The sequence below is a fragment of the Pipistrellus kuhlii genome, unplaced genomic scaffold, assembly GCF_014108245.1.
Source record: "Pipistrellus kuhlii isolate mPipKuh1 unplaced genomic scaffold, mPipKuh1.p scaffold_m20_p_24, whole genome shotgun sequence".
Taxonomy (NCBI): Eukaryota; Metazoa; Chordata; class Mammalia; order Chiroptera; family Vespertilionidae; genus Pipistrellus; species Pipistrellus kuhlii.
The window spans coordinates 9,278,698-9,348,939 of NW_023425523.1; the positions used below are offsets into that span (position 1 = coordinate 9,278,698).

The 70,242-nt window shown below is 49.6% G+C and overlaps 3 protein-coding genes across 6 annotated transcripts in view; 2 read left to right on the forward strand and 1 right to left on the reverse strand.

The window, feature by feature from the left end:
• Positions 1 to 40,118: 40,118 nt before the first annotated feature.
• HAO2 (hydroxyacid oxidase 2) lies at positions 40,119 to 49,419 on the forward strand. 3 transcript variants are annotated; one of them, XM_036452569.2, is made up of 7 exons: positions 40,119 to 40,251; positions 40,746 to 40,897; positions 41,720 to 42,003; positions 43,110 to 43,319; positions 45,231 to 45,389; positions 45,769 to 45,838; positions 49,072 to 49,419. In XM_036452569.2, the coding sequence occupies exons 1-7, from the start codon at positions 40,121 to 40,123 to the stop codon at positions 49,125 to 49,127; spliced, it is 1,062 nt and encodes a 353-aa protein (XP_036308462.1). In that variant the 5' UTR covers positions 40,119 to 40,120; the 3' UTR covers positions 49,128 to 49,419. The 3 variants fall into 3 exon arrangements, with proteins under 3 accessions (XP_036308462.1, XP_045442925.1, XP_045442926.1); XM_045586969.1 differs by having other exon boundaries at positions 48,985 to 49,109; XM_045586970.1 differs by lacking the exon at positions 45,769 to 45,838.
• Positions 45,324 to 57,956, forward strand: LOC118727130 (3 beta-hydroxysteroid dehydrogenase/Delta 5-->4-isomerase-like). Of its 2 annotated transcripts, XM_036452564.2 has the most exons (5): positions 45,324 to 45,389; positions 45,769 to 45,838; positions 53,175 to 53,326; positions 54,272 to 54,436; positions 57,115 to 57,956. In XM_036452564.2, the coding sequence occupies exons 3-5, from the start codon at positions 53,182 to 53,184 to the stop codon at positions 57,924 to 57,926; spliced, it is 1,122 nt and encodes a 373-aa protein (XP_036308457.1). In that variant the 5' UTR covers positions 45,324 to 45,389; positions 45,769 to 45,838; positions 53,175 to 53,181; the 3' UTR covers positions 57,927 to 57,956. The 2 variants fall into 2 exon arrangements, with proteins under 2 accessions (XP_036308457.1, XP_045442924.1); XM_045586968.1 differs by lacking the exons at positions 45,324 to 45,389; positions 45,769 to 45,838 and adding an exon at positions 52,942 to 52,992.
• A 9,209-nt stretch (positions 57,957 to 67,165) lies between these two features.
• ZNF697 (zinc finger protein 697) overlaps positions 67,166 to 70,242 on the reverse strand; it is a 22,392-nt gene continuing 19,315 nt past the window's right edge. The window contains exon 3 of the mRNA XM_036452574.2: positions 67,166 to 68,738. Coding sequence (XP_036308467.1) covers positions 67,258 to 68,738 — 1,481 coding nt within the window. The 3' untranslated portion in view covers positions 67,166 to 67,257. The remainder of the gene's footprint in view (positions 68,739 to 70,242) is intronic.

Sequence of the window (70,242 nt, forward strand, 5' to 3'; positions counted from 1 at the left end):
CCAGCAAATACACATTCAAGCACAGGACAGGGGCAGATTACTGTCAATCCAGTGAGGTTTAAGCTTCAGTCTTTCCATTATACAGACCCGTTCCAAGTCCTTGGGAGAGCCTAGCAATGTGTTCTTCATGTGTTTTTGGAAATTTGCAAAGATAAACTATTTTTTTTTCTTAATTAGAGCCTCCACCCACCAAATTGTATAAGCTTCATGCTACACAAAAGCTGGATCTGCCCCTGAGCAGGCTGACATGTTTGGTGACAATGTTGATGATCACTCTGCTATATCAGAACCTCTCTTGCTAGCTCATGCATTGCTGCAGGAACACTACATATGTTCAATAAAATTAGGCTCAAATCCTGCCAGGGCACACCACTGGGTGAGGCTGTGGGCAAACAGTGGGCCCTGTGTGTGCAGAAAGAGCTACTGCATCATGTGGCTCTAAGACTGGTCTCCAGGAGAGTCATGAAATGTAGGAAATTTGTTCTAATTCCACCAGCCTTTCTGATACTGAGCCTCTTATGTAGTGTCCCTCTCTTCCTTTCACCAAAATCTTGTCTTTGGTGGAGGAGCCTCTGGACTCTGTTTAGACTGAGGTAGACATGGCTGATAATTGACGAAAGGCACCTTAGGATGGAAGTGGATGTCTTCCTGTTACCTGGCTTCAAAGCCTTAAAGAATTATATTCTATTAGTAGAAGTAACTTCACGGATGGCTAGTGTAGACCTATAAGATTTCTGAGAAGCACCTCAAAACCATGATAAGTCTGAGAAACCATCTCCCACCCTCCCAGTAAAAAAAAAAGCTTAGAATGACTTTTTGAAATTTCATAACTAGTTTTGATTATATGCCACACAGCAAAAGGTTTTCAACTATGGAGGAAAATTGGCCCTAGAGGAGGACACAGGTAATTATCCTGACGTCCCCTGTCCCGCCTGGCCATCTGTCCCATGCTCCCAAAGGGGAGGCGTATACCTCCAGTTGGAGAAGCACACTTTCACTCATTTAGCACGGAGCTTGCAGGAGCAGCTTTGGCTCAAAAGAATGCCTTCTCTCAGCATGGGACAAGAAATAATCTCCAGGATCTGGCAGGGTTTCATGCTTTTTATTTCAAATTGCAGTCCTTCAGGACCGGGCTTCTCAGCCAGTCCCCTACCAGACATTTGGCAGAACCAGCACCCCAGCCCGGACAGGCTGGCTTTGCTCAAGGCGCCATGGAAACATGGGGAATGGTGTTTGTTGGCAGTGGAGATGCGCCTGGCTTGGCTGAGCTTGGACTTGCTCTTTCTGAGTCCTATAAATGGTGCCTTAGCCAGCTAAACACTTCTCATTGCCAAACTCTGGAATTTGTCCCTTTAGCAGTGATCACAAAATGGGTCTCCCATCTGGCTGTGTGTAGCTTTCTTCTCTGTGCGTCTTTATCTGAAGTTTAATGATACCACACTTACCAAGCAAGTGACTTTCAATTAATGAAGGCAGACACTGGACTCTTGACACCAAGCCAAAAGGTGATATGAATGGGACTGGCCTTTGAACCTCTCTTGCCTACTCTCACGTCCCCTCTACTTTTTAATGTCATTTGTCCATGAAGGGAGTTCCCACTCTTGCAAGCCACAGGGCTCTGGGAATTCAAACTTACAGCCAACCCCTCTAACCATGGTGAGCGTACAATGGGGAACCTGGGACTTGGTAGCTCATTCCTCTGAGCAACGTCCCAGAAGATTTTCAAAAAGATGCAAGCTTAACACTAATACATTAGTCTTTCAAAATTCCTCTGCCGCAGCTACAGAGATTTTGCTTTTTGTGGGCCTTCCTAGCACCCCTCAAAGCATCGGTCTCCCTACGGAAAAGGCAAGTTCTACCAGGACCCCCTTCACTGGGCTTCAGGCTGCCTGAGAGCACAGTCTGCTGGCAATGCTCAGGTATCCCAAGCTCTTGGTGTTGCTCAGTTGAGCCAGGATTGATGTTTTGGGAAATAGCGATACATGCTTCCCAACCCCAAAGGAGATCCTTTGGGCCAAGCTATACTCCTTTGGGATGCAGTAATTGCTGCCATATTGTCTCTACATGGAGCATGTGAAGATAACCATGAATTTCCACAAGCTGCCTGCCTAATCCTCTCCACCTAAGTGTAACCAAAACCAAGATTCAGCTGCCTGCCACCACAAAAGCCAAACTCTGAGACAGGTGCTGGTGAAAAAGGAAGGAGATTTATTCAAGTGCTGGTCACCTAAGAAGATGGGGAACTCTTGTCCAAAGCCTATCTCTTCACCTCAGTGCAGGCAGAGGTTTTTTATAAAGAGAAAGAGGAAAAGCAGAAGAAAGACATCAAGGGGAGGGATTTGAAAAGTTCTGTACATACAGGGCAGCACAGTCCATTTTGATAAGGACCTTGGTCAAGTGATGATCTGGTGTGTGTCATCCTGGTCTTTGTCATCCTGGTTCTGCAGTTGAAGGTCAGCAAATCTCCCGGAACTGGAATGACTGAAGGTCAGAGTCTGTATCTTCTGAAGTTAGTTCCTAGGATCGTAACACAATCATGCTGTTTATCTACAAGCTACATGTTAGTCAAGGTCAGCCATTTACAGAAACAAGGTCAAAAGAATGGTGGTGTGGGTCCCACTGTTATGTAAGTGCTGGATGAGGAGATCCCCCGCCAGACAGGCCTCTGGGTCATTGATCATCAGTGCAGTTGGTCTCCTAGGAAACCAGCTCCAGCCAATGAGGTACATGGAGTCCTACAAAAAAGGGGCCTGGCCTCCTTTGAGACATTAGTTGGTCAGACATCTCTTATGTCTGTTCCTTGACTTATTACTGGCCATCCATCTTTTTTTTTAATATATTTTATTGATTTTTTACAGAGAGGGAGAGAGGGATAGAGAGTTAGAAACATCAATGAGAGAGAATCATTGATCAGCTGCCTCTTGCACACCCCCTCCTGGGGATGTGCCCACAACCAAGATACATGCCCTTGACCGGAATCGAACCTGGGACCTTTCAGTCCACAAGCCGATGCTCTATCCATTGAGCCAAACCAGTTTCTGCTGACCATCCATCTTTTGAGGCCACATTGTTGTCTGGCTTCTTCCCACTTTTTTTCTAATTCTGCTCTTGTTCCCTTCTATACATACATACATACTTTCATCATCCTGTCCTTCCTCCTACCTCAGTCATGTCTCAGACTTCCTGCTTTGTTTACCAGATGCTTCTTTTAGGCACAGCTCAACCAGGGAATACTAGCCCCGCTTTAATGTGGCATCCTATGCAGACCTGTCCAGGATCCCCCCTAATAGGTCAGTAGTGGAAAGCCGGCCTCAAATGGGGGGCCTATATGTCCATGGGCCCCAGAGAGGATTGAGAGGAAATTTTTCAATAATTCCAAATGAATCCAAATTATGGTGAAAGTGCCATCAGTGGTTCAAGATCAAGTAAATACCAATGCCAAGGGGAAATCAGCAGCAGGGTGACACAGCATATTCACCTACGATATTTTTGTCCTTTTTAAACTGTAGTTAAATGCCTATGATTTGTGGCCCCATTAGTGGCATTGGCGAATGTGAGAGGCCAACAAGAAAACAGTTAATTTCCAAGTAAGCTTGGCTCTAAATGCAGAGAGCCTCTCCGCATCAGGGCCAGCCGTGCTATGGGGTCACTGCTCCCTGTAACAGCCTCTGGCAGGAAACACAAAAAGCCTTCATACTGGCCATTTTGCCTTGCCCTGGACTCCATCCTGTTTGCAAGGGTCTGACTTGCTTGGCATCTGTGTGAAGGCATGTCTGTTTCCCCCATTTTAGTTTGGGCTGAAAGTGATTTATTCCAAAATCTGTTATGTATTTAGGATATGTCATGCCCTGAATACTGGGTTTCACTGCTATTTGAGTAACTTGTACAATTAATTATCCTTTATATTCTGGCTATTAGGGGTTGAGCTGGCATGAAGCATATATATTGGGCAAGAATAACACACAGATGGCATGTCACAGCTATACCAATAGCTAACATTTAAGTAGTTTGCAAAGCACTTTTACGTGGATTATTGCCATTGGTCCTCACAATACCCTCCTTGAGGTAGGTAGCAAATTTAAAAAAAAATTATTACTGCCATTCTTCAATTGATAAATATGGGACTCAGGGAAGTTAAAAGTGGCACAGTCAGAACTTGAGATTCCAAATTCCACTTCAGAATTCGTAAGCTGAAAAATATGCGACTTTAGCTCCTGGGATTCTTTAGTTACTTGGTTTGAAATTCTCTGTCAGTTGCCTACATTGCCTTTTATTTAACATCTTTATTGAGGTATAATTGACACATGACAAACTGCACAGATTTCGAGTATACAGCGTGATAAGTTTTGGCATGTGCATACACCCACGAAATCAACACCATAATTAAGATAATGAACATATTCATCAAAAGTTTCCTTGGGCTTCTTTGTAACCCCTTCTCCCCACTCCTCTTACCATCGCCAAACATGGATCTGCTTTCTGTCACAATATATTAGCTTCCATGACTTAGAATTTTATAGAAATGGAATCATAAGTATGTATTGGCTTCTTTCATTCAGCATAATGCTCATTCATGTTCTTGCATATATCAACAATCCCTTTTTGTTGGTGTTGAATAGCATTCCATTCTATGGATATATCAGAGTTTGTGGTGTATTCATTCATCTGTTGATGAATATTTGGATTGTTTTTAGTTTTGGGGCTGTTACAAGAAAAACTCCTGTGAACAGCCATGTAAAACTCTTTCTATAGACATCTGCATTTCTCCTGGATCAATATATATCTAGAAGTGGAATGTTTGCAACATACATTAGGTGTGTTGAACATTTTATAAAACTCCCGAAGTGTTTTTTCAAAGAGCTTGGACCATATTACATCCACCAGGTCCTCATTCCCATCCTTGCCAGCACTAGGTACAATCTGCCTTTTAATTTCAGCCAATCTGATAGGGATGTAGTAATCTCTGTTGTAGTTCTAATTTGCATTTCCTTAATGACTAACAATGTTGAGTGTCTTTTCACATGCTTACTTACCATCAGAATATCTCTTTTGGCAAAGTGTTAATATCTTTTGCCCATTTTTTAATCACCTGGTGTGTGGTTTTATGTTGAGTTTTGAGAGTTCTTCATAAAATCTGGATACAATTAATTTATCAGATATATGCTTTGCACATACAGTCTGTAGCTTATATTTTCATTCTCTAAGAGCATTTAAAAAATTTTTAGTAAGTCCAATTTATTAATTTTTTTGTATTCTATATAAGAAATCTTTACCTAACCCAAGTTAACAAAGGTTTTCTCCTAATATTTCTTCTAAAAATGTTATAGTTTTAGGATTTACACTTAGGTCTGTGATCCATTTTGATTTAATTTTTTATATGGCAAGAGATATAAATCAAAGTTCATTTTTTTGCATATGGATATCCAATTGATCTGTGTAAAAGATCATTTTTCACCACTGTCTACCATTACATCTTTGTTGAAATCAGTTATCCATATGTGCACACTTCTATTTCCAAACTATTCTATTCCATCAGTCCTTTTGTTTGTCTTTATGCCAATACCACGCTGTCTTAACTCCTGTGTTGGTCAGTATTATGTGCCAATTTGGCTAGGCTACAGTACCCAGTTATTTAGCCAAACCACAGTCTAGGTGTTGCTGTGCAGTGTTTGGTAGATTTTTGTGTGTGAAGGCATTTTGTAGATGTGGTTAACATCTATGACTTTAAGTAAAGGAGATTGCCCTCAATAATGTGGGTAGGTCTCCTCCAATCATTTGAAAGGCCTGAAAAGCAAAAACTGAGGTTTTCTGGGGAAGAAATTCTGTCTTAAGACTGCAACATTAACTCCTGCCTGCGTTGCCAGCCTGCCCTATGAATTTCATACTTGCCAGCCCCCACCCTCATTGTGAGCCAATGCTCATTCCCCCTCCCTCCCTCTCTTCCTCCCTGCCCTCCCATCCATCCGTTTCCTCCCCCCGCCCCTCCCCCGTGCCCTGTCTCTTCTTCTCCACACACACACACACACACACACACACACACACACACACACACACACCGTGTCAGCTCAGCTTTTGTCTGTGTGGTTTCAATCACAGCCAGGGCTTCTCTGTTCTCTGACAGCTCCAGGCTTAAATTACCTGTATAACGTGCAGCTGTATAACTTGCAGTCCTTATAGAAAGAAAGGTTCTAATTTCACACTAGTTTCAGTAAAATAAAATTTTAAAAATCCCAGAAATGAGTCTCCTTAGACTAAGTCAAGTGACATGTCTACACCAGAACCCAAACCCACACACTAGGATACACTAACTTGCTAGACCTGGCTCATGTGAATATGGGAGTGGAGATATGTAAAGTGGAGGTCAATGGAATGTCCATGTCCTTCTCAACCTCCTCTCTCAGTGACTAGTTTTTGCAACCTCAACATTATTATTTTTTTTAATCTTTAAGACTCTTCTGTTGACTTCTACCTCCTACATGGCTTCTTTCCTTTAAAAAAAAAGAGTCTAAACCTCTTCTTTCTCCTGAAGTGTCAGCATAATCCACTGGTTCCACCATATTGCATGTCCCAGACTGTTAGTCAGCTCTCTGCAAGGTTCAAGTTTATTGCTGTCACCACTGGAGTCTGCAACAGCTTTCAATTTGGCTCCTTTGTGAATCTCATTAATATGCAGTTATCACCTCTCTCCAGATCATTAACAAACATCATTAACCAAAATCAAACCCAATCATGATGTCTGAAGGTTCTGTGGCAATAACTCTTCCAAAGGAAACTAAGGAACTTGACAGAGGAGGAATTTGGGTAGAAAAATAGAGATGGCCTCCTTTTCTAACAGAGTTTTCATCCAAAGGAGACCTTAAGAGGAAAATGAAAAGCCACAGTGTAAGGACAGGAAAATAGAAAAATATGTCCTAGCATCTATGTCTGTAAATTTAGGGTCAACTTCACAGCTGCAAGTTTTGGAAGTCTGGGGTTACAAGCTTCTGTTTATTTATTTTACTTATTTTATTGAAGTATATTCAATAAATATATTTGCTTCAGGTGTGCAATATAGTAATTTGACATTTATATACCTTCTGATAATCATCTGTCACCGTTCAAAGTTGTCACAATATTACTGACAAGCTACCATTTAAATGAAAACTCAATTAGCAAAACTAAATGGAGGAGCAGTTGACAAAGGAATGGCATTGTTTGCTGTTCTCTTCCATGTTCTAAAACTCTCACTTTTTGGGTCTTGGAAGTATGTCAAACTGCTTTTTTCTGTGTTGGTTGTTTCAGTGTTAGGCTGAATATGATACCCTTACCATTTCTGAAAAATATGATCTGCACTGTCAACCCACAGCTATATTTGTTCTGTGAGCTAGAGCTTTTCCTGTGCCATTAACTGTCTTGATCTTGACTATTCTTCATAATCTTCAAATCCATCAATTCAAGCCCTTTATCATCTCTCACCTGGATGACTACACAGCTTCCCATTTCACAGATGTGGAAACTGAGGTTTAGAGATGTTAACTAGTTGACCCAGGTCACATCATAGCAAAGTGGTGGAGCTAGAACTGAACTATTTTCAGAATTCCGTGATGCTTACTACTCTGTTATCCCGACAGCTCAAGCAGGTAGTATAACATAAGAGGTACCAGGGAGGTTGACTTCTTTCAATTAAATATCTACTCCTTCCCCCAGCCTGCACATGTGTCTGAAATTTTATTTTAGAAACTAGTTTTAATTTATTTTTTCATCGTTTTTAAATTCAGGGACTAGTGGGGTTGCAAAGTCAACTCCTTTTCAATTCTTTTCAATTCCACGTTGGGGACCCTTGGCCTTGGCCTACAGGGATCGGGCCAAAACTGGCTCTCTGACATCTCCCAAGGAGTCCCGAATTTCGAGGGGTGACGCACCCCGGAATCAGGCTCCCTTCTCTCTGGTTCTTGGTGCATTACCCAAGAGCCGCTGCTGCCAAGTAACCACAGCTCAGCAGCTCCTGGTGGTCAGTGCAAGTCATAGCTACTGGCCAGTCATCTGATCGCTTAGGCTTTTATAGATATAGATAGATATAGAGATAGAGATAGAGATAGAGATAGATATAAATAGATATAGATATATAGATATAGATATGTTTCTTAGGGTCTAAATGGTTTAGGAAGGGAAAGTTTCTTAAACCCCATTATTCAGCTCTAAAAACCACCAGGGGTGGAAGACGTGGTCTGAATTTACAGAGATTCTCAGCCTGATTGCACTTTGGAATTACAGGAGGGTGGGGGTTAAACACTGCCAATGCGCTTAGTGGTCTGGGGCATTGGAGGGAGTTAATTGCTGCTTTTCCAGACGTCTTGTGAGGAGGTGACAACAGTTAGTTAGCTGGAGAGAAAAGCCAGAGCCTCCATTCCTGAAGCAGCCACTAAGAAAGGTGACGTTCCAGGCATGGCCAGCAGGTGGCTCCACACTCAATCTCTCCCCTCAGTCTTCCTGGCAGTCAGGAATCTCAGGATCCAGGAGACACAGAGTGAGGCCCGCTGCGGGGAGTGGGGCTCATATCTGTGAGTTGGGAGACTAGGTTAAGCAGGATTTATTTTTTTCATAGTTTTTTGAGGGAGAGGAAACAGACACCACTTGCTGGGAAAGTTATGTGGAGGGAGGGTGCCTCCTCCTCATCCCCAGAGAGCTAAATGGAACCAGATTGGGCCCTCCCCGTGCCACTCAGGGGAGATGCTTTTCAAGGGAGTGAAATGTTTTATTGAAGAAACTCCAAGGAGGGAGGAAAGAAGCCCAAGAGAGAGGGGCAGCCTGACAGGTCGGCAGATGGAAGCGGCCCCTTTGCGTGCATGTGGCTAAAAGCTGGGAGCCAGTCCCTCTGAAGGCATCACAGTAATCTGCAGGTCCGTGACACCTTTCATCTGCCTTCTCGCCGCTGGGATTGATGGGAACCAAGACACACACACAGCAACCGCGAGGAGCAGAGATGGGGGCCCATGTTCAGAGTCTACGGAGCTGATAGCAAAGGGAACGGAGCCCCCGGAGCCTGCAACCTGGGGGCCTTCTATTCCATTTTGCCACCTCGATAAAGCGAGGATAAAAGAGAGCTCTCTTACTAAGTGGTTATAAAAGATTAAGGAAAATTATGTCTGAGAATTGCCTGGCATGTAACAGGTACTCAACAAATGTCTCGTGCATGTTCCTCTTTCCCAGAAGTGCCAAGTGCTCAACAGCTGTCTGGTCAAAACATCATCAACTGTTCGTTCTTAGGTCAGTTTTCTCAAGTGGAAAAACAAAGAGGGGAAAATGACACCCTTTTCTCCTGGGGCAAGAGGAAACCACAAATGTGAGTTCCCAGTTCCATCCAAGGAATATTGTTTTAGTCAGCCATACCCACATGTTGGATAAACGTCTCGAGTTCTGATATTGCCAGTCTACAAGTGTACTCATGAATGATGAACTACACAACTCGTTCTGTCTGACCGTTTGCACAGCATCACGTTCATTCCATGATCACAGTTTGTACTTGCACAGGTCTCATCTTTCCCCACTAGAGAGTCATCGACTGAAAGTGTAAGAAGTGTTTTCAGTAATATAATGCGATGGACTCCCCAACTGAATTTCGACCATTACCTTCAGAGTAGGGCTGGGGCCTATGCCTCACCAGCAGAGCCCTTTCCCACACAGCTCCATGCTTTCTACAAGAAAAAGCTGATTATATATTCACTCCACAGAAACACACCTACTAAAATGTTCTCCGGGCCCCTCTGTGTTGCCAAAGGTGGTAGAAACATCTATCTTTATCCTACTGCTCCTCTGGCCGCCTTCGCCACACTGTGCCTCCTTGGCGTGAGCGACGCTGTTGGCTCTGGCTGACCACGCTCTTTTCACTCTGTGGGTTCTACCCTCATGGGCCCCCTCCTTCCTCTCCTGGGTCTACCCACCTCCCCATGTTCTGATGCCTGACACGGCACAGACAGCAACACTCACCACAAATAACATTGGCTCCTTGGCATATCCCAGTCCCTGCAATGAGGTGGCAACTCTAGCGATGAAATGTGAGCAGATATGACATATGTCACTTCCAGCTGAGGGGGTAGAAGGCCCACGTGGGATTCTTTAGTCTCTCTCTTCTCTTGCCAGAGGACTCGTGTTCTAGATGCTGTAGTTACAAGATGATGCCACATTGCCAAGTCAGACTCATAGATGGTGGAGGGAACAGAGCCCCAGAACGAGAACAACAGTCCTTCTTCCTTCTTTCCTTTTCTTTTCTCTCCCTCCTTCTATCCCTTCCTTGTTCCTTCTGGCTCTGGGATCAGAATAGACTGAGTTCAAATCCAAGCTCCACCACTTATTAGCTGTGTGGCCCTGGAAAAAAAAGTCTCAACATCTCTGAGCCTGTTTGTCTCACTTGGGAAATGGGGATCATCAGATTCCCCATAAAGAAAATCCCCTCATCAGATTGTTTTAAGGATTACATCTATGTAATGCAAAATACTTAGAATAACGCCTGATGCAAGGTACGCATTCGAATAAAAATTTGTTAATACCAGTACTGATTTTCCTTGACTTGTTCAATGAATAACTAAATAATAATCAATATTTAATAGAAATTCCTAACCCTGGGATCTGAGTGAAGCCGGACGGTATTTTGGATTTGGGCCCAACCCCCACCCACTTGCCCAAAATCCCTCTGTCCAGGATGCTGCAACCAACATTCCTCACAAGAGAGTCCGTCATTTGACTTAAGACTCGTTCCCCCTGAAAGCACAAATACCACATAAAGTCTTATCAATCATTTATAATGCCCTCATTGAAGTAGTCCCAGACAACCCAGCTGGAAATAATAATAACTCATATTTGTATGGCACTCTAAATTTACAAAGCACTCTCACATACTCTTGTTCTTTTGATCCTGGGAACAATGCTGTGGGGCGGGAGGAGGAGGCACGACCAGGAGTACTACCATTTTAGAGAGGAGCGCACCGAGACCCGCTGTGTTTGGGGGCCGAGGTTCCCACAGCCGGCACGCCGTGGAGCTGGGGTTCGTGTTCAGGTTTTGTATCTCCCACCCAAAGTCTATCAGCAGTCCAGCCCTTAGACACCCTGCTGCATAATACAGAGTCATGGAGGCAGGGAACCTTTGCTTTCGTATTAATGCGTTTAGAGACCTAGAGGGTATTTGGGTGAAAGGGGATTTCAGAGATAATTTGTTCAAGACTCCATGATTGGAATCAGATCAACTGAGTTCACACTCACCTCTGTCCCTTTTTAAAAAATACATATTTTTTTAAAAGAAGAGAGGAAGAGAGAGGGATAGAGAGTTAGAAACATCGATGAGAGAGAATCATTGATCAGCTGCCTCTTGCACACCCCTACTGGGGATGTGCCCGCAACCAAGGTACATGCCCTTGACCGGAATCGAACCTGGAACCTTTCAGTTCTCAGGCCAGTGCTCTATCCACTGAGCCAAACCGGTTTCAGCACCTCTGTCCCTTATTGATTAATCTTGAGAGAGGCATTTCATGCTGTGTGCCCTAATTACTTTTATGAGGGCCAATAGTAGTCATTCGGTAGGGTTTTCAGGGGATGAAATGAGAGCATTCGTTTACCCTCACTAGCATGTTCCAGTCCCAGCTGGTAAGGTTACTTATAAGTTTATTGCCCTTTGAAGATCACCTAGACCCGCCCCCCTATTTTATAGGCAAGAATACTAAGACCCAGTGAGGCATGGTCACTCAGAAAAGGGAGACTGGAACCCAGACCTCTGAATTCCCAACTGGGACCTCTACCCATCTGCTGTGAGCTGCAGGCTCTACTAGTTCTGTGGGAAGATTATTCAGTCATTCAACAAATATTTGTGTCTGGCCCTAAAATAGCCACTGTGGAAGGTTACAAATATTTATACTCTATTTGGATTGGCAAGTATTTAAGTAATAACAGCATTTAAATAAGCATTTAATTGGTAGAACAATTGGTATGAAGCTATCGGTGGAATGCCTGAAGCGTGCGGGAAAGGAAAGAGCTCCGTTAATTAAGTAATTTAATGATCAACTCCTTTTATTGAGCTCCTAATAGTGTCAGGCATTTTACATGGCTTCAGAAATAGATGGTCTCCACTCTTAGGGGCTTCACAGTTCAATGGGAAGATATATGTGTAAGTAAAGCATTTTGGCACTTTAAAAAAAAATCCACAGAAAAGGTATTTATAACATCTATGAAAATATCAGTGACTCTAGGAGCACTAAAGAGATTGCTTCTGTGTCTGCCTTGGGAAGCTAATGTCCAGTAACGTTGAAAGCGGGTTCTGAGGTACTAATAGGAGTTTGCTAACATGTAGTAGAAGAAACCACTTCCGGGAAGAAAAGGTAAAGGCCTGGGCAAAGGGCCTGGCTCTCTGTGTCGGGGACTGGAAGCTTCAGGTTTGAGCTGGACTATTTCAGTCAGGGATAGAAGAGGCAGGTGGGGGGCCAGATCCAGGGGTCTTTGCTCAATCTCGGAGTCTGAATCTTAATGCGTAGAAAAGGAAAACCTGGCACAAACTCTGAGTGCAGAAGTAACCAGGGAAGAGTGGACTTTTCCCCTTGGTTCCTGTGGAATTGTCTAATATTCGTATAGTCAGTGTAGATTACTCTGATCGTCAGAGGAAATCTGTTATCTCCAAAGAAAGAGCATCACCCTGGTTTCACTGTGGGTGGTGGACGCTCAAAATCAGGGATGGAAACAGGAAGCCAAGTCAGGAGGATCAGAAAGCCACAGTCCCTCAGATAAAACTATCGAGAAAATGGACCAATTGCGAATGGAAGGGAAGGCATCTGAGAGAATATGAAAGGGAGGGACTGGAGGGGAGTTCGGTGAATGATCATCGAGGGGCGGGAGAGGAAGGTCTGGCGGGACTTCCAGAGGGTGCTGGTGTGAGAGTCCACGCGAGCTGCCTGTTGTGGTTTCCGTATTCTCAGCTGGGCTGAGAGTTTCCCTTAGGACAAAGACTCCTGCGTTCTGGGTCTCCTCCCATGTCTGTCCAGAGGAGCCCTGCCCCCTCTGGCTGTCAGTGCTGATGGACTTGAAGGTTGGCTAGGGGGCTGCGGGGGCTGGCACTGCAATACCTTAGGTTGTGCTTAGAGTTGTCGGGTAAAATACAGGACACCTGATCCAATCTGAATTTCCTATAAACAATGAACCACTCTTTTATCAATAGTACAAGTATGGTCCTATGCAATGTATTTTTTAATTCATTGTTTATAGGAAATTCAAATATCACTGAGCATTCTGTAGTTGGATTTGGTAAATCTGACAACCCTAGTTCTGGGTGTGTGTGTGTGTGTGTGTGTGTGTGTGTGTGTGTCAGATTGCAGAGAGCTGGAGGGAAGAACTGGGATATATAAAAGATTAAAGTGAACTTAAGGGGTCTCCATTCTCATACGGGAGGAAGGGAAGGCACAGAGACCCAAAATGGAGAGTCTCGGTAAGCGAGACAGTAGGCAGCTTCTCTTAAGGTCACTGGCTCCTCTTGTTCTCATTCTACCACTTAAAGCAGGGGTGTTCTAAACTAACAGACTGAGGCCCAGTGAGGTTATATGACAGGCTCTTGATGCCTTTCACATAGGAGATGGTCAAAAACTGTGGCGTGCACCTGGCCAGTGTTGCTCAGTGGTTAAGCATCAACCTATGAACCACAAGGTCAGTTTGATTCCCAGGAAGGGCACATGCTCAGGTTAAGAGCTCTATCCTCAGTGGGACAGCTGATCAATGATTCTCTCATCATTGATGTTTCTCTCTCTCCCCCTCTCCCTTCCTCTCTGAAATAAATAAATAAATATATATACATATATATGTGTGTGTATGTATGTGTGTATATATATATATATATATATATATATATATATATATATGTTGAAAAATTGTTGAGTGCAATATTGAAAAAGGAAATGGAGCCCGTTGAGGGGACTTGCTGCTTTCACTCCTCTGCAGGCACCAGAATGGGTTGGCATGGCCATGGTCGGGGAGAGGCTGATGGTGGGACCAAGAGAAGTTCCTGTGACTGTGGTACCCCATACCCTCTGGTGCCCCTCCCATGGGTGTGATGGGAGGTGGGAGCCCTCCCCTGCCTCTGAAGGAAGGCACTCGGCAGAAGCACCCAGACTTCCCACACCTGCAGCCCTGCGATCCTCATGGCAAACGCCAGCATGAGAACTGGGGGTCCCGGGTGCCTGACAGGCCACCTGGCTGGGCGGGAGTGGTCAGCGCCAGGACCCGTTGCCTGAGCTGCACCATGGGCTCCATAAAAACGCAACTGTCAGCTTGTCAGAGTCTGACCACCTGTGCTACCGGGCTAAGCAACGTGCCCAGGCTGTCTCACTGAACTGTGAATGAGGGCTTGTGTGCCCGGGTACGCGGGAGGGGATGGGACAGATGGAGCATCAGTGTGTTTGCTGGAGCCCCAGGGATGGAAATGGCAGAGGTGGGGTTTGAATGGAGGTCCATCGGGTCCACAGCAGGACACTGCTTTCTGGAAGAAGCTGAGCTCGGGAGAGGGAATGCCCTAGAGCAGTGTTTCCCAAAGTGTGGTACGCGTACCCCCAGGGGTACGGGAAGAGTTGGGGGGGGGTATGCACTGCACCGCGCTTAGCTGCGCCTAATTCTACGTTCTCATGAGTACGAGGGGTACTCAGCGTTACGAAAATTATAGAACGGGTACACATATGTCAAAAGTTTGGGAAACACTGCCCTTAGAGGACCCTCTGCCCAGAGAGCCTGCACCCAAGGCCCCACCCCTTTTTCCATTTGGCCAGGCAGCCAGGCCGCCAGGCGCACGGATGTCAAGACAGGACAGCGAGCCGTCAAAGCGCCCTCCTCCCCGTGGGTGGGTGGCGGGGAGGTCGCCCCGAACTTCCTCCCCAGCTTTCCTTCCCCCAAAGCAGCCGCAGCGGAGCAGGAGTGAGATGATTAAAACCCCCAGGCTGGAGGCCTCGCCCCCCCACCCCCAGCCCGGAGCCGGACGGGACTTCAAAGCGAGAGGAAGCGCGTGCAGAGGGGAGGGGTGTAAATCTGCGGCCCCTCGGAGCTGCGAACATCGGGGCGCCCCCGCCCGCTCCCGCCAGGTGTCCGCGCCCCGCGGCCCGGCCCCGCCCCGCGCGCTTGCGGGCGGCTTTCATGTGGATCAAGGCGGGAGGATGACAAGCCTCCTGACGGATAGATACACGGAGACCTCGCTGGTGATTTATTGGCTTTCCGCACCTGACGGGAATCGCTAGGCCGAGGCGGGGAGGGAGATATATGGGCCTCCCTGACTCCGAGTGGCAGCCGCGGCCGGGCGCGCATGTGAGCTCAAGCTGGGCAGGGAGCGCGGCGCGGCGCCCCGGCCGGTGTTCTGTGCGCGGGCCCGGGTCATAAACGTGTCAGCACGCGATATATTTCTTGTTGCGGGGGATCCTCTCTGGGCTCCGGCCAGCGCCTTCTCTCCCGTGGCTGGCAGCCAGGCCTGAGGTCACGGTCCCTCTGATCCCTCCACACTGTCCCCCAGCACGGTGCTGGGCGGGAGGGGGTCTGGGGCTGGAGGCAGCGACAGGACACCGGGTCCTTAGCGCCAATCTGGAGTCTCTCGCCATCACATCTGGCCCTGCGGACAGAGCAGGGCTGGACTCAGAGCTCAGGGCTGGACTCAGATCTGCCTGGGGATGCTGGACCTGCCACTCAGTCAGTGCGGTTGTTCTAAGCAAGTCACTGAACTCCGCTCTAGAGCTCCCGCGTCTGTCAGGTGGAAGGGGAACACGCACGGAATATGGAGGGGCAGCGATGGATTTAGGAAGTCAAGTTCCAGCCCTGCTCTGAAGGATGACATTGCTAGGAAGCGGCTGGAAAAGGGACAGGAGGGACAGTGTGGCTGTTGGGTAAACGCCACAGTGTTCTTAGGCTGTGTAACAGGTCTTCTGTGAAAACAGGCAGAAAAAATCACCTCCTCTCACGTCTGGAAGTAGAGACCCCAGGTCCCGTGAGGACTGAGCTTTTCTGGGGAAGAAAAGGGAAGGAATCAGAAGGGTGTCCTCGATTATGTAAGCGCAGAGGCCCACTGTGCTCTGAGCCCGGGAGACAAGCGAACCTGCTTTGACAAGGCTGACCCGTCTGAACAAGACCCCAGGCGCCTTCTGGGGAAGAAAATGCTGAGGCCACCAACTCCCGCTTCCTGAGATAGGTGAACAGGAAAGCCCGAGAGGCTGGCTGGGAGGCTCCCAACCGAGGCCCAGGGACAGTTAGGCCACAGAAATAAAATCAGCGTAAGGAAAAAGCAAGCCTGGCTCCTAACACCATCTTCAAACAACCGCCACAGTGACAGAGGGGTCTGGCTGATGCTGGAAGCTTCTTCGGAACCACCTGCTTGACCCAAAACCTTTATAACCAGGGCGTTCGGCAGCCTAATCCAAGTTAGATTCTAAGCTGGGCAGGACCCACGTTCCAAAGCACCATGGAGGGCAGTACGATGAACATCAGTCGCCAAGCAAACAGGCTCTTAGTCTTAAATCTTTATTTAAACGGTACACCCTCAGCATTCTCAGACAGTTCAGAGCGATGCTGGGACAAAGGGGAGGACATTGCATTTCCTGCTCCTGGGGTAGCTGGGGAGGGGCCTGGAAAAGAAGAGATTAAGCTGCATTTGGCCCCCACGCTGGTGAGAAAGGCTGTGTGATCTTGATGAATTCCAGGGCTTCCTTCACTAATTGTTCTGTCTTCAGTCAAAGCGCAGGCGCCATGTGGGGCCCCCGGGAAAGATTTGTTGGTTTTTCTTCCCTGGAACTCCATTCTGCCACGATGTTCGGAAATAATTCTCAATTTGTCTGCAACCATTTTTTTAGCGTCTAAATTGACAATGTGCCTTCCTCTTGTCAGTCATCTTTCTTTTTCATCTCTTGCCTTGGCCTCAGACGGACATGACGGGGGTGAAGGTTCCACTAAGTGGCTTCACACAGTTGCTCAGGGAAGAAAGGAGTGGCTGATATAGACAAACCACAACAACGAAAGCCTCAGTACGGTGTAGGCTAGGGGTGTCGAACTCAATCAGAGAAGGGGCCAAAATCTAAAATCCAGCCTAAATCGCGGGCCGAATGGTTTACTGAACAGTCATAAACTGTCATTGTGATGGAAACACAGCGGAATGCAGTGATGACAGCGCGGTGCGGGCCACATTGCAAGGCCTGGCGGGACGGATTTGGCCCGCGGGCCTTGTGTTTGACACATGTGGTGTAGGCACTCACAAGGTGAGACCACAGGTGTCCCTACATCACCCACGTTCGGGGATCTGCGGTCCGTCCCCACACCTGACCTCACTAATGTCCACCACAAGCAGGGCCGGCACCGCCCCCAATGCCCCTCTGGTGCACATCAAGAGAAGAGGACCTTTTCCAGAGGACCCCCAAACTCTCTGGGGCACATGGGTTAGGAATCAGAACCCGAGGAGGATCACAGTTCTGAACTCAGGTCAGGTCCCCTGAAGGCTGAGCTGGCGGTCTTAACTGGTTTCTAAATTCCAGCGCTGGGCCAAAGAGTTCAGTTCAAGACTGTGTCACTTTGCTAGGTCACTGTGACCATTTGGCATTTTAGACATTTTCCAGCAGGGGGCAGAAATCCCAAGGATGGATAATATTAGAGATACAACAAAGAACTTTCTAATGAGGAGGCCAGTCTGTGGTTTGGGTCTGAGAGAAGAAAGAAGGACACTTGAGTATACTTCCTATTTGACCATTGAGTTTCTACATGGAAAAGGCAAATCTTTTATATCAGGGCAACCTTTTTCTTTAAAGGGCCAGGTTGTAACTACTTGAGGATTTGAGGGTGATGTAGCCTCTGTCTCAACTCCTCCACTCTGGTGGTGCGGTGTGAAATAAGCCATAGGCAATACTGTAATGAATGAGTATGGCTTTGTTCCAATAAAACTGTTCACCAAAATAGGCAACAGGCAGATTGGACCCCAGGGCTATAGTTTGCAGGCCCGAGCACCTGTGCCTCTGAGTGTAAAAATGGACATGGTAAATATTTTTCTGAGAGCTGAGTCTATCTACAGCTAAACATCTACTCCTAGTCCCTGTCCAACCCCAAGGTCATGTCTTAGAAAGAGGCCTTGGGGGAGAGGGATAAAGAATGAGACTAATTCAGGCCAAACCCCCATTATGAGGCCTAGGAGACGATGGGACTCCTGCAGCCTGCCTCTAGGACAATACCTGGCACATAGTCGGCACTTTCTTTATTTTCCAAAGCAATAATGATTGATTTAATTGGTTGGTTGGCTTCTGGGAATGTGAATTTGCTATTTAGTTGCCCAAGAGTACTCTTGGTCTCCACGTCAGTCACCAGCTTTACCATCCTAACCCTCAATCGGCCTTCTTGGCCAATGTCAGTAGTAAGAGCAATTACCTGGGGCATTTATCTGCTCTATTCAAATAGCAAACACAAAGTGCTCTGGGGACCAACATGCTCCAAACTCATACTAAATCCCTGAATTCCCTGCAGTGGTCCTTTCCTGTAACCAGCCTCTCCCATCCGCTGGAGCCAGTGGTGTTGAGGGATCCGTGACCCTATGATTGATGCTGATGGTGTCTGAGGTGCATGGTGGGTGCGCCATGGGTGATGGAGCATCTTAGAACATCTCGTCCTGTCACAACTGTACTATGAGTGCCTAAGCTAGGTTTGGAACTGAGCAGAAAAGGCCACTGGACCCAAGGAAGTGGCACCTCTCTGTCTTCCCTGACTCCTCCATCCCCTTTGTCCGAAAAGGAAGTCCAGCTTGAGGGCTGGCAGGGCAGACAGATCTGGGGCCCTGCCACAGATTCCCAACATTACTTACTGCCCTGACTTATCATCTGCAGCTTGACAGGTTCTGCGCACAAGGCATGTTGTGCACATTAAGACGTGCTTCCTGCAGGAAGAGACTCTCCCAGATTGAAGATATTTTCCTGCTGTAGAACTGAAGCTTGAATTGAGGTATTCAGATGGACCTCAAGGTCTAATCCTGGCCAATGTGGCTCAGTTGGTTGAGCATCATCACGTGCACCGAGAGGACTGATTCCCAGTCAGGACACATGCCCAGGCTGCAGACTCCATCCCCACTAAGGGGCGTGCAGAAGGTAGCTAATCGATGCTTCTCTCTCATCAACATTTCTCATCCTCTCCCTTCCTCCCTCTCTAAAAAAAAAATCAATAAACATCCATAGCTGGTTTTGGTCAGTGGATAAAGCATTGGCCTGTAGACTGAAAGGTCCTGGGTTCGATTCCAGTCAAAGGCTCATGCCTGGAGTGCGGGCTTGATCCCCAGTAGGGGGCATGCAAAAGGCAGCCAATCAATGATTCTCTCTCATCATTGATGATTCTCTTTCTCTCCCTCCCTCTCTCTCCCTTCCTCTCTGAAGTCCTTAAAAATATATTTTAAAAAATCAATAAACACTTTATAAAAATATCTCTATGTCTCGAGTAGGTTTGGAACATTTCCTTCCCTTTAAGGGTTCGTCCTTTTCTTAAAAGCAGAGCATTGATAATGAGGGCTCCTCCTGGCCCAGGACCTGCTCCACAGGGCTTGCTGCCCCGGCAGTGGACGACCTTCATCTCCTGATCAACTTTGACCTAGCCTGCCTTTGTCCTCCCACATGAGCAGAGGCTGTGGGCTGCAGCTCACAGCTCACCTGGGATGCCTCCGGTTGCTGAAGGGCTGGATGGAGGCTCTGAGACAACCTGATGGATCATCTCATAAACAGAGCCCCGCAGGAAGGAAAAGAAAATTATGCCAGCAGAATGCACTTATGAGAAATAGATCTGTGCGGTGCAGGGAGAAATGCTTTGATATTAAAATTTTTGTAACTTAAAAAGGCATGAAAAATGATACCGACCACTAACTAATCAACATTCCTTTGCGAATGCAGCTTCAGTTCCTAACCAAAAACACATCCCTGCTATTGTCTTGTCTGGATCCAGATGCAAACATGATTAATTAAGTTTGGGGCGAGGAGTGGGAGGGGGATGGTCAGGACGGATGGCTTACGGAGGATCATTTTTATGCACAGGGAGGGGTCGCCAAGGCTGGGTGCCTGACCCAGGACTTGCCTTCATGCACCGACGGCCACAGGGGTGCAGTGAGTGGGTTGTAAGCAGACCTGCAGGGTCTCCTTACGGCTCTAAGGGCAGTCAGGAGAAGCTCTTGGTCCGGCCTGGGACCACTGCCCAGCACAGCTGGCAGAGCAGCAAATGTACATGAGGCGTCTTGTCGGGAGACCTGGGTCCCACTTCCCCCACTGCTACCAAGTGGTCTGGGACCTTGAGCAACCTGCGTCAGTTTGTGCATTTGCAAAATGCAGGCGTGGTTAGATGTCCTTCCAGTTTCTCCCATTCTGGCTTTTTATCCTGCAGTCCCTCGCTCCTAGCAGGTGTTTTTCATTGTATCAATAGGTCACGAAGTGTGGCAGCCATTGCCACCTTTGGGCAAAGCTGCCTGTGGAGGGCGGGGCTGGGAGGTGGCCTAGGTGGGCATCGCTGGTGCAGATGGCTGCACTGAGGAGGTGGGACCTGCGTGGCAAAGGCCAGAGGGCTTGCTTTCTCACCACTGTGCTGCCACACCGAGCTCAGTGGCGTCGAATGAGGCACCTGCTTGCTCTCTTCACAGTATCCCTGTTAGAAAACAGAAATACCAGGCCCCACTTACCCTGGGGTGTCATGAAGCCGAGTGAGAGCAGCCGATCAGAGAGGACAGTGGCATGGCGCAGTCTCGCCTTCTCTGGGAGTGTGCTCTCCTGTAGGAGCTCTGGGCCAATGTGCGCTGTGATTGAGTGGTTAAGGGGGTGGGATCCTGAGGGAGACTGTATTCCTATAACCTCCCCCGGCACCCCAACCTTTAGGCAAGCTACTAATCTCCTCTGGGCCTCATTGACCTCATCTATAAGGTGGGACTAATAATCAGAGAACATAGCTCAGAGCATTGCCATGAATCTTTAGTTAAAATATATTTAAAAATGCCTACAATTTAACCCGGCCTATTGTGCAAATGCTAAATAAGTGTTAGTATTATATTTGAGCATCCCTCGCTGGCTCTAGGCACCCGCCAAGGTCCCTTGAGTATGCCGTCTAGGGGGAGCAAGTGGAGCTGCCCCAACCTTCAGCTACACGGAGTAGGCACATTCTTCATTCATCCGTTCGTTCATTTGACAGACATCACAGAGTACCCACAATGCACCAGGCCCTTAGCTGGGCTTTTCCGAGACTAGGTATCTGCAGCTTGCGACTTGGCAGAGTTCTGGACTACCCAGGAGAGCACACAGTGGGTGATTTTCCTGCATGATGAGCAGGAGCAGGCTTGTACGCAAGTGAGAGAGTTTTATAAGGCCTGTTGGACCCCAAGGTGGCGCTAGTGCCTGGTGTTACACCATAACTACACAGCAGACCAAGACCCTAGTGTGGAGAGTTAGCAGAACTAAGACTAAGGTTTGGTGAGCTATTTCAGTGAGGGTTTTACGGCCCCCTTCTCAAACCAACTGCTTCCACTGATGGAACCCTTTTGATGTGAGCTGGGAAGGACCACTTTTTAAGATGACTAGCCACACCCTCTCAAGCATAAGAACAATGGATAAAATTTTAAAAAAAAATTAAAAATGGACTGTCCAGGGGGAGTCCTGTAATTCTTCTCAATTACAGAGGAAAGAAGATGGCCCTCTCGTGTGTGCAATTTCACTACTGCAAACATCTATAAAATATGCAGTATTCTCTTACCTAGCTGGCACATTATTGGGAAGCATGCTCTCTAATCCATCTCCATGTTTTCGAGGGAATTTATTATTCCCATTTCCCAGACGGAGTAACTGAGAGCAGAGCCAGGTGACAGCTGCTCAGGGACCCAGAATCACAGGAGGAGTTGGTGGTGGGCCGAGAATGCGTTATTTCCTGCCTCCTGGTAACCTGGGAATGACCTTTCTGGGCAACGTTAGACACATGAACATATGAAATGGAGAAATTAGACTGCAATGATCTGGACCACGTCCAGGACACTAACATGAGTGTCCTGATCCCGTGAAATGCATTCTGAGAACCACTCACTGCTCTGAACGTAATTTAAAGTGAAACAGACCTCTCATGGAGGCCCCAGGCGAATCCCTTCCCAGCCCACCCCCTGGAGAAGGACTTTCCATTCATGTCCAGGAAGGTTTAATCCCTACAATGTGCAGGACACGTTTTATAAAGGAACCAAGATGAGAAGGCTACAGAAGTGACATTTCAGCCCCCGGCCTGTGTATGAACCAGACCTACATATGCATGTCCCCTGCTCCCGCTGACCTTTCAGGAAGCCTAGGGCTGCCTTGGCCGTGGCCAGGGCCCCGCTATCCCAAGTCTTAGCTGCTCCTCCTCCCCTCTTAACTCCTCTCCTCGTTTCAGGCTACTTCTGCTCTCGGACTTGGTTGGTGTTTGTGCCATAGTTTCCCTACTCTTTGTTTTCAAGGCCTTGGGTTTGGACTCACTGCCGTGGTGTCTCTCTCTCTCTCTCTCTCTCTCTCTCTCTCTCTCTCTCTCTCTCTCTCTCTCTCTCTCTCTCCTTCCCTCCCTCCCTAGCCCCCAAGAGCCTGTCTTTATTTCCCTTCTGCATGACTATGCCCCTGGGGCATATACAGGGCAGGAGAGGAACCCCAAGCTCTGGAATGCAGAGTCCTGCTATGAGGACACATCCCTCTTCAATTTGATTGACTTTTTAAGAGAGCTGGTCCAAGACTTCAAGCCAAGTTGTTGTTTATCTCCCTGACTCAGAGTCCAGTAGTCCTTGTGCATCCCCGAGCTCCTCTATGCTCCCGGGGAGCAGCTGTGTTCCCATCATGCCCAGGTCTGTGTCTGCTCAGGCTCTGAGCCTCCGTGCCTGGGAGAGCCCAGCTCCCTCTCACCGACGGCTCCATCTGAGGTCGGGACACGTACCTCCTCTGTGGCCCCATTCTAAACTGCTTAACTTCTCTGGGGTGCCATTTTCTTTGGGGTGAGTTCATGATCCCTTCCATATGTGCGCATACTTGGAATCGAGCAATGTGCTAAGTATTTTCCCACACTCTCCTTAATACTCACAGCGACCCAGTGCGGTAGGCACATTCCCTACTTTATGGACGAGAAAATTGGGTGAGGTTATGTAAAAACTCCAGTCACACAGTTACTAAGTCACAGAATGACAACTGAGAACCACTGGAAAACCCAGATAGGCCTGATTAGGATATCCTTTAAAACCAAGAATTATGGTGCTGCTGTTTTCAAAGAATTAATGATTTACTGGACATGGTGAGAGAGGACTTGGTTGGGTTTCTCACAAAATGAGAAGGAAAATACCCCTTTACCAGATGAATATTTGAAAACTGGCAGAAGCTTATCCACATTCTTTCTAGAAATAGCTGTATTGGTGGAAGGTGGATTTGAAAGAGCATAAAGGTGTGGTATGTGATGGATTTTAGCTCCCTGGTGGATGGAATGAAAATGTTTACAGATGTTGATAAATGTTTGCTTGCCTTTCCAATGGAGTCAAAAAGCTCTATTAAACAGACTTTGCCTCAGGCAGTCAGGAGCCAACCACAGAGAAGTAGAGATTTTATACGGGTCCAGCCCCTTCAACAATAACAAAACACCATAGACTGGGGGCCTTAAAAAACAGAAGTCTCTTTTCCCACAGTTCTGGAGTCTGGAATCCAAGCTCAAGGTGCCAACAGGGTCACTTTCTGGTGAGATCTCTCGTCCTGGATTGTAGAGGGCTGGCCTCTTACTGTGTCCTCGGGTGGCCAAGAAGGGCGGAGGGGGCAGGCGTGCTCTCTGATGTCTCTTCACATACGGGCACTCATTCCCACCTCATGACTTCATCTAAACCTATTATCTCCCAAAGGCCTCATCACCAGATACCATCACAATGAGGGTTAGGGAGTTCAACGCAGGAATTTAGGGAGGACGAAATTAAGTCCATAACAGGTATATAGGAAGGGAGAATGTGTGTGTGTGTGTGTGTGTGTGTGTGTGTGTGTGAGAGAGAGAGAGAGAGAGAGAGAGAGAGAGAGAGAGAGAGAGAGAGAGAGACAGAGAGACATCAATGATGAGAGGAAGTCACTGAGTGGATGCCTCCTGCACATCCCACACGGGGGATCGAGCCGACAACCTGGGCATATGCTCTGACCAGGAATCGTACTGTGACCTTCTGGTTCACAGGTCAATGTTCAACCACTGAGCCACACTGGCTGGGCATGACAAATTTTCTCTCTCTCTCTCTCTCTCTCTCTCTCTCTCTCTCTCTCTCTCTCTCTCTATATATATATATATATATATATATATATATTATTGCTATTGATTTTTTACAGAGAGGAAGGGAGAGAGAGAGAGAGCTAGAAACGTCGATGAGAGAGAAACATCAACCAGCTGCCTCCTGCACACCTCCTACCGGGATGTGCCTGCAACCAAGGTACATGCCCTTGATCGGAATCGAACCTGGGACCTTTCAGTCCGCAGACCGACACTCTACCACTGAGCCAAACCAGTTTCGGCTATGACAAATACTCTTAACTTCTGATGTTGTGATGACCTTACCCAGATCACTATAGTTTTTCATGCAAAAATTAAAACTCACATTTGTTCTCATATTTCCTCATCCAGCCATCATTCTCCAAAGCATGAACACTGGCACCTGTGTGCTTGTGTCTGGAGGAACTCCCGGCATAAACCTTGCCACACTGTGCCCAAACCTAGGCCCCTCACTCTGATAGATCACATCATTGGTCGTAATATCTTCTCTCAGATCAGCCACTTCTTAGGTAACTAACAGATTCCTCAGATTCTACCTTTACAGAACCCTAGAAGCTGCTCTGGCTGCAAAAAAAAGTCTCTGGCATACACTATATTATATCAACATAAGTCAGAGTGACACATGTAAGTGTGGGGTAATGATTTTATGAGTTAGTTTTACATTTAAAGAAACCAAAATAATAAAAGATTAGGTATCTCCCCAACTTCAAACACTGAAAGAAAGACAGAGCCAGAGTTAGAACTAAAATTTTCTAGTTCTCTATTCAGATTTTTTTACCCTTAAACATTGTTGGGGTGTATGAGGGATATATATGTATATATATTTCTTCCCTAACCATGTTATGTACAAATTGACAACACAAAGGACTGGCAACTGGAGACAAAAATATCATTTGCTTCTACAATAGCAGAGGCCAGGTGGGAGGATGTGGCTGGCTATTGGCCAAGTGAGCCTACCAATGCTAGACCCGTATGAGAAACAAGAACCGTCCAGAAAAGGCCAGGAATTGCACTCAATGAGCTCCCTTTAACAAATGGAAACATCATACATTGGGTAAAAATGTTCCTGCAATATACCAGATTTATTTCATATCAACCTTAGGCTTAATTAAAAGCTCATATCTCAATCGGCCCACTTTCATAAAGCCAGATAGGTGCATCTTCTATCTCTATGTTAACAATCATAATAGTGATGATTTTTTTTTTTTAAGCCTTAAACAAACTCAGAGATATTGTGAGGTGAAGCGAGGTGGAGTGGATAGTGAACCATTCTACAATCACACCACCCCCAACCAGTCTGCCTCCAGATTCAATCGGCTTGGCTAACCCCAACGCAAGGGTGATCTCTCTGTCTTTCATCAATTCATTAGCTAATAATAGTCTGTCTTAATTCAAATAAAGTTGTCATTTCCCATCCTAGTCCCACCTTCAGATGTAGTCATGGTCTCTCAGGCCAAAACTGGTTCACCTTCTCCTAGAAAAACCATCTATTAGAAGGATCCGGATTTCAAATAGGTTGCCATCTTAGCACAGTGCCAACAAATTGCCTATTCCAGCTGCTTATTGGCTCCTTGTGGCCCATGAAAAATATGCAATGGATGTTTAAAGAATAAGAATTGAAAGATGGATTCCCCACGCCATGGCAGCAAAGATTACCGATTGCCAAAGCCTTTATAAAGTAGGTGGAGAGCACAAATGGTTCTCATCATGGCCTGTCTCCACCATCTTGATTCATCTCCATCGAAAAAGGGGGAGGGTATAGTGTGGAAATGTGTGTGTGTGTGTGTGTGTGTGTGTGTGTGTGTGTGTTTCAAATTGCATTTTTTTGGCTACATCTCCAGTGAGATGATTAAAGAACTTTAGCTCTTTGCAACTGGCTCAGCCATAAGTTTGACTATGCTTTGCTTCCCCAATGTGGTTCTCATTTGCTTTCAACCTCATTCATTTCTTATTATTTTTGTCTCTCAGAGAAAAAGGCAGCAAGAAAAATCAACCTTGGGCTTCGTTAATTAGGGCCTGCATTCTTGCTGGTATATTTCAGGAAGACAATCGGTTCCTTTTGCCCCACTCTCGGGAGAACCTTATCATGTGGTTCCATTCATTCATCAGGGCTCTGGCTTTGGGGCCCGTCACCGTGCGGTGGTCCTTACATTCATTTCCATATGGGCACTGTGGACACTGTATCCACTTATAAAGTTAATTTTTCTCTCTGCAGAGCTCCAGCAAGCAACCACTTGGATAATCTCATAAATCGTTATTGGGAAGAAGACAGAAGCTGTGATTTTCATAATTAAGAAAAAGAAAGAAAGAAAAAGGTAAGCATAGGATCTCTCAGTCTCTCTCCTCACCCCCCCCCCCCCACCCAAATACCAAGCATTCTAGTTCTGATTCCCTGTTTATTTGGTATGTGGGGTCCTGACCCATCTTAAGCTTAGTCTTGTGTTTTCTATGATAAACAAAAATAAAGGCAGGGAACTGTGGGTTTAGCCTCCAGAATGTGGAACCAGAGACAGTTGGGAAGAAAAGCCAGATGTCTGCCTTCTCAAGTCTCCATCCCTCTTCACCTTTACGCCTTTTGGAAAGAAAATGGACGTGATTCGGTCACGTTGGCTAAGCATCCTTTGTCGTTTCCACCAAAATAAACCTTGCAGCCTGTCTTGCAGGGGCAATAATGGCTCCTTAAGGAAAAGTGCTCCATCATGTACTCAGCAGACACTGTTCTGCTCCAGGCAGTGATGTGGGTGCCATAGGGATTCAGAGATGAGCTCACAGTGCATCTAAAAGGAATGTACGTATAGATGACAGAAGAGCACAGATGTGCAACAGAAAAGGGGGAGGCAGAAAGGGATGAGGAGGGAAGATTAAACACACCCCCTTGCGATGCTGATCTCACTGTCCTCGGTTTAGTTGACTCTTTCCTCTCATATCAACACAATTCTAAGCCATTTCTCCAGCACTGTAGCCAGATGAAGCATGGTTAGTGTGAACAGCCAAGCGGAAGGAAAAGTCAGGGAAGTAGAGGAGGAAGTAGAAACAATGATTATAGACATCTCTTTTGGAAAAATCTTTGTAAAAGAAAGTTAAGGGTGACTTTCAGTGTTTAAAAGGTTTAACTCACTGATCTGATCCCTTTGACGGCAGAATTATTGCCTCCCTCAGGCCTAGAGTCTTTTTCGTTTTCTAGAACGATAGCTAATGTTCATCGCTCTTCAACTTAGTGCCAGCCACTCATAACTCATACCCCCATTTTCTCGTTCATTTAACCTTTATAACCTGTTAAGGTAACTGCAGATGAGGACATTGAAGCACAGAGGGGTCCAGTCATCTGACCAAGACCGTCCATCCAGGAAGAGAGAGATGGAGAATTCAAATGCAGCCCGCCTGGCTCTAGAGCCCAAGCTCTCACCTGCCTGTGTGGGAGCCTTGGTTCTTTGGCAGCACCAGCTTTCAAAACTATGGGGCTCTTTCCATTGGTGTCTGAGTTGGGCATAAACACATGGCTATGTGGAAGAGGATGGACAGCTGAAAAAAATCAGGGCTCTGCTAGCAAGAAAGAAATTGGAGAGGGGATGAAGGATGAACTTGTGTGCAGTCCACTGTGTCCGGTAAAATAATGTGATAGTAATGCTTATTGAATTTCAACTTGGCCTGAATGGCTTCATCGGTTCTAGGAACAGCGGTGAGGCAACAGAACCCCGCTTAGATGGACATTGATGTGAAGAGAGAAGAGAACATTTAGTAGGAAAGATTGGGAGCATAAGGCACCATCCTGAGGACCCAGTGCAGTGTGATAGCCAACTAGGGAAGAACAAGCAGCTGCCAGTGAAGACCTTTCATATACCAGATGCTGTATGATACTATCTGCACACTTTATCCCTTTTAGTCCTCATTAGAGTCCTTCTAAGATACAAAACAATTATTCTTCTATTGAAGATGCAGACATTAAGACTCAAAGAAACTGGTTAACTTGCCAAGGCTAGGAAGTAGCAGGGAGAGGATTCTGTTGGCTGTTGGCAATGGCTGTAACCTTCCCACATGGTCCAAGTCTCTATGGAATTTATAGGAACAGAGCCTCAGCCCCGACACTTGGCTATGATCTGAGGCTTTGAGCCCCACATCTGTGAAGTCTCTTGGTGAAGCAGACTGTTTGTGAGTACCAAATGCTCGTTTGTGCTTCTGGCCTAAGGCTCCAGGTAGGCCCTGTTCTGCTGGGCAAGTGCTCAGAGGTTTCCACTGAAGTCCTGTCCAATGGCAAGGGAAGAGGGACCTCAAGCTAGGATTGTAATGTCAAGAGACCCAGGAAGTCAACTGATCTTTGTCAGTGCAGAGCCTGCTTTGGCAGGTCAGCGAGCCTAGGAATCCCTAGGAAGTCCTCCTCCACTTCACGGCTGCCTGCAGCCAAGACTTCGTGGAGTAAAACGTGAGAGAAGGCTTCACAACCAGACTCAGAGGAGGAGAAAACACAGGCCAGAAGCAACACTAGGAAGAAGGAAAGATTTTACAAACAAGAGAACACGCCATATGACATGTGCAAGAAGTCACCTGGGACAAACAGACTTACTTGAGCAAGGCGCTGTGGACTAGGGTCTGGGAGAAGAGAACATAGACATGGGAACAAGGCTGGCCCATCACGAAGTAGAGACCGAAGGTGCCAGTGCAGACTGGAGGCGAGTTGCACGTGTGGCTCAGCCTCCTGAGGTTCGGTTCCGGTGGCCACTGGCTCGCTTGGCTCTGCACATGAGCACTCGGGTCTGACCACCTGCCACCCAGCCTCACTACCTACCTACCTAGCAGGCCCAAGGACAGACAGGCGGCATCCAGGAAAATAAAAAACAACTGCTCAAAACTCAGAAATGGACATACCTACCCATTAACTTCTGTTCCAGTGAAGATGGGCTTTTTGTGTGTGACAGCCTGTGTCCATGCGCCCTCCAGAAGTTAGAGCTGGAAAATAAGGAAGCAAGGAGCTATCCAGCCTAGAGAGCAAGAGAGCTTGATAAATGAATCCTTTCTCTCCTGTACCAGACGCAGAGAACTTCAGGAGTGGGGGAGAGAACATCGCACTCACCTGGGTGTTTCCAGACCCAGCCGAGACTCCGCCTGCCCTCCGGTCACCTTCACGCTCAGTGCTGCCACAGGTGGTCCAGTTCCCTGGCCATCCAGGATCACCCCGGACTGCTACCCGACAGGGATGCATGAAGCTAGAAATCTCTCCCTGAAAACATGATGTACTTGAGGTTGAGGACAGTTTTCCAGAAGGAATCAGAGGTTCCCTGTTTCCCGCTGCTGAGCTCCAGGCCCTGGCTTTGTGCAGGTGCTCTCAAGACGGAGGGAAGGCAGTGATGACATGTTTAATGAAAGGTAGACATTTAGGCTCAGTCTCCAGCAGATTAGGCTGTGCATGGCAGGGTGGGTGCGTGGGTGGGTCAGCGAGTTCCCCAGCACAGGAGCTGGGATCTCTCTCGTGGTAATGATCTGAAGCTCACTGGATCCCCTGTCCTTGTTCTGAAAGCAGACAAATAGAGAACCAAGCGATCAGGAGGCGATCAGCAGCCAGAAGGAGCGTAGTGTGCTTGAAGCCGGAGCAGCTGTCCTTGTGCTGTTTTCAGAAAATGCCAGAGAAGCACAGCACAGCCGTCCAGTCTCCCGGGCTGCTGCTGCCACCTAGTGGACAGAGGGAGAAGCGGCTGGCGTGCGAATACTTTGTTCTCTCAACAGGAGGGTCCCACCCAGAGCTCACTCTGGACTGCAGAGTTCGAATTCCACCCCTTGCTCTAGCGAGAGTGGTTGCAGCAAAAACAGAAGCCATTGGGATGGAGAGGTGCTGCTACGATTCACCCCTCGGCACCCACAGCACTGGATCTCAACAGTACCCTCTCTCTATAATTTTTATCAAGTGTCCCCTTTATCCTAAAATAAAATTCATAGGTAATACAACCTATCTATGACCACTGGAATTAAAATCAACATCATGTCCTAGCTGTGATATAAAGGTGAAAACACTGTAATGTACTTTTTTTTAAATGTGTTTTTATATGTATATACTCACACATGAACAGGCTAGAGCAGATTACTGGTCACAGCTTGCACACTCACATAAACTAATGAAGTGTAAATTCAAGAGACTAAGGATATCAGAAGCTACTCTATACAAGACGATCAGGAAAATAAAGGAGCAGAAATACAGGTGGACACTAGAATAAAACCTTGTGTTCAGATAAAAAAGGTAACAGAACAAACCGATTGTTTGGATGTGATAAGGGATCAAAGGAACTGACCTTGATGGAAGAGAAACAGGGGTATCTTCTACATTTTGGTCAGTGAGAAATGAAAAAAAGAAAACTGCAGGAGGCAGACACCATGGAGATCGAGAATTTAGCAGAAGCGAGAACTCAGGAAGCACCAAAGGCAATGCTGGTCCTCTGAGGGTCCATGGGAACGCAGAGGCGAGGGACAGAAATTTCCCACGGTGCCAGGGCTAGAGCCGGTTTGTCTGCTCCATGATATTGAAGAGAGGGGTGAATCCTTGTGACTGGAGGACCAGGGACACCTGAGAGGCTGACACTGGGTTACAAATCACAGCCCAGGAGCTGTTGCTGTTACTGTGTGAGCTTTAATCAGCAGGACATGCTGCCTGACTCAACAAAGGTTGGCTGTCAGCAGTGAATCTGCCACTTGTGTAGAACGCTGCCATGTGTCTGATGGTACCTACACGTGAACAATTCAAACATGTCGCCTGCTTAGTCTTGAGGCCTCATTGACTGGGCACCCACTGTGATAGATGCTTACATATATTACCTAATTCTCATAACCACCTTGTAAGATATCCATCTGTTATCTCCACTTCACAGGGATGGAAACTTCGATCGGAAGTAGATAAGTCACACAGCCCAGCTCTTGGTTGGACTTGGGGAGCCATGATTCTATGCAGCTGCGTCCCGTTTGAATCACTCCCACCCCAGCAGGTAGGTGGATAGAAATGGGAATTGTTGTTCTCTCTCTGGTTTTGAGTGGCCCAAAGAGAAGTGATGTTTCTGGCTCAGTTCTGTGCAGCCGGCGTGCAGTGTGGTTATCTTGCCTACAAAGTCCGAATCTTCTACTGCATTTACATCACAGTTTGTGATATTTGCTTCCTATCTTGTTGTGGGGATCTCAGAAATCAGCTGCAATCTTAAACAAATGAAATTAAGCTCTCCTGGCAGGATCTGAGCATGGCAGTTCATCAACTGTTTCATAATGGAGAACAGAGACTTAATGTCACTTGGGGAATTTAGTTAAGATCTGTGCTCAGTGTGGGAACGGTGAGCTCTGGTTACTCAGGGATGGGACAGTGGCTTGTTACACAGCCACTCGTGGATGTGAGGGTGATCTGGCTTGAACGCCTGTCATCCAATTGGTTGTTGGGTTTGGGCCTGCACGGTGTGCTGAACTGTACCTCCTTCCTCCCTCATTGCCCCTTGAGCATCTTCCTGATTTTTCATGCTGGGTCTAAGGTGCTAAACCCTTTTCCTATCAAGGGTATTCAAGTAGGAAGCATCACCTGGGGGCAGAACCCTCAGAAATCTGTTTGTAAGAACCAATACACGATTCTTAGAGCTGCCCTAAGCAGTGACCATGAGCTAAGAGCCTGAAACATTAAGTAAAGTGAAAAATAACTGAAACTTTCGGACTCTGGGGGTGGGAGTTAAAAATGGTTCAACCACGGCCTGGCCAGGTGGCTCAGTTTGTTAGAGCACCATCCCCATATGCCAAGGTGGTAGGTTCGATCTCCAGTCAGGGCACATACAAGAGTCAGCCCATGAATGCATAGATAAGTGGAACAACAAATCTCTCTCTCTCTCTCTCTCTCTCTCTCTCTCTCTCTATATATATATATATATATATATATATATATATATATATATATGTGTGTGTGTGTGTGTGTGTGTGTGTGTGTGTAATATCTTTCTCTCTCTAGCTCTCTCCCTTGCCCCCCTCTTCATTCCTGTCCTTTTTCTCTCTCAAAATCTATTTAAATTTTAAAAAATAAATAAGTAAATAAACAAAATGATACAACCATTTTGGAGAACTTTTTCTCCAACGCTACTTTGGAGAAGTTTTTCTTCTCTGCCATGTGTGCGGCGGGGGAGGCGGGAAGATGGAAGAGGGTGTTGGGGGGATAAATGGTGATGGAGGAATAAACAGAACACCGACTCTGTTGCAAAGCTCTTCTACACCTCCCTAGGGAAATGAAAACATGCTTACAGGAGGAATGTTCTTAGCCGTTCTATTCATAATCACTCCCAAACTGGAAACAAGCCTAATAATGCCAACCAACAGGGGAACAGATCAACAAGTGTGTGATATTAATACAATAATACTAAGCAATAAAAAAGAGTAAAGTACTTCAAGCAAGCAACGATAGAAATGAATCTCAAAAAGTATCTTGTGGAGTGAAAGAAGATGTGCATACCTAAATAATCTCTTGATTGATCCTAATAACGTAAAGTTCTAGAACAAGCAACGCTAGTCCATGGTGATGGCATCAGAGCAGTGAGCACATCTTTGGAGTGGAGGGCACTGACTGGAAGACAAAACAAGGACTATTTCTTTGGGCGTCTCTGGTCCATCCCGGTGACTGTGGCCCCGCCCACAGCTCACCCACAGCTTTGAGCTCCTAGCCTAGGGGTCGGCAACCTTTAAGACATAAAGAGCCACTTGGACTCGTTTCTGAAGGAAGAAAAAAAAACCTGGGAGCTGCAAAACCATTGCGACATTTAAAACAAATATAACACTGCATATATTGTTTCTTACCTTAATGCTATATACCGGATTGTGCAGTTAGCTGTCAATCTGAAGAAAAAAAGGACTTTTTCACTTAACAATGTAAAATATATTTTTGCAAATTAATAGCTAATTAAAATATTTAATTTACCTGGTTAATGGGATTTTTGCTCCTGAACCTCAGTGCACAGTGTCAGCACATCAGGGCTGTAAGACGTTACCTTCATTTTCACACAGGCTTGCAAGTTGTCGGAGCCGCGGTAAAGCTTCAAGAGAGCCGCATGCGGCTCTGGAGCCGCAGGTTGCCGACACCTGTCCTAGCCCGTAAGGAGCTCCATGGCTGCAGAAAGATGCAAACTGCCCCTGGGTTTGACCTAGCCCCGTCCACGGCTGGTTTGGCTTCCAATTTCAACAACCCACAGTTAATATTAACCTGCTCCAAGGGGCCTTATAGGTTTTTAACCTGATAGGCGTTAGCACACACCTCCAAGTCCAAAGCTCATCCGAATTAGCTCAAGCAGGATGGATGGCCCAGTGGCACAGCTGGGACCACGAGGGTCTAGTGTCCTCCATCGTGGAGGGTTGGGCCATTCCTTTCTGCCTGTGGAACCACATCTGCTCTCTCCACAGCTGGGCCCTGGTGCTCCGGATTGACCCGTCATTTCTCTTCACCCAAATGAAGCAGCCCATTGTTTAACAGGTACCCCAGGCCCACCTGACCAAGACCAGCATCTCCTCACAGCCTCATCCTGCAGCACCCACCAAGCCCACTGGGACTGCCCCATGGAGCCCAGTATCAGCTCTGAGGTCGGGCCCATCATGAACCCATTCTGATGCTGCAAGACCCCATCCACCTGTGCCCACTGTGCCTCATTGAGAGTCACTCACTTGGGCTAAGGCAGTGAAGGCTGACATTCCAGTATCACCGTGGAAGACGGGATGTTCTCTAGCTCAGAGCAGGGGTCAGATTCAAAAGGTCCCCAGGATGGGAATTAGTTCAAGCTCAAGAATCCCACTAGCACCTTATAAAGATTGACTCATTTACTGTTCATTAAAGTGCAGGAGATGTTGTTAGAAAACTGAGGCAGAAAAATTGAGGAGCACGTGGGAGTCAATAAGGGCCGCAGGTCCGAGCTTGGGCGTTAATGTTCCCATGTCTGTGTTCTTTGTGCCGCACTGCGGTGTTTCCTGGAAGGGAGGGAGGGGGCCCAGGTGTGGACAATGGCTATGGAAAATCTACATCCGGGCACAGCAAACAGCCAGGTGACCTGAGAGCTGGCCCTGGAAGCTCCCTGTGGAGGGTGGACATTGCAGTGGGAAAGGGATTTCCCAGTCCCAGAGCATGGCCAGCTTGAAAGCATGCCTGAGGTAACACTGTCATCTAGTGGCAAAACAACAAAAAGCAGTTACTCTCCAAGCAAAGATGGAGCCTTGAGAAGGCGAGGTATACCAAATCAGCCCAGCGCTGTTCATTTTTCCTCTAAGTACAGATTCTAAAACACAGGCATACCCCATGCCATGTCCTCGGAGTAGCCTTCAGTTTCCACAGGCCACTGATGGTGGCCACAGGCTAGAATCTCATCCCAGCTCTGCTCATTACTGACCGAAGGCTTGGGCAAGTTTGTTAATTTCATTTTCTCTTTTGAAACTGGGGGAAATAATGTCTACCCACATGGGTGTTGTGAGGATCAAGCAAAATCATGCATGCAATGTGCCAGGCATAGTGTAAGCATTTTTCAAATGCTAGTTGTTGTTGCAATACTGAAGAGGTATGGCAAGAGCTAGGACTGAAGCACATTAGGCATTAACTAGTGTGAACTTGGGTGAATCCCACAGGATCGTTCTTGGGGAAAGTTTTTTCACACGCAGCCTTATGTTTGCTTTTCTCAGTCTTCTGCCTACATTATCGAGTCACTTCTCCATTCAAAAATTTTAGTGGTACCAAAAGACCCCAAATAGCCAAAGCAATCTCAAGAAAAAAGAACCAAGTTGGAGGTATATTGCTACCTGATATCAAAGTATGCTACAAGGTGGTAATAGCCAAACAGCATGGTCCTGGCATAAAAACAGATACATAGATCAATGGAATAGAACAGAGAGCCCAGAAATAAATCCATGCCTATATGGCCAATTTATGACAAAGAAGGTAAGAATATACAATGGGATAGTCTATTCAATAAATGGTCTTGGGGAAACTGGACAGTAACATGCCAAACAATGAAGTTAGACCACTTTCTTATATCATATTATCCTATATAATAAGAGGTGATATGCAAATTGACCCTCACGCCCTCAACGCAGATGGCTGCCCCACATCATCACAAGATGGCCGCCACAAGACGGCTGGCAGTGGAGGGCAGTTGGGGGTGATCGGGCCAGCAGGGGAGGGCAGTTAGGGGAAATCGGCCCAGCAAGCGAGCCGTTAGGTGTCAATTATGTCATCAGGGGAGCAGTTAGGCATCAATTAGGCTGGCAGGGGAGTGGTTAGGGGCAGGCAGGCAGGCAGGCGAGTGGTTAGGAGCCAGCAATCTCAGATTGTGAGAGGGATGTCCAACTGCCTGCTTAGGCCTGATCCCAAGGCAGCTGGACATCCAAGGAGGGGATCCAAGATTGGAGAGGGTGCAGGCTGGGCTGAAGGACATCCCCCCCATCCCATGCATGAATTTCATGCACAGGGCCTCTAGTACAAAAATAAACTCAAAATGGATTACAGACTAAATGGAAAACCTGAAACCATAAAACTCCTAGAGGAAAACAGGCAATTAGCAATATTTTTTGGATATGTCTCCCAAGGGAAATGAACAAATTGAACTACATCAAACTGAAAAGTTTTTGTACAATACTGGAAACTGTCAACAAAACAAAAGGACAACCTGCAGAATGAGAGAAGATATTCACTAATAATACATCTCATAAGGGGTTACTATCCACACTATGTAAGGAATTCATACAACTTAATAGCAAAACCACAATCCTATTTAAAAAAAATAAGCAGGAGACCTGCATAGACACTTCTCCAGAGAGGACCTACATATGGCCAATAGACATATGAAAAGATGGTCAACCTCACTAATCAGAGAAAGGCTAATTAAAAACATAATGAGATATCCCCTCACACCTGTCAGAATGGCTACCATCATTAAATCAACAATTGTGAGGATGGGGAGGACAGGGAACCCCTGATGATGGGAATACAGATTGGTGCAGCCTCTGTGAAAGCAGTATGGAGATACCTCAAAAAACTAAAAATAGAACTGTCGTATGACCCAGCAACTTCACTTCTGGGTATTTATTTAAAGAAATCCAAAACACTGATTTAAAATTAATCTTGCCAAAACCGGTTTGGCTCAGTGGAATGAGCATCGGCCTAAGGACTGGAAGGTCCCAGGTTCGATTCTGGCCAAAGGCATGTACATTGGTTGCGGGCACATCCCCAGTCGGGGGTGTGCAAGAGGCAGCTGATCGATGATTCTCTCTCATTGATGTTTCCAACTCTCTATCTCTCTCTCTCTTCCTCTCTGTAAAAAATAAATAAATTATATTAAAAAAATAAAAATAAAATTAATCTCTGTCAGGCCAGGAGATCCCTACACAGCATGGCCCTCGGACCCTCCTGACTGGGTTCCTTGGCTCTCAGCCTGGGGCTCCCAGGAGGTGGCTCCTCCTCCCCTCTCATCCCCCTCCTCCCCAGACAAGCTTCCCTTGACATCACAGGGGCTTTTTAATTCTCCAGTTGCAATCACCCACTCTCTCCTTTTAACCATCTTGGACCAATTGGGGAAATACAGGTTTGGAAGTAAATAAGTAACTTTTATTTTGAAGTTTCCTTTTGTAATGAACTTCAGTGACATCTGAGGTGACTTTGCAAAGCACAAAACGTTCATTTCCAAATTAGCCTTGCTCTGGCTTAGTTGCTCATTTACTTCCAAAGCTGAATACTGTCCCCTTTAAAAGATTAACTTTTAGCCTTGAACCTCTTCTGCACTCTGCTGTGGGCTGTGACGTGCTGTTTCTTGCCTCATCCAGCCGTGAGTCAGGCTTCCAGTGGCTGCCTCTAGACACCACTTCCGTGAGCCCTGGAGGACCTACCTCAGAGTCAGGTTTGTGGTTGGGTGTCTCCTGTGGGCTTAGGACTGGGAAGGAGATGAGGTGGCAAGCGGGGCGAGGACAGAGGCCAGAGACTGTGTGAGGCATTGTGGCTTCTAACTGGGAACTTACAAGGTGGCCAAAAGGGATCATATTGACAGGACACTGAGGACAACCAAGGAAGGCTTCTCTTCAAAGACGCTCCAGACTGAAGACGTTACGTTTAGTCAAGTCTTAGAACCAGCGGGCAGCATACTGACCCTTAGGAGGGAGCATGCGTCAAAAAAATCTGTTCACTTGAAAAGGTTCTGAAAAATTGAAAGGTGCAGGCCCTGCCCTCAGGAGGTGGACTTGCTGCCTGGACCACCGCTTTCTGGTCGTAGGCAGAGGAAAACAGTGGCATGGCCGCTGCCAGGTTACTGTAATCATCAAGTGGAACGCTGATTAGACGAGTGCTCTGTAGATGGATTTAAATGTGTCCTTGTCTATGACCAGCTAAATGATGACACCTTTCACCTTTATGATTGGATTTTGGTTTTGTTGATGGAAGGGAGCAAAGCTGCGCATTTTAAATGCCAATGCTCTCCATGAGCCACACTTGGCTGCACAGGTTTGCTTCTTCCCTTGATGCTGAAAAGCTAGGCTGTGCGAGTCCGATCATGGTACTCAGTGTGCAAAGGTGGGCCAAGTATTTTATTCTCCCTGACCTGTAGGTTTCCCATCTGTGCAGTACAGAGCATAATAATTGTGCTTGGGGGTTATAAGGGTTGGAACATGAATGCACATAAAACAACTTACACAGCACTCAATAAATGGTTGCAATTTTATTGTCATCGTTATTATCGATACTAAGGAGCCATCTTGCTGTCTTTGTATAATCAAATTATTCCACTGCTAGAATAAGAAAATTCCCAACCTTTAAAAAACACCCAAGTGAGCATTCAGGTACCTGTTTCCTAGCATGCCTTGCATGTTCTCCACTCCCGACAGACAGCACACAATTCACAACATGACAACAAAACTGAGTCCCAAAGCTCTACTTGGGAGCCTTGTATTTAGAACTCAGCACCCATTTTCCCATGGAAAGAACGCTTTTAAAATGCAGGTTGGAGTCCCAGGCGACTGAAAATATCCAGAATTCCTAAAAAGACATGGATCATATGAATCGTACAAGTCCTGTGAAACCTTCAAAGGAAAATGACTTGTTATCTAACTGCATTAGATTAAATGGCAATATTGCAAAAGCAAGGTCTGCCTTGAGATTCTTTCCAGCCCTCATCCATGTCCTTGCCCCTTTCCTCAGTCAGGCAGAGCTCTTTGAACCTCAGATAGTAAGCACCAGATACCACAGGACGTCCTTGCTCTCAGACATTAACGTTCCTATCACTGGTACACTAGTTGTAGCTCACTGCTGTTTACCAGGAGGCAAAAAGCCTAAACAAATGGAATGAGCTTAAATTAGCTACGGTTATTCATTTGAAAAAGACTTATTCTTTCCTCTTCTTTATCTGAATGGAGATCAAAGAAAACAGGAACACAAACAAACCATTAGATGACCTAGATTGTCCCTTTAAGTCTTGTATGGATCAAACTGAAATACATAAAAACATACAGAACTAAGTCTGCCTCCCAAACTCAGGGAAAGCTTTGAACAAGGCTGTCATTCTCTTCCACTATCAGCCTTACCTCTAAGGAAAACAACGGGCTCAGTACTCTCCTGAGCTCTACGCATGCTATGAAAAGAAAAGAAAATGCATCATAATTGTGCTTTCACCCTAGGAAATTCTCTTAAATGCCACATAGCAAGTGCTTCATGTGAGTCAACTATGTGGCTGTGCACCGTGAGATTGATATTGGAGAACATCTATCTGTAAAGACTAGCAGAAGGCAGGGTGCTGGGCCTTGCTCTGTAATCATTAACTGTCTCATTCTCTTCCAATGGAGAGAGAGAGAGAGAGAGAGAGAGAGAGAGAGAGAGAACGAACTTAATGCCTGCTTCACAGGGAAGTAGATAGAAAAAACCAGTAGAAAAAGTGTGATAAAAATTGTGTTTGGTATATAAAGATGCTGGGTTATTTATTTCTAAGCAGCTTTCAGATTATATAATTCGCAATATTCTGAGTGAGGTAATTCTCAGTGAGGCTGAGCCATTTTCCTGGAACCAGACACAAGCATCACTATGCTAGCAATCTGCAGAAGGGCACTTCTGTGTGCGTGTAATGAGGGGATTTGTTGAGACATTGGGCGTTGAGAAGTGCCCAGATCTGCAGAGAATTTTTATGAGAGTTTCTCTGAGCCAAGCTGACTACATGTGCCAGGGAGCAAGATCTCAGATGCTCTAGACTCGCACATGTGTCAAACACAAGGCCCACGGGCCAAATCCGTCCCGCCAGGCCTTGCAATGTGGCCCGCACCGCGCTGTCATCACTGCGCTCCGCTGCGTTTCCATCACAATGACAGTTTATGACTGTTCAGTAAACCATTCGGCCCGCGATTTAGGCTGGATTTTAGATTTTGGCCCCTTCTCTGGTTGAGTTCGACACCAGTTTCTTTTATGCATTTGAAATTAAGGAGGGAAGGTAGGGAAGATTTACATGGAGGTGTGCTGGCTGGCTGCACCTTTGATAGCACATTTGCCTCTGTCCACGTAAAGAACACGGGGGGCTGCCCTGGCCGGGTGGCTCAGTTTACTGGAGCACCAGCCCATGCGCCCGAAGGTGACAGGTTTGATTCCCCATCAGAGCACATTCGCAGGTTGCAGGTGCGATCCCCAGATCCCTGGAGAGTGTGGGGGAGGCAGCTGATCAATGCCTCTCTCTCTCTCTCTCTCTCTCTCTCTCTCTCTCTCTCTCTCCCTCCCCCCCTCTCTAAAATAAAAATAAAAAGAACACAAAAGGTTAATCATAAATCCAAATCGTGCTGTAGCCCCCTGTGCCCTCTCCTCTCCCCTCTCCCTCTGAATTATTCTCACTGGGTTTGGTGGTTTGGTTTTGGCTTCTCCTCTGAAGGTGCAGCAATGTCCCTGGTGTGTGTGACGGACTTTGAGGCCCACGCGCGGGAGCGGCTCTCCAAGTCCACTTGGGATTACATCGAAGGAGGCGCTGGGGAAGGCTTCACCCTGCACGACAACGTCGCGGCATTCAAAAAGTCTGGTCTCCTGTATCTTTTCTGCGTTTGGACTCGGGGCCTGGTTCACAGCTCCAGGGAAGGGAGCAGGCCTGGTTTCTGCCTGCAAAGACCAGAGCAGATGTAGAATGGCTTTTGTGTTATTGGGGGGGGGGGGGGGGGCAGATGACTGGGGAGAGGAAGGTTGGAGAGAACGCCTATCTTAGTGCCTCTGCAGAACGCCCATAGATCAGTCACCCTGCCGTAGACACAGACACAGACCACAGAGGGCTTGTGGGGTCCACAGGAGAGGGGTCCGTGTGGAATCAGGGTTGGGAGAAGCTCCCTGAAGGAGAGGAGCCTCCAGTCTGCTGTGCTGCCTAGTTAGCTACCAGCCAGTGGTCCCCCACCAGAGGTTTCCGGGGGCCTAGTCTGGTCTCCGCCTGCAGCAGGAATCTGGAGGCTCCAGCACCAGGCAGCACCTCGGTGCCGGAGACAATCCCACCCACAGGAGACCTCCTTGTTCTCTCGCGCAGACTCCGCCTCCGGCCCCGGTACCTGAGAGACGTGTCGCAGGTGGACACCCGGACCACAATCCAAGGGGAGGAGATCAGCGCCCCCATCTGCATTGCGCCCACGGGTTTCCACTGCCTGGCCTGGCCCGATGGAGAGACCAGCACGGCCAGAGGTGCGGGCCAGGCCACTGAGGCCAGCGATGGGCGGGAGGCCTCCTTCACACAGGGTGGGCAGCCCCGGGGTTTCTCCAGAGAAGGGGCTGAGGGACAGCACATGGTTGGCATGAAGGAGGGTGGGGAGAGGAATGCTTAACACTGTGTTTGCATAACACCTCCCCAAAGATTGAGAAAATGCCCATTTTCACCCAGCCAGCATGGCTCAGTGGCTGAGCATCAACCTATGAACCAGAAAGTCATGGTTCAATTCCTGGGCAGGGCCCATGCCCAGGTTGTGTACTTGATCCCCAGTGTGGGGCATGCAGGAGGCAGCTGGTCAATGAGTATCTTTCATCATTAGTGTTTCTTTCTCTCTCTCCCCTTCTCTGTTCCTCTGTGAAATCAATATGAAGGTATTAAAGGAGAGAGAGAGAGAAGAAAGTAAAGAAGAAAAGAGGGGGTGGGAGGAAAGAAAAGAAGGAATCAAATTGTTATCTCCTGGTTCATAGGTCGTCACAACCATTGAGCCACACCAGCCGGACATCATCATTCATGTTCCTATCCTTCTCTCCCTTCCTGTCTCTGAAATCAATAATTTAAAAAAATATAAAAAAATATATATATATATATATATATATATATATATATATATATATATATATATATCTTAACAACAACAAAAACCACTTCTAACCCTGCCCCACAGGGCACAGAAGTAAGTCGGGCCTTCTCTTCTCCCTCAGGGCAAGTTGGCCAGAAGCAGTGCAGGTCCCGGGGCTTCCCGCCCCCGCCTGGAATGCCCCTGGCCTCCACCCTGAGTTGTGCCATTTGCTCTGCAGCTGCCCAGGCAGCCGGCATCTGCTACATCACCAGCACATACGCCAGCCGCACCCTGGAAGACATCGTCGCCACGGCGCCCAGAGGCTTCCGATGGTTCCAGCTCTACGTGCAGCGAGATCGACAGCTCAACAAGCAGCTGGTCCAGCGGGTCGAATCCCTGGGCTTCAGAGCCCTGGTAATCACCGTGGACGTGCCCAAACTTGGCAACAGGCGACATGACGTTCGCAACCAGCTGAACTTGAAGTCAAATTTACTGCTGAAGGATCTCGGGTCACCTCAGGAGGTAGGAAAGATACCAGGCCCAATGGGCGGGCATTCCAGAGGGCAAAGCCCCTTCCGGGGTTCCTCCCTTCATTCCTTCCGCAAGAATGCATTGAGCGCCTGTCTGTGCCCGGCACTGGTGATGCAGCCTGGAGCTGTCTGATCTGTCACCAGAAGTGTTCTGGCCAGTGCTGAGCACCGAGAAAGCTATAAAAAGATTTTGCATGAGTCTTCCAGCATTTTTTCCTTCATGGTACACTTAGAAAATGATCATTTGGGGCGGCACACTTTGATAAACTGACCATTTGACGGGGTCCTCACAGCGAAGGCGACCAGCCCTTGGCGTGTAACCAGCCCAGGCCCCACCCTGCTGCCCAGAGAAATTGGGGGGGGGGGGGGGGGGAGGGGGGAGTCAACCTCTCTGTACACCTGGAACTCATCCAGGGAGCACCAGGTGTTTGGAATCTCTGAACTCGATGACGGCAAACAGCACTTCACCCATTAAAATCCTACCATTGGATGGGGTGGGAATCCCCAGAGAGACAAAGTCATGGTCAAGTTGGAATTCCTTGGCTACAGTGACGATGGGGACCCCAGGCTTTTCAGTTAGTAGGTACCAGCGATATCCCCCAGGAAACGCTCAACAGTCCTACTCATTAAGTCAGACACAACTTGGCCTTGAGGCTTTCGGGAGCCCTTATCTCTGGATATTAGGTGGGTCACTATCACATACTGTCCGACTTAGGATCATTGAAGTATTGCTTCTTTGTCATTGTCCTGTGCATCTCAGCCGGAATGTGTTCCATTGGCCTATACATGCTTCTGCTTATCCATCTCACTAAACTCTGAGTTCTTTTAACATGGGGACTGTGTCTCAGCTGTCTTGAGTCCCCAGATCCTGGCATAAGGAAACAGGGAAACAACAGTGGTGAATGAGTAAGCAATTAAAGTATAAAATTATATTTATAAAGAAAAGGAGCTAGAATTGGTTTGATAGCGCCTCTTTTTAAGCTGCTAACTGCTGCTTTTCGCTTAGAGTTCACTCACTTTCTGAGTGTGCCACACGCAGGACCGGATCAAGCAGTGTTGAAGGAGTTTGGGACTACAGTTTTCCCCTTATCCCCACAGAGAAGCTCAGTGCCGTATCTGCAAATGTCTCCCATCGACTCCGCCTTCTGCTGGGATGACCTGTCCTGGTTTCGGACCATCACTCACCTTCCCATCATCCTGAAAGGGATCCTGACCAAAGAGGACGCAGAGTTAGCCATGAAGCACAACGTGCAGGGCATCATCGTCTCCAACCACGGAGGGCGGCAGCTGGATGACGTTCCTGCTTCTGTAAGGAGGAGGACCTCAGAGGGAGGAGGGAGGGAGGGAGGGAGGGTGGGAGGGTGTGTGTGTGTGTGTGTCTGTAGAGCAAAGTACTCTGTGCAGTTTGGTGTGCACCGTCCCCTCTCTCTTATCACTTATGTTGGTATGTGTGTACCTTTTAAAGATTTTTTTAATACCCTATTTATAAAATAATTTTTATTGATTTCAGAGAGGAAAAGAGTAGGGGAGAGAGAGAGAAACACTTCATAATGAGGGAGAACCATTGATCGGCTGCCTCCTGCACGCCCCACAATGGAGATCAAGCCCCCAACCCAGACATGTGCCCTGAACGGGAATCGAACCGTGACCTCCTAGGTCATAAATAGACACTCAACCACTGAGCCATACCAGCCAGGCTAAGGACTTTTAATAATAGCCTCATGTGTAGCAGGCTGTTTTTATACACTTTACGTTTATTATCCCTAAATCTCACAACAATATTAGTATCCCCATGTTGCAGATTGGAGTGCTGGAGTTCATCGGCGTTAAGTAACATCTCCAGTTCTCACAGTTAGTAAGTCATTGCGAGGGGGGGTGGGGGGAGGGTTGCTGTTAGAGGTGTTTCCGAAGCACCGAGGTCCCAGCCTCCAGGAAGCAGCACTCAGTGGGAAGGCTGCCTGTCTGCCTGGATCACAACCTCACATTTTCTCAGATGACTCAACTCAGGAGGAACAGTATGTCACTTACCCTGATAGATAACCGTTCTTCTCAACACAACTTTAAAGTGCCCGGGATTCCTTTGTAAACATTTAGGACACTCTGTAATTTTTCCCATAAAGTGGATTTATGTCCATTAGATATGGAGTTGGGGAAAGAAAATGAAGAGGAGAGAGGCAAGGAAAGAACATCTAAATTGGAATTCATTGTTGCTTTATCTCCATGAAGATACATATTTTCATGAAGCTTATTTTCCAGATTCTTCAATTGCTGCTTGACTCATTTGAAGAAAGTGGATTTTTTCCCTCTCTATTTTTGGCCCTTTTACTATATATGTAGGACATGTGCAGTGCAATTATAAAACATACAAAAGCCAAAGAAAGTAACAGGTACCCCTATTTTTATCACTATCATTAGTGGCAATATTTTTGGAATTATTTTTATAAACTCTTTAATGCACATACAACATTTTAGGTTTTAAAATGATACATATTTTTAATTTTCTTTTTTTCACACAAATATATTAAGGGCATCATGTTATTTCAATATATATTCCCTTATTTTTAATAGTATGAATGGACAATGTATGATTTTTTAAAATTTACTTTCCAATTGCAGCTGACATACAATATTACATTAGTTTGTACAGCATAATGATAAGACATTATCATTACAATATCATTGACTATGTTCCCTAGGCCCGTAGTCGGCAAACTGTGGCCCGAGAGCCACATGCGGCTCTTTGGCCCCTTGAGTGTGGCTCTTCCACAAAATACCACAGCCTGGGCGAGTCTATTTTGAAGTAGTGGTGTTAGAAGTTTAAGTTTAAAAAATTTGGCTCTCAAAAGAAATGTCAATCGTTGTACTGCTGGTATTTGGCTCCGTGGACTAATGAGTTTGCCGACCACTGCCCTAGGCTGTCCTCTACATTCCTGTGACTGCTTTTATAACTGGCAATTTGTGCTTCTTAACCATAAAAGGATGGTTTATGTAACAGACTTGCTATCGTTGAACACCTCTATTGCTTCTGGCTTCTGCTGCTTTAAACAATGCCTCGGTGGCCATCCTTAAAGCTTTAGCACATCCTCAATAACTCTTGTAAGACAAACAGCAGGAAACACAGAAGCTACAGGGTTAGACTCCTGGCTCTCCCCCCTGCGGAGGGCTCGCAGCGGTCTCCATGCTCTGAGTCAGCCTCGGGCCGCGCGTGTTCTGCTCCAGGTGGACGCCCTGCCGGAAGTGGTGGCTGCTGTGAAGGGGAAGCTGGAGGTGTACCTGGACGGCGGGGTCCGGACGGGCAACGACGTGCTCAAGGCTCTGGCCCTGGGGGCAAAGTGTGTCTTCCTGGGGAGACCGGTCCTGTGGGGTCTTGCCTGCAAGGTGAGGCCAAAGGGAAGGCCAACTTGGAGGTACCGAGTTCCTCATTCCTTCGAGTGCTTTTCTGTGGTCTCCTCCCCACCCCCACCCCTCTCCACCCAAGCTTACCTTCTCTCCAGGTGCCGCAGATTCCCAGAGAAGGGTTCCACCTGGCCCACACCCCCAGGCTTCCTCTGCAGCACACTGCACGTTTTCCAGAGCCCTCACCCCTTCTCCTCTTGGCGTTTCTTTATTTCACTGATCACCCATGCTCCTCACCACGTCTCCCTATCTCTGAGCACACCTAGAATCTATATCAGCTCATGGTCACAATGTTCCTTCCCCTCTCTCTCTCTCTCTCTCTCTCTCTCTCTCTCTCTCTCTCTCTCTCTCTCTCTCTCAGGGAGAACATGGTGTTGGGGAAGTTTTGAGCATTTTGAAGGATGAGTTCCACACTTCCATGGCCCTTACAGGTGAGTGTCCGACTCTCTTCCTGATTTGAAAGTGGGAGGTCTAAAGAGCAGGAGGGTGGCCCCCCTTCTAGCCGCCGCTCCCCAGCCTGGGGACGCCAGCAGAGACAGCAGGAAAGATATGTCCCTGACAAAGGTTTGTCGTTGACACATCTTAACCATGAACGCATAGTCTATATAACAAACTTGCTATTGTTGGACATCTGGATTGCTCCTAAGCTTCTGCTCTTTTAAGCAATGCATCAGTGAGCATCCTCAGAGCTTTAGCACATTCTCAGTCACCTCTGTAAGTCAGACTGCAGGAAACACAAAAGCTACAGCTCCTACTTCCTGGTCCTTGCCCACTGGGAGCTCTGCTGTCCGTGATTAAGGTGTACGAAGGTCAACGTAGTGTCACATTATGGGAGCGAGGCCTGCAGGTTGCTCTGGACTGTTCGGAGCATATCAGACTCTCTGGGTGTGGCTCTGGGTGTCAGTATAAAACAGTACTCATGGACTGTGAATAGTCGAGAAATTATGTCGAAGAGGAAGTACAGAGGGACCCAGGAGAGATAGAAACAGGGAGGAGAAGCATTGTCCTCTGTAACCACAGACAGCAAGACAAACGTGTCTCAAAATTACATGGGTTTCGATCAAAAATGAAATTATTGTGGAGTAGCGCTCATAAAAACTTCTACATTTTCAGCAAAGCCTGGAGTCCCAGTGTTCCCAAAAACAGTGGTTCCCAACTACTGGTGCTGGCTTTCCTCTTCAAGGGCCTTTGGATTGACGTTTTTAGTTTGTATTTTTCTAAGTAACTCATTTCCAAATGACCCGACTTCACCGAGTTCTTCCCCTGAGGAGGGGTGGGAACTGAGAGCATATTGGGAGCCGCAGGGGAGGGGTGAGGAGACCTGCAGGTCTGTGGATTCCAGGAGGCTGAGGTGACTGTCCTCCCTCGTGTCCCCCACTTCTTGCAAACTGGTGTCCAAACTTCTTTTCACAATAGCCTGATGGGAAACTCAATAACAAAGCTTCATCATGCCACCAAAGTGAGCACCTGTTCACCACTCCCATGTTAATGGCCGCTATTAACTATTTCTGAGACAGAGTGGGACACCTTTTGTAATGGACAGAGAAAAAGGAAAGGAAAATCAGGATTATGGGCACTCTGTGCCCGACTCTTTGTACTCCTCTCCCTTCTGATCGTTCTACAGGGAGATGTACTGTTTAAGTGTATAGAAACAGCAGTGATGCCAACCAAACAAGGGGCAGAGAAGAGGGTTCGAGAGGAAGGGAAAGGATAGGAAACCAGACTAAAGGGCATCCCTGGGCATCCTGTAAGAGACACTGCTGCAGGTAAGACACCCCCCACCCCCAGACTCCTCCCTGGAGAGAGGGGATCTTAGGTGGGGGGACTGTGCATTTGATGGAGCTCAGCAAAATACAGAACCTCGGTGTGCAGCCCGGAGGTGGTGTCACTCCCCATTCCCTCCCTACACAAGGCATGTAAGACGCTACCTAAAACTGGTGCCAGGAGGCAGCCAGTCAGGAATCACCTAACTCCCCTGGAAATGTGTGCTAGTTCCCCCTAATATCTCTGTGACATCACAGCCCTGGGTGGAGAACCCTGTAACACTATTGCCGAAAACAAAGGGAGTTGAAAAGTATTGGCTTTCCCAGCTGGGAGACCAATTTTCTGAAATTTTTATATTTACAAAAAGGTTAAAATGATTTGTCTTGAAAAAAAAAAAAAAATGCCCGCATATAAATCCCATCACCTGAAGGCTGCACAGACCTCACTGCGTTCTCATCCCTCATCCGAAGCGGGAGAGGGTTTTTATAAAGATTTATTTGAGCCAAACAGAGGGCACGTACGCCTGGATGCAAGAGAGGCGAATGTTTCGAAAGAAATAAATTTCCAACAGAGATAAGTGCTTCCAAGAAAAGACAGTTTGCCAGCTGCCCTTACGCATTTGGAACTGAGGAGGGAAGGTCACATGGGGACGGGTGACAGAACAGTTAACCCTGCCTGCTCTTTCCCGGGAGCTGGCTTCTGAGAAGAGGCATCAGGGCCTTGCAAAGGTGCCTGAACCGGGAGGCACAGAAAGCATGGACAGGGCTGCTGAGGCAAAGCTCACCTTTTACTGAAGACAGTATGTGCCTCGAGTATGATTCCCCACCACGCTCTGCCCAGCTGGGAATCTCTGATCAGGTCACCCTGTGAGGTTACTTTCCGTAACCCCCCTTTTTTCACAGTTCAACTAATTTCCTGTGGCACATCATCACAGAGCCTGTCCTGATCTCTGTGCTCCGTGAGGAGGTCTGCCCAAGGCTCTGAAATCACTGTCCCTCCTGGGAGAGCCATCGAGGCCCGCACAGTGACGTCTGCCGATCAGTCCAGCGTGCAGGCTCTGTGTGCGCAGTCACCCAGGCAGGCAACTCCTTCCTCTGTTTCCACTCTGAGGAACAGAGCCTCTTTTGACTCATATTTTTTGTGAGGAACACATTTTGCTCAAGTTGTGTTTGGGGAGGTGAAGGGGCATACATCAGAGGCATAGAAAGGAATTCCAGGCGGACATTACACATCCTGTTGTTCAATTCCAGCAGCCTTCTCATCGCCAGGGAGATTTCACTGCTTCCTTCAGCCCTCAGTTCTCCAGCCCATAAGCCACCCAGATGCTCTCTCCCTCCTCTTCTGCTTTTTAAAATATATCTATTGATTATAGAGAAGAAGGGAGAGATAGAAACATCAATAATGAGAATCACTGGCTGGCTGCCTCCTGCACGCCCCACACTGGAGATCGAGTCTGCAACCCGGGCATGTGCCCTGACTGGGAATCGAACCGTCGCCTCCTGCTTCATAGGTCAGCCTTCAACCACTGAGCCACCTCGGCCAGGCCCCTTCTACTTCTTATCTGAAGTCCCTTTCTGGAGCCGCCGTGTGTAATCTCAGCTCCAATCCTATTGCGTTCTAATGAGGACCCTTTACTGCAGAGGGGGTTTCACTTTTCAGAACTCCTCCTGAGAAGACAGGAAATACCCCATCTCCTAAGCTGTCCCTGACTCATTTCCTCCTTAACATGCACGTCCTACCTGAGCCTATCAGGACCCAGATCAAGGTGAAGGGTATCTACTACACACACGCATTGCTTTAAAAATGCCAAAAGAGGACCCACGCACAGGCTCCTGGAATAATTCCTGAGGCAAACAGAATGGCATCGTTCGTTAAGCTTTTGAACCCCTTGTTCTTTTAGGCTGCCGGTCGGTTGCTGAGATCAACCAGGACCTGATCCAGTTCTCCAGGTTGTAAGGAAAGAGCTGGGGACAGGACTGCCGAGGCAGCCCACGGGAAGACCAGACCAGAGCCTATGTGTGGCACCATCCTGCCCAGGCCCTGTGCCATCCAGCGGCTCAACCACTTCACCTCCCGGCCCCAACCCTCCTCTGCCTCACTGCTCTTTATATGCTGTTCTCTCGCCCGAAATCCCCCTCTGAAGGAAAAGGGCGCGTCAATGATGATTGACTAGGGCAGTGGTCGGCAAACCGCGGCTCGCTAGCCACATGCGGCTCTTTGGCCCCACTTCTAACGCCACTTCTTCAAAATAGACTCGCCAAGGCCGAAAACCAACTTCTGCGCGTGGGCCATGAGGTTTCAGTCGCACTGTACGTGTGCCCCCGCACGTGGTATTTTGTGGAAGAGCCACACTCAAGGGGCCAAAGAGCCGCAGGTGGCTCTTGAGCCGCGGTTTGCCCACCACTGGACTAGTGATGAAATTCTTGCAATATCCTCTACATCTCTATGAAACATCATTGGGCATCTGCATTCTGGACAGAGGAGCAATACATATAAAGTATCCCCCCAACAAAAAATCATTCCCCACTCTAAAAATACCAGGGAAATAACAGGGTTTAAAAGAGGCTGCGGAGCCATGCAGACAAGGGATTAAGAGGCAGGACTGCCACTGGCAGACGGGGTGGCTTGGGGAAGTCACATAAGCTCAGTGTTTTCTTGGCCTACTCCCCGGCTTCACCTTGGCCCCTAGCAGGACGCAGCGTCACGCACAGCGAAGCGTGGGACCCTTCCTAGACCTTCATTCTTCGGGATTTAACCTCTAGAGCTCAGAGCTCTGCCTCAGACTCCATTTGTGTCACGTCCACAGCTTTGGTCTCATTCTTTTCACATCAGAAATAAGAATATCTCAGTACCAAACTGTCCTTGGTGGTGCGAAAGAATAACAGCCTTGAAAATATGGCATGAAACCAGAGAAATCATTGATAGAATGACATCCACTCTTTTAACCCCTTCACAACCTCGTCAGATTTTTTTTTCATGCTTGTTAGACATGAGCAGAGCAAGACAACGCACCAGGTATAGAGACTCCTCAGGGCAGAGCAAGGGGCAAAACTGGAAAAGCGAGAACCTTGTCCCCAGGGTGACCTGTCCTCCCCTGTCTTTCATATCCTCCTAAAGATCACATCCAGGCCTCCGTTATAGTTCAGCTCCAGGCCCAGAGAAGCAGCAAAAGCAGAGAAGTGATGCCATGGCTGCCTCCAGACCAGTCACATTGGCTAGTGCCCCCCTGCCCTGGCCCCGAGCACCCCGTGGAGACCACCACCCTGGAAGAGCACAGGAGGAAAGATCATGGATAGTCTGTTCAGACCCTCCCCGGGGACCTCCCCTAAGATTCTCACCGGCAGGAGAGGGAGAAGTATGATCAGGACAAAGGACCCAGTGCACAGTCTCCCCCGGAGCCATTCCCTCTCCCATTCTTCCCTTTACGTGACCCCACAAGACTTATGAGGGGAGCAATGGGCAGTGGCACTGCTAACCCCCCACCCACCCCCCGAGCCTGTCTCTAAGTCCTGCTGTTCTCTCCTTCTCAGTGAGCCAGAGCAGCTCACTCTATCCTCTTCTGTTGCTTCTTCTATGCCCTTCCTTGTTGTCACGGTCCTAAGTATATTTTGGCTGCCATCATGGACCCAGTGCCCTTTGGCTCAGTGCTGTGTACCCCTTCCCTTTGGCTATCCCCAGCCCCCACTTTCCTTAAATAAACTCAAATCTCCTTCATCCACATCTGAGATGGCTATTCAGTCTGCCCACGCATCACCGACTTGAACCTTTCGATGCTCTGATCACCTTACTGGCTGGCTAACTTGTAAAATCCCCCAGTTTTCTCTGTGATAACTTTACTTGTGAGGACTTCTAAGCAGGCATGATGGCCAGTCCTAACATCACCAGCTGGGTGCTTGACTTAGCCATTCCAGGTTGGTTTGGAGTGAGAGTGAGCATCATGAAAGCAAGTTGTGGACATAATGGAGTTCACTGACATTCCAGGAGAGTCTGGCATAAATCCTCCCTGTGTGCTTCTGCCTGGGTGTCAACCTTACTCTTTTGGTCAGGGACACACGTGTGTTATTTCTGAAGTCATTTTTCCTTCTGGACTCAGATGGCTAGATCCAAGAGCCCAAGGAAAAGGAGCAAAGTCATGATAAGGTACTGCCAGAGGCTGTGCTGGGGGGGGAAGGAGGGGGAGCGGTTCTCGGGCCAGTCAGAAAGCCTGCGTGCTAGAATGCACGGTGACCTTCTCCACTGGAATGTGTTCAATAATGGGATGGAATACTGGGCATCTAAGAGATAAGCCCTCATTCTGATAAAGAGAGTCAGCTGAGAAGCCACTGCAGGGTCAGGCTGCCTGACGGAGATTCCCACGTCACTGTCTTCGAGAAGTTTGGCAAGACTACACGCATCCCTGTTTTCTTCTGTCAAACCCTAACTGACGTGAAAACTCAGTGGCAGAAGGACTTCCGTTTCCTAACGCAGGGTGTGAGGAGCTTAGAGGTCTCCACTCCTAACGAGAAGTCAAAAGCTGAGCAAACTGAAAACTTAATTCCGCCAAGTCCCTCCGAAAAGTGAGGTCACAGGGCACACCACTGCCCCCCACTGGAGAGACGGGCAGACCCAGGGAATCACAACTTACCTGAGCGGGAATCTGTGAACAAACCTCCATGAAGAGTCATAGGGTTTTGTCGAGGTGACCAGTCTGAAAGTTAAAAACTCCAGGGCGGGCCCCATCCCAGGATGCCCCCAGGCTTCTGTTTTTCCTCCGGGAATTCTACCTGGTTTACTTCCCGGTTCTCTCAGTGAGGACAGGACACACCTCCCCTAGAGGAGGAGGGGAAAGGAACCATTCTGAAATGTGCCCGCCAGAGCCCCCTGCTCTTAGCAAGACCCTAACCTCCCTGGGAGGTGGAAAATACCCAATCCAGCCCCCCTGTAGCCACCCTGTCCCACCCAAGGGGGGCGGTAGGGGACCGGGAAGCACTGGTCAGGTTCACAGGCCAGCACCACAGCTTCTCACCAAAACACCGAGACCTAACCGAAGGACTAAAAACACTAAGACGTTCAGAGTCCTGGACTGTTTGTGTATCCTTCCACTCATTCGTTCACTCATTCATTCCCTAATATGTCGTACACTGCTAATCCTCATGGGGAGATAAAGATGTATAAAATAGAAACACTAGTCAAGCATGCAACAGTTTTCGAACACAACTAGACCCCTAACCTCATGACACAGGCCATAGAAGTGGGCGGTTATCACTGGACAGCTTCCCCCAGACCTCTCCGGGGGGGAGGGGGGGGGGAGCAAAATTGATGTCTGGATATATTGGGTGGGAAAGGTCTCCTCCCGCACAGCATAGCGATTGGAGCTGCTGCCACCACTGCAAATGTCTCAGCTTTGCAAAATGGCAACACCCCGAGAGAGGAGACGGGAACTAAAATATACACACACCCCCGCCACCCCCCACCACCCCCCTCCACCCACCCCGCATATCTACTTCACAGGCAAAACCCCCACTGCGCTGGGAGACTCTCCTAGTCTCCCTGAAATTCACAGATTGTGGTTCCCCCACAGCCAGCACCCCTGAGGGTGTCCTGCTGAGGGTGGCCTTGGGGCTGGCCTTCTCTTCCCCTGCTCTGGAGGGAGAGGAGATAGAGGCTGGAGTCCGCACTCTGCAGTAGGAGGGGTCCTGGGACAGGCGTGAGCGATGACACGGAGCCGATAGAGGCCACGATAAAAAGGCCGGGCCAGAGGGGAGGGCACAAGACTCCGGTCTGCCTCCAGGGGACAGGCTCAGGCTCAGGCTCTTCCCTCTGACCGTTAGCAACCCAGCAGGTCAGAGCTTTTCCAAATCTCTCTCTCAAGGAGTCGTGGGTGCGGAGGGGTTGGGGGAAAGGAAGGGGTGTGTGACCTGTAGCCGCCTGGCCTCTGTTGGGGGGTAGGCCTCTTCGGGGTGGGCCTCTGCCCCACCTGCTCCCCAGCTTCCCGGTCTCTGGAGGGCACCTCTCGGTCCCCAGGTGTGCCATGGCCGGGTGGAGCTGCCTCGTGACGGGCGCAGGAGGATTCCTGGGCCAGAGGATCATCCGCTTGCTGGTGGAGGAGAGAGAGCTGCAGGAGATCCGGGCGCTGGACAAAGCCTTCAGACCAGAATTGCAGGAGGAATTCTCTAGTAAGTGAACTTGGGTCATGGGGAAATGGCAGCGCTAAGCCTGAACCCAGGCAGGCTGCTCTTTTGTTGTTGTTGTTGTTGTTGTTGATTTTTTACAGAGAGGAAGAGAGAGGGAGAGTCAGAAACATTGATGAAAGAGAGTCATCGATCAGCTGCCTCCTGCACACCCCCCACTGGGGATGTGCCCGCAAACAAGGTACTTCCCCTTGACCGGAATTGAACCTGGGACTTTTCAGTCCACAAGCCAACGCTCTATCCACTGAGCCAAACTGGTTTCGCCCAGAGTCCGTGCTCTTAACCACTAGGTTGCCTGAAAGGTTTCCTCTGGGCCTGCCTCCCACCCAACGCACACCACACAAGCAGCCACATGTCCACGGAGCCATGGCTCCACCACCGGGGGTTCCACAGCGCCCTCTCCTGGCTCCTCTGCGTCCCTGCAGGCTAGTGGGGTAGGTAGGAATTCTTCCCTTCCTTGGTGTGGGATTTCTCCCCTCTCCTGCTGCCCCCCTTTCCAGCCTTCACATTTCTCCACATATTCCAAATCCATGCGTGAGCCTCACTCCCTACAGAAGGAAATCCAAATGCTGTCCTCTGTATAGCCACTCTCCACAATCATTCCCCTCTACTCCATGAATGGGCGACTTCCCACGAGTCCTTTTGACAGCTTAGTATTGCAGGCACGCGTGACTCCGCACTGCTCCAGGTCTTTTTCAGAAGGAGATGCGTGGAAACAGATGCCTGCTATTTCCAATAAGCACTACACATTCTGATCTCTGTGCTTCGGATTACTTGTCCTCCTGTGGAATGTGCCTCCCTCCCTCCCTCTCAGCGCTCTCCCCTCCACCCCCACCCCCCTAGTCCTTGGAGACCTGGGTAAAATGCCACCTTTATCAGGAAACTCCCAGATCCAAGATGCCTCCCAGTGACCTGCCGGTGTTCACACAGAGCTCCAGAGCCAGAGCAAGCTGACCTTGCTGGAAGGAGACATTCTGGATGAGCAGTTCATGAAGAGAGCCTGCCAGGGCACCTCGGCTGTCATTCACGCCGCCTCCGTCATTGACGTCTTCAATGCCATTCCGAGAGAGACCATCATGGATGTCAACGTGAAAGGTACTGGGTTCCTCCGGAGGAGGTGGGGTGGGGTGGGCCGGCGAGGCTGGGAGAACGGGACGAGGTAGGGAGGAGCAGAGCAGTCGCTGATCACCTGAGGTCTGTGCTTTTGCTTAGCACTACCAACCGAGAGAGGGTTGGCTGTTGTCCTCTGGGTTTGTTGTTGTTGTTGTTGTTGTTTTAATGTTTTAGTGATTTCAGAAGAGGAAAGGGGAGGGAGAGAGAGAAACATCAACAGTCAGCTGCTTGGTTGCCTCCTGCACGCCCCCTAGTGGGGATTCAGCATACCACCTAGGCATGTGCCATGACCAGGAATCAAACCGGGACTTCTTGGTTCATGGGTCGATGCTCAACCACTGAGCCACACCAGCCAGGTGTCCTCGGGTATTTGGATGAGAAAGGCTGAGTAACTTCCAAGGCCCCCTGAGCCAGAGAGGGAGAGCTAGAATTGAAACCCACAGCAGTGTGACTCCAGAGGCCGCAGAAGCTCTTTCTAGCGCTGCTCCCATCGAGAAGGAACTAAACTCCAACCTCCAACACTTGATACTCAACCACCTCCCCCCTGGGCTGGACCCGGGCCTCCCAGCTGCTTCCTCAGTCATCATGTTAGCCCTCCCGTGTGGCTCTGAGGTGATGATCACACATGGGGAGCCACGAATGAAGGGCACTGGGGTGAGGTGGCCCCAAGTCAGTCAGCAGCCATGGGCCTCAGCTCTGGGCCGGATTCCGTGGGCGGGACTTCCTGTGCAGGATGAAGCTGGTGCAGTGGTCTGGAACTACAGGGTCATGGGGCACTGGACGTCCTGTAACATCTTCTTAACCATAATGGCATCCCATCATCCTTCACACCACTTCTTCGTCCCACCGCCAGGTCTCCTCCTACAGACTGGTTCTAACCAGGTGTCAAAATACACCTTCGATCCTCACACCTTAAAGGCTTGGTGGCTCTTTCAGAAGTGTGGCTTTCCCATCTATTTTAAATACAGACGCCTTTGCTCGAAGGTTTGGCTTCACCCCCTCGTTAGCTTGCCGTTATGTCATCCATCTGGTCCCCGGCAGCCAGCCTCTCTAGGACGACGGCACCCCGTCTCCCCAGCCCATCGGTCCTCTGTGCCAGGTGCTCAGACTCCTTTTCTTTTCTTTTCCTAAAATATATTTTTAATTGATTTTTCACAGAGAGGAAGGAGGAGGGATAGAGAGCTAGAAACATCGATGAGAGAGAAACATCAACCAGCTGCCTCCTGCACAACCCCCACCGGGGATGTGCCCGCAACCAAAGTACATGCCCTTGACCAGAATCGAACCTGGGACCTTTCAGTCCACAGACCAACACTCTATCCACTTCGGGTCTCTAGCCAAAAACAGCATAATAACAAAAAAGACCCCTTCAGTTCCCACTAGGCCACGCCCCTAGTCACCCCCACACTACAAGGAGGGGGTGAGAGGAACCAGTGTCCCGCAATCAGCCCTCCCTCACAATTCCCATTCTTCACAGCTCCAACAACAGATGTGAAATCCCTGAGACATGATACGTTGGCTAAAAGCAAGGTCACTCCCAGGCTTAGAAAATACTTTGTGATGATTGTCACTTCTCCCTCTGCAGGTACATTAGCCCCAAATAGTCTCTGCCTCTAGATTGAAGTTATTTTTCATTGAAGCTGTCTCTCCCCAAAATCAAACTTCACCATGTCCTTAAAAGGGAGTTTTAAATGCAAAACAGAAAAATGATGCTTTGGCCCAGAGATTCCTTGTAAGGAGGGGAGGGCGCTCTGGATTACTTCCAGGAGCTAAGAGTCTACCCAGCTGAAGGGATTCTGCCAGGTCCTCCCGTGATAGTTATTGCCACCAGAGGGCGCCTCCTTCTGCCTCCCCCCAAAGCTCAGCCTCCAAGGCCAGTGCAGAATCCCCCAGTGCTCAGTAGGAGGAGGGTTATCACTCCCACTTTCCATACCTGGGAAGTCACAGACAGAACTAGGGTTGGCCTTGTAGGGGACACACAATCGGGAGCAGAACCTGGACCTCCAGCTTCTCCCCAGAACCCACTAACGTGCTCAGTGGCTCTCCAAGAAAGGTCCTTGTGACTACGTGTTTATTGGTCCTTCAAAGGAGAACAATTCAATGCATATTTAAGAGTGCTTATTACCTATAAGCGTGCTTCTCTCTCTCTCTTCTCTTCTCTTCTCTTCTCTCTCTCTCTCTCCCTCTCGTGTGTGTGTGTGTGTGTGTGTGTGTGTGTGAGATAAAAGTCCTTTAACTGTTCTCTTTTTGCCTAGGAACTAGGACTGTCCATATTCTGAGAGTATAGCTTCCTAACTTATTTTATTTAAAATAGCCTGTCGTTAATGGTAAGGATGGGGGGGAAATGACCATTTACTAATGTTCAGGAAAATACTAAGTGGCAACCCTGGGTCCTTTTCCAGAATCAGAAGCGCGCACACACACACATACACACAGGCCCATGAAACCCAAACGCCTGGCCATGTTTGCCTCTCTTTCTAGCCGCACTTTTCTGTGGCATCGGCATGTCAGCTCTCAGCCAGCCAGAGAGACACGGGAGGGCTCCCTCCTGGTCTGCAATGACACCCCCACCCTGGGTGGGGAAGGAGGGGCTGGCCATGGCCGGGGGGCGTGGTCCTCTGGGTTCTGTCCTGACACTGACCGCGCGCTCCCGTGGGCAGGCACCCAGATCCTGCTGGAGGCCTGCGCCCAGGCCAGCGTGCCCATCTTCATCTACACCAGCACCATCGAGGTGGCGGGGCCCAACTCCTACTGGGAGGTCGTCCGGGACGCCAGCGAGGACCAGCGCCTGGAGAGCACGTGGTCGGCCCCGTACCCGCACAGCAAGAAGCTGGCCGAGGAGGCCGTGCTGGCCGCCAACGGCTGGGCCCTCAGGAACGGCGGCACCCTGTCCACGTGCGCCCTGCGGCCCATGTACATCTACGGGGAAGGGAGCCCGTTCCTGCGCGGCTTCGTGGCCCAGGCCCTGCGGAACCACGGCACCCTGCCCCACAACAGCAAGCACTCCTTGGTCAACCCCGTGTACGTGGGCAACGCGGCCTGGGCCCACGTGCTGGCCCTGCGGGCCCTGCGGGACCCCGAGCGGGCTGCGGGCGTCGGGGGACAGTTCTACTACATCGCCGACGACACGCCGCCCCAGAGCTACGACCAGCTCAACTACGCGCTGGGCGGGGAGTGGGGCTTCCGCCTGGACGCCCGCAGGGGCCTGCCCGTGCTGCTGCAGTACTGGCTGGGCTTCCTGCTGGAGATGGTGAGCCTCCTGCTCAGGCCCGTGTGCCGGTACCGGCCCCCCTTCAACCGCCACACGGTGACCCTGCTCAACAGCGTCTTCACCTTCTCCTACAAGAAGGCGCAGCGGGACCTGGGCTACAAGCCGCTCTTCAGCTGGGAGCAGGCCCAGCAGAACACCGCGGCGTGGATCGGCGCCCTGGTGAAGCGGCACCGGGAAGCCGGGAGAGCCAAGGCCCGCTGAGGCGGGTGGGTGGCGAGGGGGTGCGTGTGGGTATGGTTAGCCGGTGGCTCTCAATCTCCCCGTCTGGGTTCGTGCAGAAAGCGACCTGGACCGAGATCCCACCGCATCCCTGTTACATAGATGCCACTGTATGTCATTGTCTTCTTCCTACGCCAGGCACTGGCCCGGCCTGTTCGTGTCATTTCCTTTGCCCGTTACAAAATCCTTTTTTTTAAATTCCTATTCCTGTACACGACTCGGTGAAAAGAAGAATAAATCTTTTCATGCCTCACCCAAAGGAGGTTGTGGTTTATGGGAATTCATACCTCCCTCCTTTGCCTCTATTTCCAGGTGTCACCATCCTCTGTAAGAAAAACTGCCTGTACCTACGTATGCGCCCTGCCAGGACACTCCCAACCCGCTGAGCCACCCGGCCAGGGCAAAGCAGTGAGAAATGTTAACTGGTCACGGTCTTACCTCCCTCAGGGGTCTTTCAGTAAATGAGCCACTTACAGTCTACTGGCAGGATCCGACCCCAGAAACACAGAACGCTTTCCATCAGTCCAGGCCCACTCCAGCCATCCAATCAATTAGCTAGCAAGTGTCTAGCATTCACCGGAGGTGGCAGAATTGAGCCTCTGAGCCAAGCGTTAACATATTGATGGCCAGCAGGTTGCTTTTCTTTTATCTTGCTGGGAAATTTAAGACAAGGGTCCTTTCTAATTGAAGTCTTACTATTGCTGGCTTACAACCTCCATACATGACACGGACAAGTGTAAAGCTGTCACATGCAAATACCAAAAAAATGAAACAGATCCGACATGAATGACCATTCAGTGTTCACAGGTGTTACCTGAGTCGGTCACGGGGACAGGGACAAAGAGTCATGCTTTTACGGCATGCAGTCAGCACTGACGACAGAGTAGATGGACTTTTACAATGTTTACAAGGAGGGAAGGGGATACCTCACAGACTTAAGGTTCAGTGGCAAAGATGAGAAAAATAATCGAACAGGTCGATAATCAAAGCCTAATGGGTCACAACACAAGCCTGCCTGCCCAAGGCCAAGTCCCTGTGGGAAACACCCAATGTGTTTGCCACCTCATCGTAACCCATTCAGAAATAATGAAGTTGTTTATTTTTTCCCCTCTCTATTTTTTTTATAAGACAAGCTTTGGATATTAAGAATTAATGGCCTCTAATTAATGTAAAAAATCTCAAACACTTTATGCATTAATGAAAATTGCTCCATCTATGTTGCACATGAATGGGTCTGTGGTTTTAAAAGAATTCGTAAAGCTTTAGTAAAAAAGTGTAGTGGGCTATTATAGGTACAATAATCATTACTGCTTTTCTTAAATAAACTCTGAACTGCCCTATCATTCCTATACCATACATTGTATTTACTATACATTGTATTAGTCTCATGGCCCATAGCACAAAATTTAGAGTCTAAAAATTACTACATATATTCAGCCCTGACTGGTGTCGTTAAATGGTTAGAGCATCAACCCCACACTGAAGGGTCTCAGGTTCAATTCCTGGTCAAGGTCATGTACCTGAGTTGCAGATTCGATCCCACCCATGCAGGAGACAGCCAATCAATGTCTCTCTCTCACATCAATGTTTCTCTCCCTCTCCCTTCCTCTCTCTCTAAACTCAGTAAAACATGTTTTAAATATTTGGAGGGTACAATATATAAGTAGGCTAGTCAAATGCACTATGCGTTTAAAACCCTACTCATATGAAGAAATTAAACAGCCATTTTACTCTCAATTTTCCAAATTAAAATGCTGTTTTCTTATCAAATTCTTAAACTCCAGCACAAATTTCAAGTTCAAATCTGTAAGATCATAAAAGACCTATACCCCTAAAGAGGGGTATTCTCATTTAACTCAGGCCCCTGGAAATGTGGGCTAAAACACTTCAGATGTACAATCTCTCTCTCTCTTCACTTCCACCTAGCACTTGCTACTGCTTTCTGTCAGGCCTGACTCTCATATATTGGCACTGAAGTGCAGAACAATCTTTCTGGCACAGCCCTTCTGTCTGTGATCAGTAGTCCATGAACGATTAAAAAAAAGGTGATGTCAAAAAAAGTTAAAAATAGCCTAAATTGGTTTGGCTCAGTGGGTAGAGCATCGGCCTGCGGACTGAAGGGTCCCAAGTTCGATTCAGATCAAGGGCATGTACCTTGGTTGCGGGTACATCCCCGGTGGGGGGGGGGTGCAGGAGGCGGCTGATCGATGATTCTCTCTCATTGATGTTTCTCTCTATCCCTCTCTCTTCCTCTCTGTAAAAAATCAATAAAATATATATTTTTTGAAAAGTTAAAAATAAAATAAAACCTACCGAGTGCTCACACTGAAAGCCGTGCAGGCCAGACAGCAGCCAGGAGAACCCATGGGGGGGCGGGAGTAGGGGGTGGAGGAGCACACGCCACCGGAATCCGCACATTCTCCCCCGCGACGTCCCAGCCGCCCCTCCCAGCTCATCTTGAGCACCACGCCCCGCAGACCCCACTGGCCCCCAGCCCTGACCCCCGAGCCATGGCTCCCAGCCTGCTGACTCTTCCCTGACCTGTTGGAGGCGCCCTCCTCAAGCACCACAGGATGCCCGTTATCTCTTCCTCGCATCCCGCATCCCACGCAACAGGGACGTGCCTGAGCGCGACCTAAGCAACGGGAGCTGGCGCCCCTCCCCGCGCCCCGCAGCGCCCTCTGCCGGCGCCGGCTGTGCAACGGGGCGAGGCGGGCAGGTGCGGCGGCAGCAGCGGAGCGCCTTGAGCTAAACACCAGGATGGTTCAGCACAGGCCGACCGCCCATGCAGGCCCTGGCATCAAAGGCACCAGCGTGGCCAGTACGGGTTCAACTCCTGAGCCTTGGCTGGATCCCAAGCCCCTCGCGGACCCTCCAATTGTTGCCTTCCCCCCCTTTTTTTTTTCATTCGCAAATGGAGAATTTTATTATAAGGCGTCATGGGACTGGAATACTGTCCATTTCTAAAACTGGTGGGGTCCTTTCAGACTTTACGTGGCATAGTTACCGCACAATTCTTGAGGCGGCTCCCTCTAGGTGTGGCATTGGAGAGGATACCGTGAACGGAACTTAATGATTCACTTAAAAACTGGCATTTGCTACCATCCAATGCTAACTTGACATATAGTAAGAAAACAATGTCTGGGTTTAAATCTCGCCAACTGAAAGGCCTTCGGTAATACAAGTCACATGGTTATGGACAGGTGAGGGACCTGAGTGACTCCTGTCTGCAGCACATTCCATTCCCCGGCACCCGCCTTGCAGGCGCCTCCGGTTTTCCAGGGAGGGGAGCTCCCCGCCGCTGGGCACCTGTCACGGTCCGGGCGGTTGCTTATTAACCGGTCTCCCGGACTCCACTGTGGACTTTGGGAGGGCACCACGGGGACCCTGCACTGACCACCTGTGCCCAGCTGTGTCCCCACATCTGGCTCCGAGTCAACACTCCATCAACACAGGGGATGAAGGAAAGAAGGCAGGCAGTGTTCTTACAGAAAGGGACTCTGGACAGGGGGGGAAAAAAAACAAAAAAAAAACCCACACAGGATTTTAGGGAGTGGAGGGAAGGTCGTCCAAGTACGAGTTCTCCCCTGAGAAAGACAAAGTTGTGCTCCACGCCCCCCTGAGCTTGGCCTGAGAGCTCCATGCTGAGAAAGGGGGAGGCGGAGGCACGGCCTCCCAGGGGCCGGGAAGGCGCGGAGCCAGGAGGCCGTCCTGCCAGCACATGTGTGGCGTGGGGGGGAGAGGCAGAGGCGGGCGGGACAGGCACCCAGCCGCCTGAGCCCTCTCTGGAGCCCGGAGAGTTCCAGCCATCCAGCCTCCGCTTGTGGAGTGCGGGTCCTTTGCGAAGAGAGTGAAAATGAGTTCTCTTTCAAGTGTGCTGTCAAGGTGAGACAGCTCCTTTACTTACCTGGGTCTGTCCCTTCTCTGCCGGGTTAAGGTGTGGCCCATTTCTCTCTCTCTCTTTTTTTTTAATATATATTTTATTGATTTTTTACAGCGAGGAAGAGAGAGGGATAGAGAGTTAGAAACATCGTTGAGAGAGAATCATCGATCAGCCGCCTCCTGCACACCCCCCACTGGGGATGTGCTCGCAACCATGGTACATGCCCTTGACCAGAATCGAACCCGGGACCCTTCAGTCCGCAGGCCGACACTCTATCCACTGAGCCAAACCGGTTTCAGCAGGTGCGGCCCGTTTCTAAGTCCTGTTCCCGGGGACACCGGGCAGCTGTAGGTCGGTCGGTGGGTATCCTCGGGCACCCCCCTGCTGCTGCAGCTAGCCTTGCCCATCACAGTCCTCCCCTGGAGCCTTGGTTTGTTAGTGGAAAGCCAAAGCTGGGGATGTGGCTTCCCAACTCTTCCCAGTGTCCTGGCTCCTGCGCCCATCTGGGAAGGGGCATGACACCCCTCTAGTGGTAGAGGACCGAGGCCAGGGACCAACAGGACCCCACCAGGTATCAGTCCTCCTGTGTCTGAGAGTACAAACCCATCCCGCTCTCCTTCTTCTGTGAAGCAATGGAGTTAAGCCCTGGGTACTTACCGAGTGGGTTCTAAGCTCTCTGACAACCACTAGGCATCTGAGTAGGCAGAGTCCAGAGAGACAGTGCCTCCTGGAGAGGAAACAGAGACCCGGGAACATCCAAGCCTGCTCAGGACCACAGCCAGGAAACGCCAAAGCCCGTCCCCGCGCTCTCCCCAGCACAGCAGGCCCCCGAAGGCACAGGCGGGCTGGTTCCTAGCGCGTTTCTTCCTCTGTCCCCTGGGAAAGTGAAGGCCATGGCCTCGCGCCTCCTCCTCTCCCCCGGGAGCTGGGATCCCAGAGGACACAGTCTACATGTGAACATCTGCCTCTCCCCTCCTGGGCTCCTAGGAGCTACCATACACCACCTCACCCCATGTCCACCTTGTTTCCTAACACCTGCCCTGTCCTAAACCTCCCAGGAACCTTCACGTGTTGTCTGGCTTGACCTTCTCCCCAGACCTCACCCGGCATCTTTCCACCGGGCAGGAAAGCCAAGATCAAGTCTACCTATCAGCCCGGTCTACAGCGACAGCAGCATTAGGCAGGGCCTCCCTCGGGCAGAGGCCTCCGGCTATGGAGAAGTATCTGTGGCTCCTACAAAACCCACTCAGATCAGCCCAGAGCAGTACGTGGTCCTCACCTGCCAGAGGTCTGGTCTGACTCAGACACTTCCTAAGAGCAGACCTAACAACAACAATGCGCCCTAGCCAGTTTGGCTCAGTGGATAGAGCCATCGGCCTGCGGACTGAAGGGTCCCGGGTTTGATTCCAGTCAAGGACACATACCTGGGTTGCAGGCTCGATCCTCAGTCGGAGCATGCAGAAGGCAGCCAATCAATGAGAATGGGAGGGAGGCCAGAGTTTGGGGTTGAATAGTGAGCCCAGGCAGCAAAGGAAGCAGCAGACTCCTACAAACAGGGAGCTGGGCTCCCAGAAGGGTGTGGGGCCCTGGGGGGAAGAAGGTGGGGGGACTAAGAAGCACAAATTGGCAGTTAGAAAACAGTCACAGGGATATAAGTATGGCATAGGCTACCTCGTCAGGAACAGTGTGAAAGCTGCATGGGTTCTAGAAACACTGAGGGGGGTACTAGGTAAAGCATGTAAGCTGTACACCTGAAACCACTACTGTACATTAATAATAATAATAATAATAATAAAGCAGAGGGGGTGATGGCAGTCTGATGGACAGAGATGAACAAAGGAGGGCCAGCTGCAGCCTGCAATGGCCACCTGGCTTTATCTATTGTAGTAAACTTCAAAGAGCAGTGTTGTCCTTTGCCCTGACTGGTTGTCTGTAATTGGTTGTCTGTAACTGTAAGCGTGTGTGTGTGTGTGTGTGTGTGTGTGTGTGTGTGTGAGTGGAAGGCGGGCCGACCGAGAGCCAACAATAATAAAAGCATAATATTCTAATTAGACCGGACGACCGACTGGATGACCTTCCAGACGAAGCCGCCTCAGCAGCAGGGGCTGAGCCCCTTGCATGCGTTTTGTGCACGGGGCCTCTAGTATTTTTACGAATCTACTTGCATGGGTGAGCACAGCTTCCACAGCATGACTCGACATCAAACGGGAACAAATAAAGAATCAAGGACGGCACAGCGAAAGACTGACGAGGATTTAATGACACATATTCCATACCGGCTGCTGGAGCACCAGAATGCTGTCCAGGGAGCCATCATTAAATAAAACAACCCGGGGAAAATAAGGCAATTCCCACAGACACAAGCACACACACACACTCACACAAAACCAGTCACTTTTAGGGCCATTAAATTATTCACCGTTTGAACAATCAGCTGTAAAGTAACATCACAGTGACGGGAGGGGCTCAGTTCCAATGGCGTGTGAACACAGGCTCTCCGTGTGCACTTTTTCACGTATGGACAGCCTCTCGGTCTCAAAGAGACCACATGGCTCCCGGGGTTCACCAGTCATCTCCCACCAAATCGGGGCTCCCGACGCCAGCAAGCTGTTCCACCTGTTGACGCCAGATTCTGCTCGGGGAGGCGCAGCCTGCACCTGACCATACTCCCGGGAAGCAAATGATACACTTGCCCCCAGCGTCTGTCCTGAGCTGGTAGAAGGGAGTCTTCCGATTACCACGTGTAAGGGCGAACCACAGGAAACGGGTGTGCTTGAGAAACACGGTTACTGCAAAAGTGAATCCAAGAAACCATCCCCTGAACGCATTTCACTTCACTCAACGCAGATTCGCTCCCTGAAGGATTCATTGTAAGGAAAATGGAGTCACGTTGGCGACACGCCGTGAGAGTGGGTGGTGATGGCTGGTCTGCTCACAGAGGGGACGCGGGAGCAGCAGCTGTCTCTTCTTAGCCGCGGGCACAGAAAGAACAGGAGAGGCCGGAGAAACCCAAAGATTCCCACGGCCTCTAAATCACATCAACTTCCGTCTCCTCTCCAGTCGAGGCCTTTCTCCAAAGCCGCCAATAGGAAACGTCATGGACGTGGGCGAGACTGTGCAATGGCAGCAAAAGGCCAAACAGCCCACAAGGTGGAGAGTCAACCCTTGAAGAGGCGAACGTGTGATGCGATTTCACAGGCACGGACTTGGGAGAACCAAAGACAGCCGGAAGAGGTAGATGTGCGTGGGAAAAGGGACAAGATTACCTACACATGGGCCACATTATCTTCAGGTGAAGTCTCACACACATCCTATTCAGGCCAGACAATGCAGAATAAATAACGGACACTTGCTTTGCTCAACTAGGAGAACATCTGAAAAGAACAATTCGCAGTCTTCCAAAACTGTATTTTGAAAATCTATTTGCATTTGTGAATAACAACCCCTAAGAGGGCAAGATCGACAAGCATCATACATGCCCGAAATTCTCAGCATTCTTTTAAAAAAATGGTTTTATAATGACATAAACATGCTTTCCTACGGCCCCGCCAAAGAGGTTCTTTGCTAGAATACAACTAATCAAGGATCAATGGCCGACATCTGCACTGTTAAGAACCACCTTGTGGTTGTTTTATCCGTGAAAAGCACAGGGTACCCATCACCAGTGAGAAAACAAGGCTGCTTCCCACCACGCTGACTTCCAGAGGCTAAACCGGGGGAGGGGCTCAGCCCAGGGAACTGACATCTACACAGGAGTCCTCTAACCACAGCCCCACAGGACACATAACACGCCGAGGACACCCTACAGATGGGACAAAACCAGCTGTGTCAGCGAGGGCACCTGTGGCCCTTCCAGGCTGGCCTTAAGTGTTCCAACATGTGTTCAAGTTTTCAGTGTCCTCGTTTCATTATGTAAATCACAACGGCCAGTCTCCCCAGCAGCTGGGAGCACAAAAGGTCAGACCACAGCTGTCCACACTGCCACAGCCTCTCCTCAGAGCAGCCTTCCCCCAGACAGGGGTCACCACACTGACCCGCCTCACAGACGTGAGGAGCAACTAACAATCATTAAAACGCTAAAGCACTTTGCAAATGTGAAAGTGCGAGTTTGGCTTTTGTAGAACCAGGAAACATTCAGGGCTTGTGCTACTTGGCAGTTCTGCACTCACACCTCTCCCTGCCTGTGCCCTCTGTGTGTGAAGCCTGGAGCTTTCGCCTGTGCCTTCGTGTTAAATTTAAAATTAAAAAAGTGTCTACTCAGACCGGAGCCCAGTCAATAGGAGTGAAGGTGGGAGTCCCATGAGCTCCCCCATCACTATCAGGGGTGGAGGGTACACAGATATAAAGCAAATGAGATCAAGGAGCCTCCCCCCAACATGTGAATTTTGCAAAGCTCTTGAGCGCACTGACCTTTGCAGCAGGTCACAGGGCCACTGGACGGCCTGAGGTTCACTTGACATAAGCCCCCAGCTGAGCCGGGAAAGGGAAAGCCGCCCAGAGCCGGGATGGCCCCCTGTCCCCACAGGGAGGTCACGGGGAGGCCTGAGAAACACGGAGCCAGGCACACACCTGGCCCTGGGGCAGGGCCTGCTCCCCACAGAGCACCCTGGCCCATCGGAAACCAGGACGGTTCAGAGGAAGCAGCACAGAACCTGACTGCCTAGATCTGAAAACCAGCTACGAAGGAAGGTCTCAGTTTCACCTTGGAAGTGAGGGTGTGCAGCCTTTCTGCCCGGCTTCCCCCAGAGGCCTCCAAATAGCAGCTCCCTGTGGCTCAGAGAGAGGAGAGCTCGGGGTCTGTCCTCTGCAGGACGGCAAGACTCCTCTGCTTTTCGTGGGACTTGAGCTGAAGTGGGGAGGGCCGGGAGGGGAGGCAGGGCAAACAGTGGCTTCACACCTGGTACAACCAGGGCAGAATTATCTACACCCGCCTTTTATTGTACCCCGTGACCCTCACTCCCACCACACCCTCCCGATTTCCACACAACATCACAGCCCAACCTACTCAAGGCCTGCCGCCCTGTTCCCTCCCCCTCCCGGAACCCCACTTCCTCCGGGTCCTCAAAAAGTGCCCGCTTAGCCCCCAGCGCGTTTGAGAAGTCAGCACGCCCAAAAGCCCATCTCCAAAACATCCCTTCGTTGTCCCCAAAATATAGCACCAAAAGAGAACACCTCTCCACGCTGCCCTTGGGATAAGGTGACCAGATGTCCCGCTTTTTAACAATCTGTCCCGCGTCCCGTTAAAAATGTTAGAAAGCGGGACTGTCCCGCCAAAAGCGGGACGCCTGGTCACCTTACCTGAAGACCCCCCCATCCCTCTCGGATTGTCCCTTCCCGCCCTTCTTCCCATTCATTCCTTGGTCCGGGATATCTGTCCCCCAGGATACTTACACCCCACAAGCTCCCGCGGATGGGATGGGGGGCAGCGCCCTAGCACAGGTGCAGCTTCTGGTGCTGCGCCAGGTGCGTCTTGTAGCGGAAGGCCTTGCCGCAGCCGGCGCACTTGTGCGGCTTGTTGCCCGTGTGGATGCGGCGGTGGCGGATGAGGTGCGAGCTCTGGATGAAGCTCTTGCCGCACTCGGCGCACGCGTAGGGCTTCTCGCCCGTGTGCGTGCGCTGGTGCTGCGTGAGCGTGGACACGTCGCCGAAGCGCTTGTCGCACTGGCCGCAGCGGAAGGGCCGCTCGCCCGTGTGCACGCGCAGGTGGTTGACGAGGTGCGCGTTGCGGCCGAAGCCCTTGCCGCACTCGCGGCACACGTAGGGCCGCTCGCCCGAGTGCGTGCGCCGGTGCGTGAAGAGGTGCGAGCTGACGCTGAAGGCCTCGCCGCACTCGCGGCACACGTAGGGCCGCTCGCCCGTGTGCACGCGCTGGTGCTTGACCAGGTCCGAGCGCCAGCCGAAGCGCTTGCCGCACTCGCCGCAGCCGTGCGGCTTCTCGCCCGTGTGCGTGCGCTGGTGGTTGGCCAGGTGCGAGCGGCGCGCGAAGCCCTTGCCGCACTCGCCGCACGCGAACGGCCGCAGCAGCAGCGAAGCCGCCGCTGCCGGCCCGGCGCCAACGCCGCCCGCCCCGCCTGCCGCCGCCGCTGCAGCCGCCGCCGCCGCCGCCGCCGCGTGCGCGCGCCGGTGGCTGAGCAGGTGCGCGCTCAGGCTGAAGGCCTCCCCGCACTCGGGGCACGGATACGGCTTCTCGCCCGTGTGCAGCCGCCGGTGCTTGAGCAGGTCGGCGCGCCAGCTGAAGCTCTTGCCGCAGTCGGCGCACAGGTTGGGCCGCTCGCCCGTGTGCAGGCGCAGGTGGTTGGTCAGGTAGGTGTTGCGGCTGAAGCCTTTGCCGCACTCGCCGCAGCGGAAGGGCTTCTCGCGCGGGGGCCGCGCCAGGGCGGGGCCCGGCCCGTAGCCCCCGGCCACGCCCACCCCGGCCACGCCCACCGCAGCTGCCGCCGCGCCTGCGCACTCGCCCCCCAGGCCGCCGAAGGGGTCCAGGCCGCCCGCCGCCGCGGCCGCCGCGGCCGCCGCCTCCGCCAGGCGGTGCATGCGCTGGTGCTGCAGGAAGGCGGCGCCCGGGCTGAAGCTCTCCCCGCAGTCCGGGCAGATGGTGGGCGCGTCCAGGATGCTGGCCATCAGGCTGTCCAGCTCCCCGAGGTCCACGTGGTGGGCCATGGGGTGGTGGAGCCGGCGGAAGCGGCGGGGGGCCGGCTTGTCGCCCGGGTGCCGGCTCCCCAGGGAGAGGTGCCGCCTCCAGGGGAGCACCGGTGGTGGCGGGGGCGGCGGCTCCTCCTCCTCTTCCCGGGGGCTCCGGGACGTGCTCCCAGAGGTGCTGCGGGGCTCGGACAGGCTTGGGAACACGGCAGCCACCACGCCGGGGTGGCCATCCTCTTCCTCCCGCAGAACTGCCTCCTCGCTCAGCAACCCCTCTGCAACAGAAACGGTGACAGGGGGGGGCGGGAGGTTATACCTGGAGCTCCAAGAGTCAACCCAGAGGAAGCCAATCTCAAGAAAAATGTGGGCTTGCCGAAACCGGTTTGGCTCAGTGGATAGAGCGTTGGCCTGCAGACTGAAAAGTCCCAGGTTCGATTCCGGTCAAGGACATGTACCTTGATTGCGGGCACATCCCCAGTAGAGGGTGTGCAAGAGACAACTGTTTCTAACTATCCCTCTCTCTTCCTCTCTGTAAAAAATTAATAACATATATATATATTTTTTAAGTGTGGGCCAGGGAGTAATTAATTCCCTCCTCCGGGTATTCCCAAGCTCGCTCTCCAAGATCCCCAAGCTCCTACCTGGTGCCTCCTGGGGAGACTGTGCTCAGAAAGTAGGGACAGCTCACTCCCCTCTCCCCTCAGCTCACCAGTTCTAGGCAACTGTCTCTGAACCCAGGCCCCACCCACTGTCCCGGAGGCTCCAGCTGAAGCCCAATCGGTAGGAGGTGGTCAAGTCTGGGCCAGGTGGGAGGGACACTGTGGGAGCTCAAAAGATTTGCTCACTGTAAGAGCAACCCATGCGTTTCAAGGCCCTAACCCCACAAGACAAGACCACTCCTGCCAACCACAAGAAAAGGCCATCTGGATTGTTTTGGGACTTTGTGTGTGTGTGTGTGTGTGTGTGTGTGTTTAATGTTTTTATTGATTTCAGAGAGAGGATGGGAAAGGGAGAGAGAGAGAGGAACATCAATGATGAAGGAATCACCCATCGTCTGCCTCCCGCACGCCCCCTACTGAGGATCTGGCTGGCAATCCAGGCATGTGCCCTGACTGGTCATTGAACCGTGACCTCCTGGTTGGTGGGTCCACACTCAATCACTGAGCCACACCAGGGGGACTGGACTGGTTTCTAACATGGGACTGGTCATTCTGGAACAGCTTACGGTGGAACAATATACCAAACAACCCCCAACTCCAGGGTTTTGCTCTGTAAGGGGGAGAGGAAGATGTAGGGGGAAAGGGGAAGTGAGCACAGGGCCCTGAGCTGCTGAGCCCAGCCTGGAAGCTGGCCCAGCACTCACACCTGTCTGACTCTGGCTGCTGATGCCCAGTCACTGGGTTTGCAAGAACGTGTGCGTGCGTGCGTGCGTGCATGCACTGCTGGGCCTGGGATCAGTGACATGGGAAAGATTGCCATCTCACAGCCCTGGCCATGGGTGTCCGCTCATTTCTGTCCCCGAGGCATGCACAGAGCAGGATCAAGTAAGGGAGGCGCGAGGACAGAACTGAATACGGATCGAGCCTGCTCCCAGGTCAGGAAAAGCACGGCAATGATGAGCAGAGGCCTTGGTGCTCTGAGAATTAGTCACATGCACCTGGGCCCGTCACTTACCACTGAGCTGAGCTGTCTCCAACCAACTCGATTACGGTAACTGTAAACTCCTGAATACTCTGCTCAGGCTGCGCCCACTGAGGCTTTGTACGTGGCAACACCTCT

Bases quoted from the DNA above. Each gene is read 5' to 3' on its own strand.
- LOC118727130 (XM_036452564.2), top strand. From the start codon at position 53,182: ATGGCCGGGTGGAGCTGCCTCGTGACGGGCGCAGGAGGATTCCTGGGC. The intron at 53,327-54,271 runs GTAAGTGAACTT...GTGTTCACACAG, and splicing joins ATTGCAGGAGGAATTCTCTA to AGCTCCAGAGCCAGAGCAAG. The intron at 54,437-57,114 runs GTACTGGGTTCC...TCCCGTGGGCAG, and splicing joins CATGGATGTCAACGTGAAAG to GCACCCAGATCCTGCTGGAG.
- HAO2 (XM_036452569.2), top strand. From the start codon at position 40,121: ATGTCCCTGGTGTGTGTGACGGACTTTGAGGCCCACGCGCGGGAGCGG. The intron at 40,252-40,745 runs GTCTGGTCTCCT...TCTCTCGCGCAG, and splicing joins AACGTCGCGGCATTCAAAAA to ACTCCGCCTCCGGCCCCGGT. The intron at 45,839-49,071 runs GTGAGTGTCCGA...TTGTTCTTTTAG, and splicing joins CACTTCCATGGCCCTTACAG to GCTGCCGGTCGGTTGCTGAG.